The sequence below is a fragment of the Astatotilapia calliptera genome, chromosome 16 (genome assembly GCF_964374335.1).
Source record: "Astatotilapia calliptera chromosome 16, fAstCal68.1, whole genome shotgun sequence".
Lineage (NCBI taxonomy): Eukaryota > Metazoa > Chordata > Actinopteri > Cichliformes > Cichlidae > Astatotilapia > Astatotilapia calliptera.
This window is the reverse complement of record NC_137437.1, coordinates 32,378,001-32,450,089: the sequence shown is the minus strand read 5'-3', so window position 1 is coordinate 32,450,089 and position 72,089 is coordinate 32,378,001. Positions and strand designations below refer to the sequence as shown.

The 72,089-nt window shown below is 39.5% G+C and overlaps 1 protein-coding gene across 1 annotated transcript; it reads right to left on the bottom strand.

The window, feature by feature from the left end:
* Positions 1 to 45,711: 45,711 nt before the first annotated feature.
* Positions 45,712 to 71,863, bottom strand: calcrla (calcitonin receptor-like a). The gene is made up of 13 exons (XM_026144501.2): positions 71,701 to 71,863; positions 55,908 to 56,016; positions 55,226 to 55,379; positions 54,979 to 55,089; positions 54,099 to 54,211; positions 53,612 to 53,703; positions 53,380 to 53,506; positions 53,070 to 53,223; positions 52,922 to 52,982; positions 52,711 to 52,777; positions 51,491 to 51,709; positions 50,830 to 50,871; positions 45,712 to 46,613 (listed from the first exon to the last, which is right to left on the bottom strand). Exons 2-13 carry the CDS (start codon positions 55,980 to 55,982, stop codon positions 46,392 to 46,394), a joined length of 1,437 nt encoding a protein of 478 aa, XP_026000286.1. The 5' UTR covers positions 55,983 to 56,016; positions 71,701 to 71,863; the 3' UTR covers positions 45,712 to 46,391.
* Between the last annotated feature and the right edge of the window lie 226 nt (positions 71,864 to 72,089).

Below are 72,089 nucleotides of genomic sequence, written 5' to 3'. Positions count from 1 at the left end.
TAAGGAGGCCCTAAGTGAGAAAAGAAAAGAATACTGGGCGTTGGGTAGCAAAGAACAGGATTTCAAATGTTTATGATGCATAACTTGATATCTTTACAGACTTTAAGTTGACAATTATAGAGATATTAATATATTTTTTTTTACCATATGCTGCAAGGTGAAACAGCCACACTGACAGCCACTTTAAAATTATTAGGTATTATATCTGTTACAAACATCCAAATTCAGCAAGAAGAAAATGTGACAAAGCATCTGTACAGAAGGTAGCATGAGAATCATATTAGTAGAGCAGGTTCATGAGTCTTTCCTGAAAATGTTCAGAGACCGGAGTGAGCTGTATATACAACCACTATATAAGCGTAACACTAAGTACAATAGACTAGAATCAAAGTGTGAGAGGAGTTCTATAAAAAGCATAAAGCTCTAGCTCTTACAGTATGTGGCCTGTGCATACTGCTGTGCAAACAGTAAATAGTAGGAGTTGATAAATTGTGAGAATTCAAAAGTAGGATGACCAAAAAATGCAGCTCTTTGCAGTTTCTATATGGGTAAGGTGATTTATGAGTCATGGGAAAAGTTGCTGCATGTGTGGGCACTGTGTGATGAATGTGGAAATCAAACAGCCCAAAGCACATTGTAAAAAGATACAACAGCAGTGAATGAGGGAAAGCATACTAAGCGAAGCCAAGGACACACATGTTTGTTTTTCTCGAGTTTCTCATGGTCATGTGGCTGCACATCCCCATCTATTTGGCAATGCAAGTGCATCATCAGTGCCTTTCAACCAAGGCGAACAGGCCTTCAGCTGTACAAATAAAAGGAAGCAGGCAGTCCATGCTGGGATAATGTTTGAGGTACCATGTTTGTGGTCTGACACCTGCATCGAGTCAGATAAGGGTCAAAACAGGCAAACTGACGGTTTGATCACTCTGTAAAAGCCTTTCGGGTTCTGGATGTGAGCTCTGAACACATCTGCTCATTTTAACGATAGATGGAAAAGATATTGCACCAATGATTAAAGCTTTAATAAAATTGCTTGAACACTGAATAGTCTTCTGAGGGCCAGCCAGCTCTGGTTTATCTGCAAAACAATAAGCAGACACGCAGCATTCAGCTTTGAAAATAATGGAAATAAATCCTTCCTCCTAGCTCTGGAGATGGGGCTAAATTGCAAATTGGTGGCTGCACACAGATGATTGTGTGTATGTGCAGCCATGGCTCCAAATGAGATAATATGAGATTGGGGCAAAGTTTCAAATGGCAGTTTAATTGAGCCAAATAATGTTGTTGAAGAGTCCACTCACATCCCAGGGAGATGAGACTGAGGCTATCTATAGCAGAACGACCATTTGGAAGATATGATAAGAGTAAATCCTTAGATAACCTCATGTTACCCTTTTTGTATTGTTGACCACTGACCTCCTTATGACCTTTTAAATGCCACATTGGCTTTAAAAAAAAAAAAAAGCTCTAAATTTAGTTTGTGAATGAGGTGTATGGCTTGTATCAATTATCCGTTTCTCTTACTGGGTCTTGGATAAAGTCTATAGGTTTTTGGTCAATATTGCAATATTGGAGAGGTGCCGCAATTAAGTAAACACCAGTTTAGCGTGTTAAGTACTGCACTGGTAACATGTGCCCGTGTCATTTTGGAACACTGGAAGGACTCTCATATTCCAACGCTTAAAATGTGGAAAGACAGAATGATTGGGAATGTTGCATGCGAAAAGATGCTGGGAAAAATACATCATGTGACAGAAGCTGCGCTGGAACAGTGGGACAATTTTTGCACCTACATGTCTACCTGACTTGGACATTTGAGTTTAATACAACATATGTTAAAACCTCACTTGTTTTGTTTTGTTTCGTTGTGTTTTTTAATTTTTTAATTTTAGTTATTTATTTTGTTTGTTTGTTTTTGTTTGTTTGCTTCTTGCTTTTGGTTGTTGCATCTCTGTATTTGCTGTTTTAAAATGCAAAATCTAATAAATACTTGAATTAGAAAAAAAATATTGCAGTCATATTATGTTGCAGTTTTTATTTCCTGAACTCTATGCCCCTAGAAATCTTTGGCAAGTGTTTAAATATCAAAGGGGACATAAACTGAATCCCTAAGAGACAAAGGCTCATGCTTGACATTGCTTCGGTGTCTTAGATGGCGGCCAATTAGAGTGACAAAACCTTATATATGGTCATTTTGTAGACACAACTGAAAAAAAAAGAGATAAAAGAAAAAGCGCGAGAAATTAGGGGAAAAAATAGGTCAGATCACAAGTAGAAAAACAAAATGGGTGGGCAACTTCTCAACTTTAAGAAAAAAAAATCTTGTTGTGTGAGACAGAAAGACCCAGGAGACCTGGGCCTCCCTCAAGAGTACTAAATTCCTGAGGCCACACATCCTGAGAACAACATGTCCACCACAGCAGGCAAAGGTGGCGCCCTCAGAGCTAAAGGGCGAGGGCTCCAGAGAACCAGACGAATGGGCAGCCTATCCCACCAGAGGCCTAGAGCAGGGCCCCTCAAGTACAGGCTTTACATTGATGGCAATTCTGAGTTTCCGACAGCCAATGAGGAAAAATATCAAATGTATAATCACCAACAAAGTGAAGCTTCAACATAAGCTCAGTAAAGCTGTAAAGATAAGGATGAGAATAAGACTCATCTACCTGCTCTTCACAGTGTTTGGCTGCTACTTTGGTCTCTGCATCACTTCCACTTTCCCACGCCACTAAATTCAATGCTGACATCATAGACCAGTCATCTTTTTGCCAACCTTCTGCAAACAAATCAGCCTCCATTCTGTTTGCTATAAATCATATCCTGTCTCTCAGATTCTCATTCATGCGACCTCTCTGACTCACCCTGGTCACTCAGAGTTCCAGCCAAGCCATCATCTCAGGGGGCCCATTTGTCCTTATTCAACTATATGATTTAAAGTTTAATTGAATTAAATTGTATTTACATAGCTCCAAATCACAACAACTGTTGGCCTGAAGGACTTTTTATTGTCAGATAAAGACTACAATATTACATATAATGAGTGAAAAAAGGGGAACTAAGGGAGTGTGTAACTAAGAACCCAGCCCTAACTATATATGCTTAATCAAAAAGGAACGTTTTAAGGGTGTATGTCTCTTGAATCCAAATTGGAAGCTGGTTCCACAGAATTCAGGTTTGAAAGCTGAAGGCTCTGCCTCCCATTCTACTTTAAATGTCAGTGAGTAAAAGCATTCTCACTGACATCATGCATTCTCCAGCCCTGAATAAAACCCAGCAATCAATTAAAAGCTGTAGCCCAGCCCTTATCCTAACCCAAAGTCTTAACCCCTTAAACAGCTTTGTGAAGAATGTGGCGGCAGAGGGCTGATACATTCCCACACCTTTCCAAAAAAATATCTTACTCCAAAGGCCTTAAACTCAATTTTGTCCTCACAAATGGCACAAATACACTACATGTACACAACACAGATACAAACACATTCTGTAGCTTTCAACATGATTTCTGGTGAAACTATAAGCTACAGCTATCTTAAATGGAAACCAGCGCCTTATATTTAAACACAGTCATGGGCACTGAGAATTTAAAAAAAAATGCAGTCTAGGTGCAAGAAATGACACAATAACCATTTTTGACATGATCCCTTTGGGATGCTGAATGTAGTGGACTAAAGTTAAAAGCATGCACTTTATTTGTCATACTTCCCCTCCCAAACTCTTATTTCCCCAAAGATGAGAGGTGATGTTAGTTGTTGGCATGGCTGCACTACTCATTTCACAATCTGACTCCTTTCTCCTGTCTGGTATCATCTCTGAAACACTTTGTGTAGAAATGGTTGGTCTTATGTAACTCATATGTTAGCCAATGGTTTATGTTCATAAAGCACATTAGCCACCCAATGATGATCTCAGTGCTGATCTGCCATTCCCTTAATCAAGAACGTATATGGCCTAAGACACTGCCCAGTACTGAAACCAGTGAAGAGCATATTATTATTTTGGTGTTACTCTGCAACATCAGATTGAGATGCATTGTCATGTAACTGCAAGTTAATATTTAACATTAAATGCTGCATGATGTCATATATTAGCACAAACCCCTGTCTTACTGAGGAGGATGTGCAAAAATTGGCTGCACTTCTTAATAAAGTAGCACAAATGCCGAAGGCTTGCTTGCATGTCTGAGAGAATCAAGGTAGCACTGGCAGTGGGATATACTGCCTGAAAAAGTGTAGTGAGTCGCAGGAAAATGGCAACTGATATGCTGACTGAAAATTTTGCAACTCTAGATTGTAGTCACTTGTCAGTGTCTTTCACCCTCCTCCTGCGTGACATTACCATCACACACTGAACTGTACTAATGTTATCTCTAGACAGCAGGGGGTTACTTATGAAAGGAAAAAACAGAAAGAAGAAGGGAAAATAGATAAAATTTGAGCTTGAGCAAAACTATTTGAGCATTTTCACTGCCCTTTGGCCCCTTTTGTTTCCATGCCAAAGCCAATTTTCTTTTGGGATAGCCACAACTGTCTAGCAGGAGCCCTGTGGATTTGGGCAATCAGCATGAGGAAAAGACATTCAGCTTGGTCACAAATGGGCTACAATAGCAGACATTTAGTGAGCCCGGTCTCCTAAAAATGACATTCCTGTACAACAAAACTGCATTATGAATGAAATAAAAGCCTGATGAAAACCTTGGGGATTCTGGTTCTACCACCCTCACTGCCTCCTAACGCATGCTTTTCCCATTTTCTTCCAAATAAAATTGATAATTCACATTAGCTGTATGGGAATGTTATTTTTAGGATGCTGTCAAATGACGCCAACAAACCATCTCCAATATTCACAAACTCTTCTGAAAGGCCCCACTTCGAACAGTACAGGAGTACAGCATCTCATAGAAAACTGACAAAGTGAACCAAGTTGCCACGTGCTATTAAATGGTCAGTATCAGCTGGAATCAAGGAGGACGCAACACAAAAGATAAGAAAACAGACTAAAAACACTGTTTACCAGTGGTTTGTGTTTCAACAGTCTCTGATGTTTACTGGCAGCCCTTTAAAGACTGCTGCTAATTAACCTGCAAGCCGTGCCACTGTGTAAGGTCACCTGATCAGCACAAAGTAATGAACTAAAACAAAGTGATTAGGTTCTTTCAGCAGACCCCTTATTTTCCAAAGGGTCTGCATGTTGATTGGGCACAGATTTTACACCAGACACACCCCTACCATTTACCCAGGTGTGGAACCAGCTCAAAGATGTTACTATAGATACATTTTAAGATTGCAATATCCTACAGCCATCTGTGTTATCTTAAAAAAAAGTGTGAATTGTTATTTGGCTAAGGCAAATTTCAGTAATTTTTTTTGCAAATGGTCAGCTGCATTTATACATTATATTAAGTTAATAATTGTGTGTAAGCGGTCACTCCCAACAATGCAGACTTTCTCTAAATTAAACTAGTTAGCGCATCATTCAAATTAGTTGACTAGTGATAGTTTTACCTGGCACAGTGATATAAAATCTTTTTTAAGCCGACTCAAGTTGGGAAGCACATTTTATCACATTCCCGGTGATGTTTAAACACCACCAATCTGCGTGCTGAAGTGAGCGTGCAAGTCACAGGAGAACTTTCTGCTCAAATTGATGCCTGGTGAACAGAGAGCACCTTTGAAGTAGCGGTCTTCTAACTTACAGCAGCGAAAAAAGATGTAAGCATTGATGTCTGGGCAGGCTTGATGTATTCCTGATTGTGCCTGAAGCCAAAGGCTATTATGTTTATTGATCTTACTCCGTTTGATCCTACAGGACTGATTTTGCAGCTGCACCTACCAAGTAGCTTGTTTTCCTGCTTGTCCTAATGACAGCAATGATCCGTAGATCTGAAGATGTGAATGTTTACACAGGGAAGTCCCAGTGCTCAAAGTAAAGAACATTTGCCCTGCAAGTTCTCTTTCTTGTAACTGCAGCAGACATGCTCTGAAAGCATGGCACTGCATGTATCATTTTGTTTTGCTGTTTTAAAAGAATTTTAAAGAATTAGAATCATCAGTACTGTCAAAATGCATTTAAAAACAAAAACAAAAAAAACCCCAGACCAAACCAAAAAGATAGGTATAATTTGCTGATTTGCTTCTATGATGGTTTGATGGCACTCCGAGTGTCTATTTTATTTCTGATACTCTGCAGGCCAAACAGAGGTTGCAGTGTGTAACACATTTCCTTCCTAGCCTAAATCTCAAAGGAAGAACCATAACCAGGGTTCAGCAAACACATGCAAGCAGGTCATCAGTTGTCCTGGTAACTTTGCTCTGAGGCACAACACATGTGCTTTTGGGCTATCAGGGCTACAGGTGCTAGCTTTAATTCTCATATCATTTGCTTTCCTTTTTAGATGAGTGTAATTGCATGTGTAAAATCTGTCATCTTTAAATACTAAACACCCCTGTTTGGACCAGTCGGCTTATCATTGTTCTAAAGAAATGTGGCATGAGAGCCAGTAAATGAGCAAATGAAAGGCTGATATATCTCTCTTTTGAGAAAAAGCTTCACTACACACTAGAGGGTTTCATAATGATATTTGTTATTTATGGTAGGCCTGTGGTATGTAGGGTATGGTTATGTTTTCACTTGTCGGATGCACGCACATACATCTTTTCTCATTCTGTGAGAATTTTCTGGTTTAACATCTGGATTTCATTTAATGCAGGAAGACAGTGCCTGCTGCACTTTTTTTTTTTTTTTTTTTTTTAAATATGAGTGATTCCTATAGTGAGAGACAGGAACTTTTTCTGGCTTGTGACCAAGTATTGGTTTTGTATTAACGTACATGCAGAGTGTGGTCATTTGTATTACCACCAACCTCTTGAATATCACACATGGAATATCCTCAAACATTTCAGATGCACTGATCGCAATATTGCAAGTCTTTTTTAGTGCTTAAAGCAGACTTACATAAGATAAATAGCACTCTTAAATATGGCGCTACAACCAGCTTAATTTGGCTTAGATGAGACTGGAAGGTTACACACAGGGAAACAAATGCCTTGGACATCTCCTTCAGACATTTATTTGTGATGTGTGGTGTTTAAGTGTAATAACTACTGGTGGAAAAGATTAAAGGATTGTCATATTTTGCAGTTTCCTCAAAGTTGCCGATCCTAGCCAAGAATTATTCTGTGGTGACCACTTCTTCTCCACCCTTTCTGACTCTTACTTTGCAAGCTAGTCAGCAGACAGTCGGCACCATTGGGACTTCCTTCCGCGATCAGTTCCTTCCCTTTCTTTAGTCTCTTTACTGATGTTATCTGCCACATGCATTAACAGTGGAATTTTGTTTAGACATCTTCAAAGTAAAAACATGCTAAAGCTGACTCTGGTGAGCTGACACAGTCTTGCTAGCATTCCCACAAAAATGTGTCACCATTTCCTCCTTTTCTGGCTCGGTTTCCTGCAATGTGCAGATTGAGGCTTCAACATCCCCCAATCCCATTTCCTACTTTATGACACACCCTAAGTGTCTCTTTCACACACTCTAACTCAAGGAGAGGGACAACAAGAACAGGAACTTGAACTTTCACACTTTCTATTTCTATTGTTCTGTCTTGTTTTCTCTCTTGGTTACTTTCGGGCAAGCCTACTTATTTATAATGCGAGTCTCACCATGAGCACTCGCAGACGTTTCCGCCTGAAACAGCAGAATGTTAAATTTTAAAGTTTGCTTAGTAAAGAATTAATGCAGTGAATGCCTGAAGCATTTTTTTTTTAAATTCCAGCAGTAGCATCACCTTAAAGTTGACCTATTATGCTTTATCTTGTGTTATATATATATATATATATATATATATATATATATATATATATATATATATATATATATATATATATATATATTTTTTTTTTTTTTTTTTTTTACAATAACGGGTGTCAGTTTTAAATAGTGACCAGAGATTATAAGGTAATAGCAATCCCAGTGAGACAAAAGCTTAGGCTTCAAAGAACTCTAAATATACAGTGATCTCTCTGTGACAATCTTAAGATAAATTTGAGATTGTCATTTCAGGTGCACAGTTCTGCCTTTAAACACAGAAGCTCCGCCCACTACAATTCAAACAAATTTAGCTCAGGCAAGCGCAGGGGAATAACACATGGTGGCGCTTAACAGAAGACTAACAAACGCTGAGGGGAGTGCAGGGTTATTTATAAAGATGGGGATTATAAGGAAAGTGGAGACAGCTGGGGAAAACTAGACACAGGTGTGGGCAATCAAGGCAATGATCAAAGTGGGGGAGGAAGCAAAACTAAGCACAAACCACAGGAATTAACTATACTATTAGTAACTATACCATTAAAGGAAACCACAAATAATGAACTTTATATGTAGAACTATATGGCTTAATAAGAGTACAAAAAGTGAACTACCAACAACAAACCAGATCATATCAAAAACACCTGAAAATGATTAAGAAATAAAAACAACTCCAACTTTCATCAGGAACAAGGACACGATTCAAAAGTAATGAGACAACTATGAATCCCATCAGAATCAAAAATACATCCAGAAAATAACCCACATCTAGACCGAAAAATAATGAAATCAGGTCTCAAATAAACACATATTTCCTTATTTGGTAAACTTTATAATGCAGCCTGCAACTAAAAATGCAGTAATTAAATTGGAATTCAATGTATTTTATCTGAAATTAATTCTGTTTACCTGCAAATACTAAAAGGTAGATATGCTAGAATAAGGGTAAAGATCAATCCACTTCATAATATAACAAGTGCCCTTAAAAGTACAACACATTTATTTAAAAATCCATTAATGAAGTTTTTTTTGTTTGTTTGTTTTATTCTGAGCAAAATCAACCACAGGTTTTCAGTCTGCACACATACAGTACTATGCTGGGATAAGCTTGCAGTAACCATACATGTCATTCTAATATGGTTAACTTTAAAAAATGACTTTGTTATCTGATTTTCATGCAAAACCATTATATAGAAGGATTGACTGTACTAGCTAGTGAGTGTTTTGCTGTCATTACTCTCACCAAAGACTTGCTCATAGAGGGATATGTGATTGCTGGGGTTTCTTTCTATTACTGTAGTGCCTTTACCTTACAGTATTAAGCAGCTTCAAGTGAATTATGTGATGAATTAGTGCTAAATGAACTGAGAAAAACTCTCAGAAAATCATGTATATTCCATATTCTGGTGATTGGTGTAGTCAGTTTTCACCAGCGACTCTTATAAAAAGCAAAAATAGTGGCTTCAGGCAGCCATCATAAATTGCACTCTGATATCACAATAATGACTTTGATGATGTTTATTTTTTAAAGACATGCCACGCTACTAAGGAAAGTGACAAATATATGGCCAACAAGGAATGGATTTATGATATCTTGGCATTAGATTTGTTTGTTCGGATTTAGAGCATGCCATAGAGGCTTGATCTGAGGGCCTCACGGAAAATGTTTGAAAGTTGGAAATCCTGTTTCAATATTGATAATAAAACATAAGTAATGTTTTAGCAGTCTCAGCAGCAGTTCTGGTAGACTGCCAGATGGTTCTTTAGCAACAGGCTTTTAAAACCACCTATTCAGTAAAGTCATGAACACTTTCTGGTGTGTCTTAGCAATTCAAAGATTCACTATCAAAAATATTTCAAAATTGTAATGTGGTGGAACGACAAATTTTCACATTTTTGTGCCCAATCAGCATTTTCTTTGATGCAGAATAAGTATTCATCATAAAATTATTAAGAAAACTTAGTTTTAAGGTTTAAGCACATGTAGCAGAAAGAAAACATGTTTCCTAAATTAGGACAAACCCGGCCAAGCATCCATCTGCCTAATTTTTCCCGCCGGGACTGAAAAGTTATATTTTAGAACTTCCTTTTGTTGTTCCAAAATATTTCCATTTATATGTGTGTTTTGAGACCGAGTGGATGCACCTGTTGGTCTCCAGCTTGTTTCTACACATACTGGCTTGCAGTTCTTTACAGCAGAACACTGATATAATTACAGTGCACGAGAAAGACATTTCCCGTAAGATATTTCCTAAAACTCTGAACTCTGCTCTTCTCGGAAAACTGTCCTCTATTTTTGACGACTCATGCCATCTAAATATAATAATATCATAGCTTACAAGATAAATAGCATTGCAATCTCCTAATATTCCCTAATTTTCTGCACAGTTTACACAGTGTTACGACTGTGTAAACTGTGCAGCAAGGAGATCTCTTGACTAAAATAATCCATCACTGTTTCAGCAGCTTGGTAACAGCTGGAAGAATAGCTGGAACTCTTCATAATACAATATTGACAAGCATCATAAATTACACTTTCAGGGCAGCGAGGGGTCACTGCAAGAGCGGAGATTAGCCAAGTACAAACAGCTGGGGGATTCTCGGCTCTGAGGTCAGAGGTGGCAGTCAGTTCGGCACAGCTCAGCACAGTGGAAGTGTGGCTTTCTGCACAGAGTGTACGAAGGACATAAAACCATTGAAATACAATAAAATACAAAAGTACAAAGCAGTCCACAAAGCTTGCATCTTTAAATCAGTTGAACACAGGATTCTGTGAATTATGCTGTAAATGATCCTCAATTCCACAAAACTGGCAATTGTTACTTTAGCATTGTAAAAAAAAAATGTTTCAACAAGATTAGACTTTTTTAATGTCTTTGTTCAGACTTCACTTCAATTACAGTGAAATGGGACATTCAATGCTCACTGAATGTTTTCAAAAATAAGTCAGGCAACTGGTTTTTAACAATTTCTTTTGGACGACAGAAAACAGTTGCAAAATGTCTGAAGATGCAAACAGAAACTGATGAAATCAGAAAATGGAAACAAAACAAAACAAAGAACAAGATGATCAGCGATAAATACACAGCAGAAGCAACAACAATGACAAAACACTTCATTGAATAAACAAAGGCTATTCCACAACTAGCAAAAGTAAATAGCTGCAAAGAAAGAACAACTGTCATGTCAAATTAGTCACAATAAAAAGCAGTGCATGAAGTTAGCAAACAACATTAAGACATCTTTCTAAAAGGACCCTGATACATGGAACTAGAGCTGTTTGGATATCACATGATCTGATTTGCTTATTCTGATTGGTGGTGCTGATCGTGCCATGTTATCATTAGCTCATTTTTCCTAGTGCTTGTCTCTTTTCACTGGAGACCTGTTTTTATATATAAATATATGTTTTGTGGTGTGAACCTGAAAATGCATTAATAATTAAAATTTACTTGATCTCCACCAAAAATGATTATATTAAGGGCAACTGCTCTCAAACAGAAAAGAAAAGAAAAAGAAGAGAAAAGAAAAAGATAATGTGTCTAAACATTTATACCAGTCAGAAGCCTTTAAGCAATCTTTCTGTTGCCATGTTCTTCTGTTTGTTTATTTGCAGATGATGATTATTATTATTATTTTGGAAAGTTCTGCAAATGTTTTCTCTTTTTGCTTCATGTGGAGATAAAATTGTCATTAAACAGTGCCATCAAATTGTTATGTAACTTTTGAATGCCATAATAAAAGGCAGCAATTTCTATACTGCTGTATAATCATCATGCACTTTCTAGTTATGTACAGACCTAAAGTGTACAAGCTGCAAAGTTGAGATGCACAAGGGAATACATCTTAATGGCAGAAAATACCATATGTTGCATAACTATTGCCAGACAGTCTTTATTACTCAGGAGACAAACACTTATGCTGCAGGCATCAGCTTTTAATTCAGCCACTATTACCACTAAACAAGCACTGATGGCTCCAACAGAAAGGTTGCATTAACAGCTGAGGGGAATCCAAATTCTAATTATCAAAACAATCAAAACAAAGTCCCCTGACAGACAGCTAAAGAAGCAAAGGGGTAGGATGGGTATGAGTCATACTGTATTTTAACCATTTTCATGTTTTTGATCAGGGTTGATCCCAAAACCATTTGATTTTTCCCCCTGTGAACCACAAGAGCATAAGCCACATTAAATTGATGTACATGTCCCTGTGTTTGTGTGACTGTCTGCTTTTATCCAAAGACTAAGAAAATGCTTTTAAAAACATCTGTGCTTCAACCTGAATCCTTTGCTATGATAAAAAATGTGCCACTCTAAATCATAAAATATAATAAACAGTCTGTGGTGTTTAACTGCTCACCAATAAGCTTATGCCATTCGGAGCAATAGAAAGATGTATAAAGTGGCTCCATATGCCCAGAAAAAGCACTCATCTTAAAGTCTGTCTGGAAATACTGCTAACTAGTTATGCAATGCTATTCTCAAGGGACGTTCCTTCCTGTCCTGTGAAGTGGTAATTCCTAAACAAGAAAAATCACCACTGCACAAGATATGCAATTCCTTTTCCTGTCAGAATGGTTTTCTGCATCTTCTCTTGTTTTTTTCCACATGAACACATAAGTTGCCTGAACATTTAAGAGCTGTGGCAAAATTAATTTCCCACATCTGTGCAGTGTAGCTTGCACCGACCTCTTTAACTGGATGAAAAACAAGCCGCTTTCCCCGAAATGAAACAATAAAGAAAAATTCTGTCTTGAGTGGATAAAATCTTTCTTTGATTTTCAGTCAACAAAGCATTTGTTGCTTTGAATGAGAACGGTCTCTTGTTATATTATGTAACACACCCCAAGCAAGAGGGCGGCTGACAGATTATGTCTGGTTCTGAAAAAAACAGATAAATTATGAGATGGACGACAGGTAGTGTGTTTCCTCTCTCGCTTCTGCCAGATCTTTATTTAAACACATTCATGTGTTCACAACAGGTTGCAAAAACTTCTTAACATCTCTGTCTCACATTCCCAAAGCCCAAAATCAGAATAAACTAAAATAGTATAATAATAGTATAAACAAAAATCTAAACAGTCATCTCTGTTGTTTGTTACTAAGAGCTATAAATCACACTTTTTTTCACACATCGTTTGATAAAGCAAACATTCCAGTATTGTACCATATACTAATGGCGTATCTGTGTAGTGGAAATCTCCACATCAACATTGCAGAGCGATCAGAATTATTATAGGTTATTACACTAACTTTAGACAATAACAGTGACAACATATCAAACTGTCTCTGCGAACACATTAACTCAAATATACAGGAGCCGTGGTGTACTTTTGTTACAAGAGGGTGCCTTAAGTTTAGAAAACAACAAAGCTAACAGCTACTCTAGGATGTGGCGAGCTAAGCTAGCTCCTACTCTCGATCGTAACACATTTCAATGAGCAAAACAGACGAATACAGATCCCAGCAAAACAAACTGCTGGTCAGGTTTTACCCTTATTTGGCATGTAAATTATGTGGACCACATGTGTGGCCTTATTACTTACTAACCTGAAAAAAACAGATAAATTATGAGATGGACGACAGGTAGTGTGTTTCCTCTCTCGCTTCTGCCAGATCTGAAGACGAGCAGTAGCGTCACACTAAACCATCTCACTGGGGCGGAAGTGCCCCCTTGTGGCGTAACTAGGGATCACACCACATGTTGGATCTCCAACAAAAATCACAAGATTAAGGCCCTTCCTTAACAAAACTACACCTAAAAGCTTAAATCACATAATGTGACCACACATTACAGTGTGTCACACGCTCCCTGACAAAATAAGAATGGCTCCTGGCATTCAAACCTCAATTTTTCTCAAAAACATTGACACATACACTTATTCAATATAACAAAGGTGTGTATATGTAAGGTGTGTAAGCATATGAAAGGTGAGGTGTAAAGCATGTGGGTGTTGGAATATGATAAGGAACTGTCCATGGTGGCATGTAGGGTGAGGAGAGCGTTGCAACTGTAGGATGAGGCTGGTACGATGGTTCACCCAGTGTTTGGTATGTCAGCATCTGCCTTGGTTTCCTCTCCCTAGTCGACCTTCTCATGTCGCTAGTAGAACATCGTGGAGGGGTGCGTGCAGACAGTTCGTCCTCATTTGGAATTGACAGTTCATCATCTGCACTTTCTGATGGAACTGGGTCATGTAGTGAAAGCGCCTCTGGAAAGTTGTCTCCTAGACTGACTTGATCTTGGCTGACTGGCCGGCCAATACAGCTTTCTTCCCTGATGGGTACCTTCGCATGACTGTTTTCTTCACCGGAGGCTGGGTGGGGCTGTTCTGCAGTAGATATCCTATGGTAAGTCTTTCCTTTGATGGGCTCTCTTTCTTTTACAGGAAGCCTCAACCAGAATTTTCCAGTACTCTCTTCAGAGTCTGAGTCACTTGTTTCAGTCTGTTGCCTCCTCCTGCCTCTGTCCCCTGGCAGGTTGTTTGATTTTGTTTGTCTCTTTGGTGTAGGTTCAGGAATGTGCTGTGGGGCCTCAACTGGTAAGTCATTCACAAGTAGTAACAAGTTACGGTGAAGCACTCTAGTCTTATTCTTATCTCCTGCTTCTCGGTAGACGACATACACGGGGTTGTCAGCTACTTGTGCTTTGACTACGTAGATACTCTTTTCCCAGTATGACTTGAGTTTTCCAGGCCCACCTCTTTCACCAAGATTTCTAACGAGGACCCTGTCCCCAGGATGCAAGACGACACCCCTGAGTTTTTTGTCATAGTAGGATTTGCCTCGTGCGCTGGACAGTTTACTATTGTCACTGGCTATCTTGTACGCCTCAGTCATCTTTTCTGCCCACTTTTCAGCATAATGTTTGTGAGACACAGTTTTTTTCTCCCCAACCAGGCCAAACAACAAGTCTATTGGGAGACGGGGGTGATGCCCATACAACAGAAAGTAAGGGGAATACCCTGTTGACTCATGCCGCGTACAATTGTAAGCGTGCACTGTTTGCTGAAGGTGATCTTTCCAGCATTGCTTTTCTTTGTCGCCGAGTGTCCTAAGCATCTGCAAGAGAGTCCGATTAAATCTCTCGGCGGGATTACATTGGGGGTGATACGGTGTGGTCCTTGAGTGTCCAATTCCAGCTTTCTCTCTTAAAGTCCGAAAGAGCTCGTTTTCAAACTCACGACCCTGATCGTGATGCAGCCTGCCGGGATATCCAAAACGCTGGATGAAATCACCAAAGATGCGCTCAGCTGCTGTCTTGCCTGACTTATTTTTGGTCGGGTATGCTTGAGCAAACCTTGTAAAATGATCTACTACGACCAGGATATATTCATATCCACCTCGGCTGGGCTCTAGGTGCAGGTAATCTATGCATACAAGATCCAAAGGTGAGTTTGAAGTGATTGTGCCCATTGGGGCACGGACATGTCCAACCGGTTTTTTTTGTTTTATGCAGGGACACTTCCTTGTGACATAGTTTTCAACTTCCTGTTTCATAAATGGCCAGTAGAACCTCTCTCTAGCTAGGGCCAGTACTCGGTCAGTACCAATGTGTCCCATGTCGTCATGGAGGTATTTTAGTACCTTGGCCTTGTAAACTGCTGGGAGAACAAGTTGCTGTCTTTCAGTAGTACGTCGATACAAAAGTCCATTGTCAAGGCACAGTTTGCTCCATTCATGAAGCAATCTCCTTGCAGCTTTACCTACTGTTTGTCGTATCTCGTTTGTCATTACAGCATTTGTCTCTTTTAGCCGAATGATTTCTCCCACTGCTGGGTCTTCCCTTTGAGCCTTCACCAACTCCTCACTGCTTATGGTTGGAAGTGAAGTTGGGGGGTCTTGGTTCGTGTTAGCAGTAAGAGCCAGGATGGCGACCCAAGCTACATCCTGTTCCTGGGCTGCTTTGGCCCCACCCCATGTGGTTTGCACAACTTCATGAGAGAGCCCCTCAGTACATGCTGTCACGTACTTCTCAATGTCAAGGGGCATGCGGGACAACGTGTCAGCATCTATATTTACCTTTCCTGGTCTGTATTTTATCTCAAACCGGAAATCTGACAACTCCCCAACCCAGCGATGCCCAACAGCATTAAGCTTAGCAGTGCTCATTATGTAAGTCAGAGGGTTGTTGTCAGTATAGATGGTGAAGTGTGGGGCATAATAGAGGTAGTCTCTAAACTTTTCACACACCGCCCATTTAAGCGCCAGAAATTCTAATTTCCCACTGTGCAGGCAATAGTTTTTCTCGGCTGGAGACAGCGTTCTGGAGCCATACCCAATAACCCTTAGCTTACCATCTTGCTGCTGATAGAGTACAGCGCCAAGGCCTTGCTCTGAGGCATCTGTGTGTAGCAAGAAAGGTAAGTGGAAGTCTGGGTAGGCCAGGACTGGAGGGTGGGTGAGCATGTCAATGAGTTGCTCCAGTGCCCCCTGGTGTTCACCAGTCCACACCACAGGAGTATTGGAAGACAGCTGACTGCCTTTGGTTTTCCTCTGGTGAGGTGGTGCTCGTGACATGTCAGACTTGGCTTGGAGAAGCTCATACACAGGCTTTGCGATACGTGAGAAGTCCTGAATATAGCTACGGTAGTAGCTGAGGAAGCCTAGGAGCCGCCTCACATCGCCAACAGTCTGCGGTGTTTTGGCCCTGAGTGACTGCACAGCCTCTAGATCCTTTGGGTCAATTTGCACACCCTCTGCTGATACAAGGCAACCCAAATATCTTACTTGTCTGCAAAAGAGTTCACACTTTTCAGGCCTTAGCTTCACACCGTGATGCTGAAGTGCTTTCAAAACTTTGCGGACGCCCTCAACATGCTCCTCAAAGGTTTTGGCATAGCAGAGGATGTCATCTAGGTAGGGAATGCAACATTCATCCCTAAATGCATCCAGCATCTCCTCCATACTCCTCTGAAAGGCTGCAGGCGCATTGGAGAGGCCGAAGGGTATTCTGACCCACTCATACAACCCCCAGGGAGTTACAAAGGCTGTGAGATGCCTTGAGCCCTCTGCCATAAATCCCTGGTGGTACGCCTTTCCTTGGTCAAGAATACTGAACCAGCAGTGGCCCCCCAGCGTATCGATCAGATCTTGGATACGGGGCAGTGGGTGCCTATCAGGTATGGTTTTCTGGTTTAGTAACCGGTAGTCGATGCACAGGCGTAATGTGCCATCCTTTTTGCGGACACATACAACAGGGGCAGCATAAGGAGATTTTGATTTGATTATCCAGCACTTTGCTAGAAGGTCCTGGATATACTCCTTTACTTCGTTGAATAATGGCTTTGGAACTGAGCTGTAGGCTTTTTGCACAGGGATGTCATCTTTAAGATTTAGTGACAGCTCTAGGCTTGTAATACAGCCTATATCATTAGCATCCTTTGCAAAAGCAGCTGACTCCTCAAACAGCATTTTCTTTACAACTCCCTGCTGCTCCTCTGTGAGGTGATGTACATCAACGGGTGGATGCCACAATAGAGTGGAACAACTTGCAGTAGGTGGTGCAGTGGTAGGACTCTGAATCTCCAGGTCTCTGTTTGGGAGTGAGTCAGTCTCAACAATTTTCTTGATAGGCTGGATACTGCCAATCAAAGCTTTTCGAGGTAGAATAATGTCGTGTTTTGTCTGGTTTCCTAAAGGCAAATTTACATGTGGAGTTCTGCCCAGCTGAACTTCTAAGAGGCCCTCACCCACATCTAGCTGTTGTAACTGTGGGCAATTTTCCTCAGGTTCGAACAGCACTAGTGGGTCGCCAGAGTCAAACTGTGGTGGTACTTTACATTTTACCCAGGTTACGCTACCAGCTGGGATGACTTTGTCTTTCGGACCTGTTCTCAGGCGCCCCTGAGCAGAAACAGGTTTTTTTGTCTGCACAAAATGGACAATAGTCTTTGCTGTGTCATCTGGGATGGACATTGCCCCACCTAGGAGGCGACTTAAAGTGGAAGCTAGCCTTTCTGGTTTTCCCTGAATCACTACTTCAACCACATTGAATCCCAAAAGTGGCATTTCTAAGGGCAACGAGCTCACCAGGAAGGGTACACTGACTGATAAATCTGGGTCCTCATTTCCTGGTAAGTTCAGGGTTATGATCACCCAGCCATCAAAGGGGATTAGCCCTCCATTGACCGCATACACTTCCAGTGTCTTTTTATCCTCCATGAGCTCAATTAGCTCAGTCAGGGGGCGAACGTCAAGATCAGGTAAGTACTTGTCTCTCCAATGGCGGTCTATTATGCTGACTTGGGCCCCAGTGTCCAAGAGAGCATTGACTGCGAGGCCATTGAGAATACACTTAGTCAAAGCTTTCCTACCTATTAATTTGGCAACAGGTTCATTGGTAGGCATCATGTCTTTTAGGGGGTCAGCAGCAGTTCTCTCACGGCTATGCTTTTTGTTAACAGCAGCTGTTTCAATAGTTGTTTTGAAACTACTGTTCCCCGTCACCTTGTGGGTGGTGTCTGTTTCAGCTCCCCTGTCTGTGAATTGGGACTTGGGAAGGACTCCGGTTACTGTTTGTCCCCCCACAGCAACCGGTTCACGTTTCCCTGCTGCTTAGGGTTTTTTAGGCAACCCACAGCTCTGTGTCCCTGTTCGCCACAAGAGAAGCAGTGTTTACAATCTTGTAACCCCTCCTGCACACATTTTGGACAACCATAACGGCTTCCTCTTCTGGTTGCTTGTGGCTTGGGGGGTAGACAGCTGTATGACTGGCTCCTCTCCACTTTCTCTGCTAGGGTGTCTACTAATTTGGTGAGCACATCTATTTTCTCTGCAAGCTTCTGTACTTCATCTGATTTAGCTCTATGCTCTGTCATGTCTTTCTTTATATTTGCCTGCTTAACCTGTTCTCCCTCAACCTGTAGACTATGTGCAGCAGCTTGTCTTGAGCGTTGTGTTGACCCCAAACGCCTTTGTCGTTCACTTTCATCACTTGTTACCCTCATGACATGCTTTAGGATCGTCTCATCTGTAACTGTGTTGTCTGAAAGTAAAGGTTTAAGCTCCCTGCGAATATCGTTGTACTTGTGTCCTATTCCCTGATACACTGTGTGTAGGAAGACATCTTGTACTGTATCTGGGCTATACCTGATATCAGTCCCTGGCTGTTTTGACCCAAACAATATTCTTTGCTTCAGTCCAATAACACGGTAGAGGAACTGCTGAGGGGTTTCATGCTCATTTTGTTTGGCACACATTAGTTCTTGGAATAGTTCTGTGCTATTCCTCTCACCTAAGTGCGACTGGAGGAACCCCTTGAGCTCAGCCACAGTCATGTCTTCTTTATTGACCAGCATGTCCTTGAAATCTCCTGGCTTTATTATCCTTAGCACACCTCTCACGATCTCAGACTCAGTGAGATTGTCCTTTATCCCCTCCTCTATCTGTCTGCAAACACTGTTAAAGCTTATATCGGATGAGTGATCTCCAATTTGGCCTCCTTGAACTTTGAATTCACGGCGATGGATGTAGGACAGATCCTTCAATGATACTACTTGTTCGGGTCCTCTGTGTCTGGAAACGTCCATCTGTGTCTCAGAGTGATGTGGGACTGAGAGTGTAGGTTGTGCTGTAGCTTGAGGTGTGGGAATGTGCATCAGCCTACCAAGCTTTTGGCTCAAATCCTCATAGTCTAACAGCATCTTTTGGACATTCTCTGGTGAAACGTCACAACTGAGTTCATTAGTTGTCTCAGTGATTAGCTTGGCGTTTGCTGTTACAGGAGTGGTTACATTTGTTACATCAGAAAATAGTACATCAGTGTTAGCTGGTTGGGCTGATGCAGTAGGTGGGACAGTGATAAGTGGGGACATTGGCTTTGTATTTACACTTGACCCAGCAGGTAAAATTACACTACTTTGAGACTGAACAACCTCATCGACAACATCTTTTAGGGCTAGTAGTTCTCCCATGCCCCTATCCTCAGCATCTAATAAGTTCTTACTGTACATAAAGGCGTGGATGTACTCGAAACATCCCTCTGCGTCTCCGCTGGAAAGCTCTGCAGCATCTTTGCCTGGAGCAGGGCTGACTGTAGAAGCAATCTGGAAAAGTTCGTTTGATGACAGCGACAGTAGGCTTTTCCTGATGCCCCATACCAGGCTTTTCCTCTCCTGGTCTGCCATGACGACGTCTTCCCCAGTCTCTCGCAGTAGGTTGCTTTTGGGTCCAGCCCTCTTCCTCACTTGGTCTCAGCTTGTCTCACACAGACAGCTCACGCTGTCAGCTTTACCAGCACGAGGTGTTGTAGGTTGTGGGATTAGCTCATGGCAATGTGGAGAGCCAATCCCGGACGAGCCCCCAAGAATCTGTAACACACCCCAAGCAAGAGGGCGGCTGACAGATTATGTCTGGTTCTGAAAAAAACAGATAAATTATGAGATGGACGACAGGTAGTGTGTTTCCTCTCTCGCTTCTGCCAGATCTTTATTTAAACACATTCATGTGTTCACAACAGGTTGCAAAAACTTCTTAACATCTCTGTCTCACATTCCCAAAGCCCAAAATCAGAATAAACTAAAATAGTATAATAATAGTATAAACAAAAATCTAAACAGTCATCTCTGTTGTTTGTTACTAAGAGCTATAAATCACACTTTTTTTCACACATCGTTTGATAAAGCAAACATTCCAGTATTGTACCATATACTAATGGCGTATCTGTGTAGTGGAAATCTCCACATCAACATTGCAGAGCGATCAGAATTATTATAGGTTATTACACTAACTTTAGACAATAACAGTGACAACATATCAAACTGTCTCTGCGAACACATTAACTCAAATATACAGGAGCCGTGGTGTACTTTTGTTACAAGAGGGTGCCTTAAGTTTAGAAAACAACAAAGCTAACAGCTACTCTAGGATGTGGCGAGCTAAGCTAGCTCCTACTCTCGATCGTAACACATTTCAATGAGCAAAACAGACGAATACAGATCCCAGCAAAACAAACTGCTGGTCAGGTTTTACCCTTATTTGGCATGTAAATTATGTGGACCACATGTGTGGCCTTATTACTTACTAACCTGAAAAAAACAGATAAATTATAAGATGGACGACAGGTAGTGTGTTTCCTCTCTCGCTTCTGCCAGATCTGAAGACGAGCAGTAGCGTCACACTAAACCATCTCACTGGGGCGGAAGTGCCCCCTTGTGGCGTAACTAGGGATCACACCACATGTTGGATTAAGGCCCTTCCTTAACAAAACTACACCTAAAAGCTTATACAATGTACAAAAATTAAATCACATAATGTGACCACACATTACAGTGTGTCACAATTACATGAACAGAGTGCAGAACCTTGAGCTGCGTTGAATGAAGTTCCAGATTAAATGTTTAAAAAACATGACTTATTGATAACTATGTGCAGAATGGTGTTTTTGTTTGTTTTGTTTTTTAAGAAGAAGCAAAAAAGCAAAAGTGGCCCATAGAGAATGCAGATGGTTTTTTGTTTTTTTTGGGGGGGGGGTTGCAATACATGAACTCTTTTCTGTGCATTTCTGTACAGGCATGGGAGGCTACTATAAAACTAATATAGTAAAATAAATATAAGTAACACATATAGTAGAATATATAGTAAATAAACAAGCAAATGTATATGTTTAAGCCCCCTATATCAAGTACTGTTTCATTCAGTTCTTTAGCTCAGTCCTCTGCTACATCATTGCTTTCTTAAAATTGCAGAGTAAATTTTAAAAGTGTAGCTATTCTTTTCAATTCTCACAAAGTTGTAACAACATAAACGGAAAGCTGTTATTGCAGATGTATTTACACAAATAGAGATTCAACACATGCACAAATACTAAACAGTTCAATAAAGTGCTGTCAAATCTACTGGGTTTTTTTTTTTCATCTTTTTCCTACAATACAATGACATTTCCAGACTGGTGCATTGTATGATTAACAAGATAATTATAAGAACCCTCCTTTCAGATTTCCATCTGAATAACAATGAATAAACAAAATCAACTACAGGCATTTGTAAAGAAGATAATCAAGTCAGCCTTTATCTTGGTTCAGACAGACTCGTGACTGATTTTCATTTGCTTTCACAGCCAGTGACAACCGACTTGCAATTAATTCTGTGAAAGTCGACGGGGTAAAGTGCCTGAGTGATGGGCTAAAGGGAGTATTAAGACTGTTTAGAATGCTAGGCAATAATAGAAATACCTGACTGTAGAGTGCTACAATATAAGTGAAAATCATACAATGAGCATTTTGCAGTTTTATGCAAATGAAAGGTCTTGGGTCACTGTTTATTTCTTTAGATTTGGTTAGGGAAATGAAAATATCTGCAAGCATACATAAAAATACAGCACATAAGTCAAAGACAGAGTTTGTATAATTCTACAAAGGTTCAGTAATTGGCATTTGCTACATGGTAAATGGACTGGTTCTTATATAGCGCTTTTCTACTCTTCTGAGCACTCAAAGCACTTTATACAACTTGTGCATTTGCACAAGCACATTTTTCCTAGGTGCTTTCTAACTGACATTCACACACATTCATACTCCGATGGATGCATCGGAGAGCAATTTGGGGTTAGTATCTTGCCCAAGGATATTTGGCATGCAGACTAGGGGAAGCCAGGAATCAAACCACAAACCTTCAGATCAGTAGATGACCTGATCTACCACCTGAGCTACAGTGAGTTTCATTTCATACAGCTACAGTTACTACAGTGAGTTCAGCACAGCCTGAACTCTCTGAGCAGCTTTATTCTAATTTCTTTGTGTTCTGGAATAGTTCTCCGTGTTTCTTGAAGGACAATCAAAGCTCTTCTGTCTTTTGTTCCTATTCTACCAAGAAGTAATGCTGGGGAGGCCAGTCCATGAATGATATCATTCCCCTGTGCGTTTTTCTATTCAGATGGAGTGTGTTTGGGATCATTGTTGTGCTGAAAAATGAAGCCACCAATAATCCAATGATTTTGGATGGTCAATCCATACATTCCTCCATTCATAACTCACTGTTATACCTCTCTCCTGATATCCTGCATACTGACAATGATTTGAACCAAGACAAGAATTTTCAAATTTGGATGACCTTCATAAGATCTGTGACCACCACGTTTTAGTGCAGTTCTTGTGTAATGTGCCTCTTCTCCTTGTTCCCCTTCCTTGGCTTATTGACAGCAATCCTTCCACTGAGTGTGAATTCTGAAGAGGCATCATTAAACAGTTGATAAACTGATGAACTTTAGGCTTCTTTAATCCACTTTTTTTTTGTCCTCAACTTGAAATTTCAGTTACTGGGTGTAGAGTCGAGTTTACTTGTTTTGATTAATCTAGCTTATTTCTTGTTGAAGAATTGCATTCAGCATATATGAGTACAGGCTAAGTGACGACTAACTCCCTAATGTTCATTACTTTGTGCTACCAGAGTGAGTAATGGACACTCACACTGGCTTACAGTACCTGTTACAAAAATTTACCAAACACAAAATTTTTTTGCTTCTGGTAAGATTTTAGTATAAATAAATAATTTTCTTTTGAAATCCTGAGTTTAACTTTAAAAAAATAAGTTTTGACTAGAGGTTTCTTCCGATCTACCAGTTAACTTACTCTTTGGCTACCCTTCAACAGCAGCTCAATTTTGTGGGAAAACCGCAGACCTCTCAACCCTGAGTTGCACTACCAAATCCCATTTGCTTTACCCACAGTAATTATAGACATCAACCATCACATAAACATGGTAAATGACCTGTATTTGTATAGCGCTTTACTAGTACCTAAGGACCCCAAAGCGCTTTACACATCCAATCATCCACCCATTCACACACACATTCACACACATAAACATGACTGATTTTGCAGGAAAAAGGCATTAACATTATGGCAATGCTAGGAACCCCCCCAAATAAGTTCATGAAAGCTATGCTTCTACCAAAGGGTGAAGCAGACGTTCCACATCGCTCCAGGTCTAAAACAAGAGCACAGGAACTTGCTTTTCAACACATGCCGGAAGTTTCCACATAGTGCATCCCCATTACAATACTGGGTTGGCTTAGTTCAATGTATCTTGTTTCACATGACACTCCACTGCCACTCAAAGAGCACTTTGGGATGCAGTTAATCTCTGGAGTAGATGATGTGCAAAGCCCCTGAGAGGGGTTGAATGGAAGGTATGACATTTTGTTGAATGTGAGTGCTGATCTGCATGGACATCTCGTCTGTTCTGGCATATATTTTTAGAAAATGCAAAAGTGCTCCTAAACAGCCAAAGAACACTTCAATGATACTTTGTATAGCGTCCTGTGGTGGATGGCTAATACAAAAACAGAGAGCACCATTCAAACAGACAGAAGTCCAATGGTCATGTTTACCACATAAGGCTTACAGAGTCCTGGAGAATCAAGCACTTCAAGGAACAATCAGAGCAATTTACAAATTTATTGACAGCTTGATGGTTTATTATATTTATATATTGTAAGAGATATATTTTTTTGTCATAAAAATTCTACCTTTTATCCCAGATGCTGTATTATTATTTAAAACATTGTTTCAAAGCTTATTTGATTTGGACATTTAAGTATAAAGAATTTAAAGCTCCAGCAACATTTTGCCTTATTATTTTCAAAAGCTTTAACATAAAATATATTACAGGCAACATTTCCAAACAAGACACATACAGTTTTATTTTTCCTTTTAACGGAAAAAATAAAACTTAAAACTGCAAACATTCAGACTTCACTTTTTTTTTTTTTTTGCCACTCAAGTACAAAAAAAAGATAAACCACCCTGATGTCAATATGACCAAGTGGCATGTAATAAACAAATGCTATTTAAAAATGAGAGTTTTAAGTCTGTACATATTGTAAGAGCTAGAAACAATAATATCACACAGTTGGCACAGTGCTCATGAGCATATCTGTATCCGCTGCACCTGTCTTCTACGAAATGACAGACATAGAACCGTCACTCCGTCAGCTGCGTGTGATACTATAGTACGCACAGAAAACATCTATTGAAATTGCATGGATGGAATTCAGGGCCTGTATTTACAATGACCCCACCATAATGGTATTTATTTTTTAAACACAGACTTTACACTTGTAAGAATTACACGTCTTTGTGTGTGTATTTGTTTATCTTAGCTCCACCTTGACCTTTCAAACACCTTGAGAACACACAAATGTTCTTATTTTCACTTACCATACCCTTGTTTCACAGCCACAGTGTATTGGTATTTAATTTAATTGCCTCTTTATTTTCTATTTCGGACTCACCCATATCATTATTCAGATGTGATGACGTTCATAGCACTTTGACTTCCTCCACTTGTTGACCTTGGAGGCTTAAAATCACTCAGTGCTGTGAGAGAGCAAAAGCAATTCTAAAGGAAATCTGAGAATGCAATCTGCTATTATATCTGTGGTCCTAATGGAACACTATTCCAGCAATTGTTGCCCTTGATGCCTTTTATTCACTTGCTTTTACATCTGCTGCTGATTGAATCTCAGAATATAAAAGATTTATGGTGCAACTAAAAGTTGAAACATTCCAGCTGTGACTTTGAAGACAGAGAAACATTCAATACATAGCATAGAAAAGAGTTCTTAAAATGATTTGCTGAACAGAACACAGACTAAATCCAAGGGGAGTCACTGGATTATAAGTAATATATGACTCATGTAAAAATATAATAAAATGGTAGAAAACTTCAGCGGTCAAACAATTATTACACCATACTCTGAAAATCCCACAGCATTCCTCACATGAAACGTGGCTTACACATCAAGTTGTCACAATATCAGCAAATCACACAAGCAGGAAACAAACTCCGACAAATAAAATGAAACTCACTGTAAATCTTAGTGTAACAGTTTAGATGAATGCCCCATCTGTGCTGCCAAGGGCAGCTGATGTCCTTAGGACGAGATGAGAAGATAAGGCAAACTGAAAACTTGAGCCATTCAAGGAAAATCGGCAAAGCCATTATGTTCTTACACACATGCACAAAGTTAGTACCCCCTAAACCAACCCATTTAACCACAAATCTTAACATTAGGACAAATATACATGACGAACAGATGTATTCAACTAAGAAACTGTACAGAAGTATGAGTTCATTTTCATTCCCTACCATATTTTATCTGTCATGAAAAAAATTAAGATGCTGCAAATTTTTAGAGTTCAATGCCCTTAAACTTCTGGCCCTAAAAGAACCCATAAAACAAACAAAAAGTATAAAAATATAAATATAGAGCCTGTGTTTATTTTGTTTATCTGATTTATGTTCCCGTCACCTCATTATTATTTCCTTCCTACAGTTTCAGCCATTCCTTGGACTGCCCATAGGTCTGGAGAAAAAGCAGATGGTCCTTAGCAGCTTCTCCAGTTTACACGTCAAAAAATAGATTTACAATTTGACCAATTTATCTGTCACTTTTTTGTTTGTTTGCTGGATATCAGCCTGAAACATAAAAAGGTTGCTGGTGTTTTTGAACCCTCATACAATTATCAGCCATTCTTCCATTATCTCTCACTTTAAGGAGCACTTTAGCATCTGTCCAGACTTTCACTTCACTAAAAGTCAATCTAATCAGTGTTGCTTACAGACGCAGTATTAAAACATGGACTGTCATGGAATGGAAACATTTTAAGTTATACTTAATGATTTTGTGATATAGTGAAGCCAAATGGATTAAAGATTAAAATTTCCCGTTCTATTGAAACAAATTAAATTACAAGCAGCATTTTTTCTTGTTTAGCAGATGTTAAAGTTGTAAGAACAGGAGCCGGTGGCACTGAGCACTATGACAATGTGTGAAGCCTGTTCAAGGGTTCCCTGGTGGCTATGTGGTGCAGAGCAGCCGTTCAGCTCCCTGAAGTCCTCGGCCTGATATGAATAGCAGCGCTCCCTTTTCACGTTTCAAATAAATCAGCAGTGTAATCCAAAGAGGCAGCTGTTTAATCTCTAGATGAGCCTGACTGTAGCCTCAGGTTGACCAGCAGTTGTTTTTCGGTTAGCATTTTTTTGGCTGGAGATTAAAGACGAATTCTTTGGCCTTTGCCTTTAAACCTAGTCAGTTTCAAACAGCATGCATGAGGACCTCGGGCTGAATGATCTGATATCTTTTACTTCCTAAGTTTCAGATTGATACATTGTTTTTTCTTGACATACTTCTACAATTTTGATTTGCCTTTATCCTGTTGTCCTGATTAATTTTATTACATCGTATTATACTTTGCAAAACAAAGAGAATATTGGTAAGGTAATGATTATAATTAAACAAGGGGATACACAAAAATTCTAGTAATTTATTTCAGAAGGAGGCCTTGAAAGGAGGCCAGTTATTTGGATTTACTGGAATAATTAGCCAGGTGGCGCGCATATCTCTGTTTAAATTAAGCTCTTTTAGCCTAATTTAACTTTGCTTTAATATGGCGTGATTACATAAATGAATCAAAAAATAAGTTATGTTCTTGAGTTTGAGTTTGAATTTAAGAGCATTCTTAAGTCTAAAATGCTGCTGTGACTTTCCTTTAGCTGCTAACCTTTACTTATCTAAGCAACTCTGCAGTGATAAAGGAGATCCAGAGAGATTACAGCTTGAACCAGACCTTTATCTCGTTTCTTTTAGGGTAGTGAACATGATGCACAATATTTGGACAGCTGTTATTCTGAAACGTATGCACATCTAGACAATTTATGGTTCAATGCAGTACGTTAATCACAGCTATGGGATGTATGTCATTGTGGCTGAAACATCTGGTAACAAGTTGCAGCCACAATGAGTGATTCACAAACTTCCCAGGACTCTACCTTTTAAAAGAAAATACTCGGCCTGGGAAAGGAGTATTAGTCCACCTCAGATTTTAGTCTTTCTCATCAGTTAACTACAAGCACATCACATGTGTTTTCTGCTGATAAACTAAGGCTCAGTTTGAAGAGCCATAATCAAATCAGTGTTTCAGAGCTTTAACCCTTAGTGGCTAACCCTATGTTTTGGGGATTTGATTGATTATATTTTACTTTGTTGAATTTTCTTTCAGCTGGTGGATTCAGGGGTTGCCACAATTCACCTCCATCTTCCCCTATCGCTTCCATCTACTTCTGTCACACCTACATGCCTGACAGCTCGGTCTTCAGCATGATTCTTGTGTAGTGCTTCTCTAATCTAACTGAGCTTTTTGTACTTGCCTCGTTCACCTCATTCACATTCATAAATCACTTTTTTCTATGCTTTTCCTCTGCAAGTGCTTTCTATCTAACATCTGATGGACTCATCAGAGAGTAACTTGAGTTGGTATTTTGTGAAAGGATATGTGGCATGCACGCTGGAACAAACACGGATCAAACCACCAATGTTCTGATTAGTAGGTGACTGGCCCTACTTCTGCCAGACATTGTCCAATATATCCACTATCCCTCCTTTAAACATGTTCAAACCATCTCAGCCTTGCCTCTCTAGCGCTGTCTTCAAACTGCTCGACCCAAGCTTCAGCTCTGCCACCTCCAGCTTTTCCTCCTGTCTTTTTGTCAGAGCCACTGTCTCCAGTGATGATACAGTACATCACTACCATTTTGTAAACCTTCCTTTTCCATGTTGCTGCAATCCTATCAAAAATCCCCCCGACACTCATCTAATCTCTCCACCTCACCCTGCCTGCACTCGTACCACTCCTCACCTGTCTTGCATCTTCTCTATTCCATCTGCCTCCTTGACACACACACACGTATTCAATCTTCCTTCTGCTGACTTTCAGTCCACTCATCTCCAGAGCATACCTCCATGTTACCAGACTCTCTTCTACCAGCTCCCTTCTCTCAGTACAGACCACAATGTCATCTGCAAAGATCACACTGCACGGAGAGTCCAGCATGTCCATCACCACTGCAAACAAGAAGGGGCTCAGAGCTGATGCATGATGTAACCAGACCCCCACTTTGAATGTATCACTGTCCTCATACATGTCCTGCACCATATCACATACATGCACTCCATGCTCTGATTCTGATTATGTTGCTTGTAGTGGCTAAACGCTCCCTCTTTTGCTTCAACAACATGTTGTAGGAGCAACACAGCATCCTGTTGTTCACCTACTTAGTACTGCTTTGTGACAATAAACCACACCCTCCCACATGCATCTTATCAAACCACTTGCCATCTGCCTCTTTTGACTTTGCCTCTGTCTGTTTACCGGAAGTTATTTGCATACATGCATAAATGCGTATATGTGTGCTATGTCTTCTTCATTAGTCTTTTTCTTAGTATGCCAGTAGTTATGCTTAGATCAAAGCTGCTTCATTCTGACTGGGTGTAATTACAGATCAGTAACAAACATCATCTAAGATCCAGAGCTTGAGATTGTGTTGATAACATTTTGAGGAGTAGCAAATTATCCTCTTTTCATACGCTCAGGGGTCGTTGTCCCAGTCCCCTGTGGCAGTCGTGCATGAAAAATGCACGTCCTCCTGTTCAAAAATTCAAAAATCAATCCGGACTTGATTTTTTATTTACCAGCTACAGCTCTTGGATTACTCAATCAAAAAGCAAAATGAAGTGGTCAGACTCTCTTTCTGCACATAGGCATTTGGTGTGTATGAGCAGTGAGTAGGGGTGGCTGGACTATTCTAGAAACCCATTAAAACCTGTGTGTAAGTACTTGAAATCGTGGGTGGGCAGAATTGTATCTCTCTCGCTCTCTCTCTCTCTCTTTTTTAAAAAATGCATCATTTCGAGAGCAAATTATATTTTATCCCTGAGTTGACTGTCACTTGAAGTGTGCTCGCAGGTCATGTTAGTCATTGTTATGATGAGTCATTCATGCAGCAGTGCTGGAACTATCTGGACGAGACGAGAACACTGCGTCAGATACTCAGATACAGAGTTTTTGTCTATGAATGCTACAGTTTTTTTTTCTTTTTTAATGCCATCATTACATCATTACATCCTTACCTAACATTCAGCAGCCCTGAAACAACAAAGTGGACTTTACTTTGGGTTGATTCTATTATAATATACCTTTTAGATGCAGAATTTTCTTTTAGAATGCATCTTTTCTTATCTAGGCAAACATAAAAAGGAAGCAATAACTCGATTTTTAAAACAGAACAGTCTTCTACTAAATAATCAGCTGTAGATGTATTTATTTCTTTCAGTCACAGATCTTGATAAATGTGTTATATAATGAAGCTTCGTCCTGATATAAACTGATGTCCCAGAGAAGAAAGATCACTCGGGGATAAAAGCTATTCTGGCAGTGACTTGTAAGAAAGTAATCTCGAAATAAATAACTCTCCATACAAGCTTATAATGTGTTAGATTTATTTGTGCTATACTTTAAGTTTGTTAAAATATCCCTCGATGACATGTTTTAGGACCTAGAAGGACACTTTTTTAAATAACAGTTTGAGTCTAATATTTTTCCATAAATTCGAGCTTTAAGAAAACTTTCCTTTGTAAATATACATTATTTCTTCAGAGTGCAGCCAATTCTCTGTTAAATCTTACAGACAAAGTGTACTAGCACAAATTCAAATATTTAGCTGAATCCAAGGGCGAGCACACACTGTATTCTTTTTAAAATATAATTTTATATAGCAGGTCAGAAAGTGAAAGATTTCCAGCAATGACCCATCCTCCCTAATCTGAAGCAGCCGCAGAGACACCTCGTTACCTTTGACATTGGTTATGATTGATTTGTTTTAATTTACCACTTGGTATGGCTCCACTGTTTGTGGTTCGTTTTCAGCAATGCGAGACCTGCATATTGTTGCTTCTTCCTGCTTTTCTTGTCTGTAGTTTAGAGAGCATTACAACACTGTAAATGCATCACAAGGATTATGAGGAACAGTTGAGTGATGTAGAAACAGACCTTTCTTTTCAAGCACAAATATCATTGTGCACAGTGAAGATCAAACATCCACGTAACATCCAAGTCATGGACTCTGAAACAAAAGAGACAAGATTTAATCTGCTTGTTTAAATCAGACTGCAGCAATAAGAGCTCAACATTGCTGAGTGTTCATTTTATTTGACCAGCTGCACACGCGCGCTTCAACCTCGATAATCTGATCAATCAACTGGATTCAGCGCGTACAATTCATTCTTATTCTGTGCTTGTGACTAGTGCAAATGTCCACAAATACGCCTCGTTAACCTCTGTTATTTATGAGGTTTTTGTTCATTTATTTCATTATTGGCAGGCATCTGATGCAAAATCCCGGCAGCAGTTATATAATGGCGTCAACATTAAATAGAATTTCTTTAATTACATCCTGTTATGGGCAAAGGGTACGGGAATGACAAGACATTTGGTAAACAATCCATCCTGTGTTTATAGGAAAGTCTTATCTGTGGATGTGCAGGAGATTAATCAGAAGGAAATCTGGAGCATTTTTTTTAAGCACAAGCAAACAGACAAATCACCAGAACTCGATGCCTTTCCGAGATTATAAGTGTAAATATGACATTCTAATTCTAAAACAATCAAACCATGTTATCAAAATGCTTTTGTCACTATTTCACTTCCATTTTCAGGGAGCAACAATAATTTAACCATAAAACTAATTATTATCCACAAGGCACCAGCTACATTTGGGATTTGTGGATTTTGTATTTCCACCAGTAGTTCTCAGGCACGGCACTAGCGGATTCCCTTGAAAGGTTAAAGGGGCTGGAAAGAACATTAAGTAGGAAGGGGGGGTTTACATTTCCTTTTCTTCTCCAGGGTCTTTTACCCGAAAACAAGGACTTGAGTCTAACTTTAAATTCTGAGATAAGAAACTTCCATTTTAATCTAGTGAACCACGGCATATAAATGCATGTCAGTTTGGACTCTTAAAAACAGGAAGGGAGAAGTGATTAATTTTATTCAGTGTGGTCCTCTTAGTCATCGTTACCCATCTTGAATATTCATCAACAGAGAAATCTGGAATCCAATCTTTAAATCCATCTATCTATCTATCACAGCTATAGCAACTCAAGCTATAAATGCTGCGTGGAACAAACAGACAAGACGCTGTTTACTTACTGACCTATGATACATTAAATTCGGTCAGAATATGAAATAATTTCTGCAGTTTGCTTTTTAAAACCTCAAACTACGCTTAGTTTTAGTAACATAAAATCACCTCAGCCTCATATTTACTTAAATAAAAACCTCTCACAACTGTAACGGGCTTTTATCCTGCCTGATAAAATTCCAGCAACAGCTGCCAAGAGAGCTCGATGAAGTCTAATAAGATGTGGTCGCCCTCCCAATGAACCTAGACATGCCTTTATCTGCACCTTGTCAAGTGTGGACAATTGCACCACTGGAGACTCTTGCGCTGCCACTAGAAGTCTAGTAGGAGCTGCAGAGAGGTCTGACACACTTCATTCAAACGAGGGCTTTTTATCTAATTTGGTGATTTTTTTTAAAAAAACAGTCTGTGTTCAGAAGAGTATTTACGCACTATTCCAGAAATAATTCCCGTCTTTATTAATAAGCATTTATATACACCTCACATGCATGACAATTCAGGCGTACCTGCAGCAGAGTGCTGGATTCTTGTAGAAAATACAGAAGAAGAAAAGCAATAACAAGAGGGAAACCAGAGATTTGCCTGCTTGGAGTGGTTACGGCAATGTTAGGAGGAAATGGTGTTAGAAAACAGACTGGGAGTAGACAGAAAGCAAATACATATTACTGGGGAAATTATCCAGCGCCAGGGGAAGCCAGCAATAAGAAGAGAGCACCCGACAGGATAGATAAAATCTCAGTAGGGATATGAGCCTAGCCTTAATGTTTTGGTGTCGTTTGGGGACTGACGAGACCTAATGACACGAAGAACATCATGACTGCATGACAAATTTTAAAGTCTCTGTTTCCTCTCCATCCAGATTACAACACAATCCTCGAATACTCGCAGCAAAATTGGGAGACCGACAGGAGTATTAAAATGTAGTAGTGTAGATGTATGGGATAAAGAAGTAAACAAATAAATCTAAATTTAAAAAGAAATGCATGTGTGGATCAACCCTGAACAGCTCGCAAAAAGAAAGAATGCATTTTTTTTAATGATTTTTATTTTATCACTAAGGCAATAATACCTCTGCAAAAGAGCGACACTATGAATGTCTCCATGTGAAATACAGCTTGCCATTCCAACAGCAGTTCATCACCCTAACCTAGTGTATTTAGATGACCTGTCCTTAAACTGGGTCATGCATAACCAACTGCACAGTCTGCTGCTGGGTAAGGTGATCTCTAATGCCATGCCAGTGCTGTTTGGAATTCTTCTTTGCAGTATGCCACCAGTGCTGGTTGTTTTCTTGTGCTCTTGCCGGGAGCCAGATAAAGAACCTCTGCAGGCAGTGAAATCCCCTCTCTAGTTAAATCCACTGTCGGCTCCTGTGAAATTGAAAATCCCCTTGAATTCTCTGTAATCTTTGATTATTTCTGGCACATGTGCAAATTATTATCGGACACTTTGTAGACAGGATATAAAAATCCTGAAGCCTCCGTGCTTTAATTTAACAAAAGAAAATTACACACTAATAAAATGTAGCTTATCACTGAATTTCCTTTCATTTGGATTTTTGTATTACAGAAGAAATTTGAGTAAAATAATCCTGTTACCCCCATATTTATGGTTACAGTAAATTACATTTAGAATAAGGCAATAAGAGAATGTGAGATGCATAAAACAATTTCTCCAGGTCCCATTAGCCAGCCCTTAGAGATCAAGTAAATGCTCAATGCATTCTGCTGCCTCCATGAAGACTGGAGCACAACAACAATCTGATCTTGCATTTATTGATTGTTCATAATTGAACACAACCCGTGTCCCTTACTAAAGTGCACACACAGCAGTTTAGTACCAACGTGTCAAATCACCACAACAACAACAATTTAATTGCTGAATGAGGTCTTGCTAACTCTGACACTGCGCAGTGCTGTTGATGGATACACATTTAGAAGCATTTTGTTCCTGTATTGTTTAAAAATATCTTGATGTATATAAAGTCTAATTAATATTGAATTTTTTAATGATTTATTGTAATTTACTGAAGATTTTTTGTATAGATTTCTAAAATTTCATATAAAATAGATCTGAAGTTTTGGGTATGTTTGATTTGATGTAATTTATCCCGTCAACATTTATCATATGTTTCAGTTTTAAATCTGTTATGATTGCCAAAGTCTTACATAGTCTTATATTTGTTTGGTAATTATTAATGAACTCAAAGTATGTATCATCTACAAAAGCAGTAAGCCATGGTTACAGTAATTAATTACAAAAAGGAAATTATATTAAAATATTTTAAACATATATTAAAATGGTTATAATTATAAAAAGGCCATTTTACAACCCATACAGTGCAGAAGACCTGCTTACCATAAGCAAGAAAATGAATTTAGCAGGAAATGAACTTGAGGTTAAGATAAGTGTGATTATGGTTTGGTTTCCTTGGTGTGTTTTCTCCCCACCAAACATCACTCAACATAAGTTTGTTGGAGAAACGTAATTATCTTCATGTCTACAAGATAAGAAAATATATGTCCTAAAAGGCAATGTTTTTTTTCTCCTGCACAATTGTCGGAAGACTTGTGGGCTCTCTGTAGTGACCAGCCTGTACAGACATTTCCTCGTGTGATAGAAGAGCTACCATTCTGCAGTCTGTCTTGTTAGCAGATTTCCCGAACAATCGGCTCCACAAACAAGCCACCTCTTCCCCTTTTCTCAGCTTAATTGAGAGGAACTGTGTAAATTGTTGAACATTCCAGCATGGCTTGGTAAATGACTTTGCCTTGACAAAACTTTGTTTTGTCTTCACACAAGAGCAACAAACTACCTGATTGTTAAATAAATACCATTATCACAGATATTTAATTTTTGTGCATTACCACATTAACATCTGCTAATTTCTACATTTCAGGTATTTGGCTGGTATTTTTGATGAAAAGACATTTGACACAATATAAAACGGGGGGTGCAGATTTGGCATGATGTGGGGAAGCTGACAACAGGGAAAAAACAAGGTCTGCTGAGCATAGAAGGAGAGCAAAGTTAAAACTAGAAATCATTAATCAGTAAGAGAAGATGGCCTTGACATCGCTACAGAAAGTTCAACAGAGCAATGCAGAGTGGAGTGAGTTGCAGGACTGGGTAATATATACTGCAGCTTGTCGAGTGTTTTATTGAGATCAAGTGTGCCAGCCAAGGAACTGAAACAGGGAGGTGGAAACAATGGAGAAAGAGGGAGAAAAAAGTCTTTGTGCTTACACATTCCTATAATTTAGAATTGTGCGCTTGCTAAATTGCAGCTTTGTGCAGCACGAGACCATGGTTCACATGTCACTGGTGCTTTTTGCATTTTGGATTTCGCTCTCACTTGCTGGATACCTTTTACTGACTTCATTAGGTTTAGGAAAAGATCTTGGGTTAGGTTAAACCCCTATACTTTAGCTCTCTTCCAAAGCAAATGAAGACTTAGGAGTTCCAACTCATCGGGGCAGAGAGACACCTTCAGTACACCTTGAGCAGCTTTAACAGAATGACACTCTGGAAATGAGAATGAGCTGGTGGGACTATGATAAGTCGGAAGATTTAAAGAAAATCCATCTTATTGATACATCACATTTGAATGCAATAGGCCACCTAACCAACAAGTGTGGCTGTGTTTAACAGTATTTATTCGTATTTAACACAACTTCTAACCTTTAACAATAATTTGCATATCACCAGTTTAAGATCTTGAATTATTTCAGTTTGTAAATGTGATCTTGTTTTTGCATCAAACAAACAAAAGAGATCTGCAGAAGATCTTCCACCGGAGGACCAACTGGAACAAGTCCCAATGGTGTTAGTGTCAGCTGGACTGCTGATCTGTTCTGGGTTCCATGCGACAGATTTAGCAAGGAGTTAAATCCATAAACCTCGGGTGTCAAATCCAAGGGCAGAGGAAGTGTGATCATTACAGTACACTCTGAGTGTATTTTTGTTGCTATGGGCACAAATGCAAAACTGGCATGAACTGCAAATCTGCAAAGCGTGCATTTTTTCAGGACTGAATTGAAGACAGAATTACAGTACTTTTGAGTATGGATGTTTGGTAATATATGCATACAGAACTGCATTCGTTCATGACGAAAATATTCTGTAACACACGCCAACAATGCTCACATAGAAAGACACACGGCTCTAATTTCCCACATGCAAAAACTCTGTCACAGCTTATCCTTCCATTCTCACTTTCTGCAGTGTCCATGCCACTGTTATGATACACCTGTCATTACGCTTCCCATCGTCAGCTGCCAAGCGTCTTTCTGGCTGATGTGCATTAGGACTTCCTGGAAGCTCTACACGCTGGATTTAGACTCACAGACAGAGCATCAGCTAATATGGCTGAAAGCTGCTGACAGAAACTTCTCTTAAACAAAAAGTGTGTACGCTGAGTTGAACACGCTTATCCACAAATAATCGAGATACTTTCTGTTTTTGGGTCAAATTAGCCTCTGACATTTCTATGTAGTTGCAACACAATATTTTGTCTGCAACGGTACAAGTTTGAATAAAACCGCATGCATACAATACAATAATACAGTATGCTCTGCTGGTACTTTATATTAATTTTTTTAGTATATTATTTGTTAAGCTCTAGCTCTGCTGTTTCATCCCATCACTGTACTGTAGTACTATAGTATTTCTTTGTTTGTTTCTTGTGCTTCTGATACTTTAATTTGTGCAAGTTCATTGCCAGTTTTCACCTCAACTTAATTTGAATTTAATATGAATGAAACAGCAACAATTTTTTGAATGTTGAAACCTGAAATAGCTGACTCTAAAGATAAACCAATAGATGTGTGGTGGCACCAACTATTATACAATATAGTTATTTCTCAGTTGATATTTAACTCCTCTCACTCTAACTCACTGACATTAATTATGTCTCTCAAACATTTCCTCCCCTTATACCGTCACAATGTCACGGTGTCCTTGCACACCAAAGTACCCCCTTTGAGTGTTTCCCAAGGAATGTGGAGGCTTGATGAACCCCTCATGTCACATGGCCAGAGAGAGAAGCGACCCCAAGATTCTCAGATATCTGCACCTGTCTATACCGTGAAGCAAAGTAGCCCCAACATGTACGCTGCAGGATATAAAGAGAAGCCTGGGGAGATAATCACAGCACAAGGGAGGAGTGCATGAAGGAAGGGGGTGGGGGGTCAGACAGAGTCAGGCTCAATTTCCTGGTATATTATAGTGCTAAAGTAATAAGTCAGATTTCCCAGATAGTGTCCTATTAAAACCAATTTGACTAGCCACAGGAGGATAAACTCATTTATTAAATACAGTAGGATGAATATTTCCCAACGTGAACTTAAAATGAACCGCAGACTGACTTATCGTTTGAAGCACTAGACAGAATATTTGATCACAATAGCTTTAAGCTAATGTAGCATGCCCATGCCATCATAATAAAATGCTAGAATGCTAAAATGCTGTCAAACACAATACTCACCCTGCCTACCATCTCAGTTTTGCACAAGTGTCTAATAGGAAACAAGTCTACCTGAACCCTGTTTAATGCAAATCTATTCACATTTTAGTCTTCAACAAAGTGACCAATCACCCACACGACTAACATGGCTAAAAGAAATGGTTTAGAATGAATTAGCAAGAATGTAAAGCAGCTAAAATTAGCATGTTGGCATGTTACTGAACTGCTCAATCCAGGAGTCCGAAGTGCAGCTAAGCCTTTAATTGCCTCACTCAGACCATCCTTGAGGCATATTAATTGCTACACTGATGAAATGAAGGTCAAAGATTGACAAACCGAGTAACTGTTTTAAATGCTGCTACTGTACTGATGACCATTTCAGTCTTTATATAGGAAACGGTCTCTTGGGGTTAAAAACTCCATGCATTTATTCCATCATATATCTAAAGGCACGAGTTTCCCATGATTGCTAAAAATATATGGTCACATCATCTGTTTCAATGTGTATTATCGAACCCCATGTCAGACATAAAATGTTCAGATTTGGCTATATGGGATCCCTGTGAAAGCCCCAGAGGGAAGCTGAAGAAAAGGATGTTTAGGCTGTGTCTCTGATCCTCCTTCCCAGGATAAGTGAGTCAAATGACTCCTCCTATAGAGGAATGCATGAATATACGGATGCATGGAAAATTACAAAAGCGATGGATGGATTAAAGGTGAAGCCACAAAACAAAACTAATACAGTTTGTCTTTATTTCTCTTCTTTATTTTTATCTGCATTCCTAAAAGAGTAAATCAAACGAAAGTGTTCTTATTAAAAAATTGTCCTTTCTTTGACATTGATGAATCTCCCTGCATCTCCGTATAAATATTTGAGGAACAATGCAGATCGTGCTGATATATGGTAGGTGTGGGAGTTATCCGTGCTTCTGTGACACAGACTCACCCTACACTCAGCCTACATTCTTTAAAATCTCGCCTGTGTGACCTGCAAATATTAAATTGTGAGTTCCCCCTAACGTAAACAAACTTCTTTGGCCTCTTTCCAGTGTCTCTTCTGCTATGTGTATATACAGCAGCTATCAGTATCAGTCAGGGTAAATGTTTCCATTAAGCCAAAGACCTCCTGTTGTTCCCATTTCCTCTGCTGTCATGAAGGGGTGCATGTTGGGGGGCGATTAGATAGTGACGAGCGCACACATCGGCGCCCCTCCACATCCTTTGCAGTTTTGTCAGTGATGTGCAGTTTCGGGGTGTGGACTGTATTGTTGTGGTGAAATGAATGAAGAGGGTAACTGGTTTTCCTTAATGGGAAGCTCATGTTGTTGCCATTCTTGCTATGCAAAGCCGAAGTACATTTTGGTGTAATGAGGCAACGGCTGTTTCAAAATGAAATTCTCACTCATTTTATGGTTTCAGTTCAGTTTAAACCAAAAGCGTGACAGTGTCATTTTGGTGCAGCGGTGACAGTTATGTATGATGTTGGTGCTGAGTAGGTAGCATATGGTGGATCTTTCAGCTAGCAAAAGCTGTCTTGTGAAAAGAAAGGTTATTGGAGCAGCAACCGGCAAAAGTTGCCAAGAACACCAATAATGTCTAGTTTTTTAATGTAAAGGAGCAGTAAGAGCACATCTAATTTAAAAACAACCCTTTGCTAACAACATCATTTGTTGTTCAGCTATATCCTATTGAGCTTGTTACAGACTGAATCTGGACTATTTACATTCATCCACTGATTTCAGAATTTACTCCATTTAACAGCCATTCATTTCATTCAGTAAACTTAAACTGAAAGCGAGCCTTTATTGTGGCTGATGACAGGTCTCAACACAAAGCAGAAACACCGTGACTAAACTGAACCTAAACTAAACTGGGAAACAGATACTGATAAACTAAGGAGACTCAGAAAACCATGACGATGATTGTACAGACTGGCCGTGAGGACATGGAGGGTAGGAACACAGACGACATGACACAGACCGCATGAAACACAGAGACTAAATACACATGAGGGATGATCAGGGGAAGTGGCCACACATGGGAGCACAGCTGACACACATGAACCTAACGACAGGACGGGAGAAGTGAAACTGAATAAAATGACATTGAATACAGACTTTCAAAGTAAAACAGGAAACATGGAGATTAGACATGACATGAACTAAACACAACCACGCAGACATGACGCATGAACCAGGGAGACTTAGTACAGGGGGAGATGACATAAACAACTAAGGAACAAAGGACTAAACAGCAATCTCAAAATAAACTAGATGAGCTAAACTAGGGCACAAATTAATACAAAAGATACATAAAACTCAAACACTGGGTCACTCGACCCAGGACCATGACAGTGCAATAACAAGTTTGTACCTACAAACTTCTTGACATCTGTTACGTGTGCTCAGTGGGAACCTTCTCTCATCTGTGAAGTAAATGAGGTGCCAGCAGTGGACCTGCCAGTTTTAATGTTCTCTGGGAAAAGCAAATCACGCTGCACTGTGCTGAGCTTTGAACACAGGTCCCAAGGAAGGACCTCATGTCACCCTGATGGAGGCTGATTCTGACAGTTTGTTCTGAAACACAAAGGAACAGATGCAAGTCCTGTTTGCCGGGTTGATGCTCATCCGTGGCCCTGGTTTATCTCCTCTACAGCATGTATAGATGTATCATTTTAGAGGAACTGGAGTACCAGTGCTATCTCAATGAGCTGCAGGTACCATCTCATGCTAGTATTTGTCTCATACATTAGTAGAAAGTAAAAATAGGAAACAATTAGTCAGGATAAGGAGTGAGCAGGCTACCAACTGCAAAACCATTTCTTTTGATCTTGTCGTTTCCTCTCCAGTGGACAGACATGTTGGTACCTGTTTCTTTTGCACCAAAGGATGTCAAATTGATTCACAATGACTAGTGCTGCCTAACTGGACAGCTTGACATCCCCTGAAGTTTAACAGACTTGTTCCCTAATTTTATTTTTGTTATTTATGCTTTGAGCCATTTATATGAAATATAGCTCATTTGGGCGAAGGTGCAGAAGAAAGTACACAATGTCAAAAAGAAAATAAAAAAAACACAACTCCCTGTTGTGCACTGTGTGGAGTGTACAGCTGTACCACAGCTTTTGAGGCTAAGTGCAGGTGACAGGAACCTAAAGCAGTCTCTCCCCCTTTTTTCAGCCAGTAGTGTACATAGTTACTTATTCAGGTCACGTAAGAGGGATACAAGCCAGAAGCAGCAAAGAAAAAGACATGCAATGTCTGCTGACATATAACTACAGGAATTGTGTTTCTTAACAATTCTTCACCACTGAGGGAAAATTATATTTTTAAAACTTTTGCCCAGTTGGCATGTTGTGGCTTTGAGCGAACCTGTCTTGCCACATGCTGAGCCAGATAAGGGTCATAAAAAATTCCATATGTCAGCTTGGGCTGTTGTAAGCAGTGGGGCAGTAAATGTGTGGTGCCGGGAGTCTTAATTGGACAAAGCAGGATGCATACTGTAGAAGGCTGGATTTTCTTTACCTTTATAGAGTTTTACAGTTTTGTACTCATTTGAGTAGACAACTTTGTTTAGCAGAATTTAATGCTTAAAAGTATAGTGTGCTGCTAAAGTGCACACTCTCAGTAGCATCAATATAATCTCTCATAGTCTCATAAATAATATTATACCGCTAAATATTCCATTAAGACCTTGCTTATTTGAAATATTTATGAACATTATACCAAGAACAGCATTAGTAGCATTAGGGTTGTATTCAGTGTTAAGCCCTACATTGTCTCGATTTGCATGAACATTAATTCCAAATTAAAGAGTAAATTCACTGAGACGTGGTTTGTCAATGGAGCTTATACACATAAAAACATGCTAAGGTTATGGATGGCTGATGTTTGTAATACATAATCAAGGTAAATATCTGTTAAAAAACTCATATTTTCATATTTTAAAGTATGTATTGCTCAGTTTTCCTAGTCAGTGTTTAAACAGATCAGAGCAACCCATGCTACTGTCATTATACTGATGGTACCGCAGCTTCCAGCTGGATTGACCATCAGCCAGCAGCCATGGACCAAAATCTGTGAGGAAACCTACGCTTAGTTCAGTCGGTGCCATGAAGAATTAAGACAGTTCTAAATGCATAAGACATGACAGGTTATAGATTTGTGAAAAACGTATCAAACTATCAAAGTGCGGGACCATGAATCATTTTTCACTCTATAAAATTCAACTTGTCTGTGCAATGTTAATAAAAAAAATATATTATTGCACCTCATGGTCTTTCTGTACTTTGCAACACTTTCAAGTTTTGTGCACTTAGTCACCTGTTAATATGTTGCTCATAAACTAGGTTAAATTAAGTAATTTGTATTAATATGGTGTTAGTCATAATCTCCCATTATCACATGATTTTTTTAATAGACTCTTCAGAAATTACCCAACGCTTAAGGGATTCGGGAACGGAACAACATAAAAAAAAAATGAAGCTTGTTTGTTCGCTTTTACGGTTTCAGTGGGGACTCTTTGGCAACATAGCAGATGTTTCTCATTACAACAGCCCCCACTACAGAATCCCAGACGTGTCAAACCAACTACACAATTCAGTTACACTGTGTTCTTTTGGGATGTTTCACTTCAACACAAAACTCATAAATCAAGTATATAGTAGATGGGACAAGTGAGAATGATATGAAATGTTACACCGAAGTATTAAATTGAATAGATTTGCTTGAATGGCTGTAGAATGATGCAGGCGAGAGTTTGCAACCTGAACAGGACTTTTTATGGACATTGTACTGCAGTTTGATGCAGGTCTTTAGCTTGGGTATCTTTTGCTAATCATACAGTCAAATTAAGGAAACTGGTGGTTAGAGACTGTGGCACAACCATAATTATTGTTACTGTTGCCTTTGAGAGACAGTGACTAGTCTACAACCACTTGCAGTCAGTTGCTATCTTTGAAGCAACCTCAGTGCATAAAGTCAGTCTGCTTAGTTTGTCATATCTGTTGCCATCTCACAGAAATTCACTGTTTACATTCAGAGTCCAGCCAGAACCTCAACGATTTTAAACAGAAGTTCAGAAATTCCTCCACAAATTCTGATGCAGTTGCTGCAGGACAGCAATTTAACTATTGCAAAGACATTGCATTGTATACTAATATAGTATATTGTGTATCTACATACTGTATTAGTATGTAGATACACACAAGATAGCGACATTGTCTAATTCAGTGAAATAATAAAAAAAGAGACATTGTACGTAAATATATGTGTATATACGTTCTTCACATCCAGAGAATAAAACAAAACCATTTACATTCAAACAGCAGTGTGAAGTCAATGTGTCAAGACTACCAAAGTTAGATACAGTACAGTATAAACAAAACCTACAGACATAGTCCTCAATACTTTTGTCATACTTTACAACATTTTACCAAGTGTCATCGGGGACATCACAAATCCTTTGGAGAGTCATATGAAAACATTTCACACATAAATACACAACTTAAATGATACACAAGATTTACTACATTTACCAAAAGCCTATGGCGTTTCCACAAATCTGAAATTACTTTCATCAATGATTATGAGGCATTACTACACAATAAATGACTATTTATGGATACTTTATAGCTTTCCCATTGTACATGAATCACGTGCTGCAAAGCAGTACAGCGTCAACCATACATGCAGATTGTATTGTTTATGTTTAAATGAAGAAACTGTCCTGCAGATATGATATGATAAAACTACAAACTGTATGTTGGATATTAAAGCCTGATCTCACATAGAATCAATACAGAATGAAAACTGAGAACATATGACGCAAACTGATTGGTTTTGCCTCAAACATTAACCACTTACTAATAATGTTTCTTAAAAATATGCCAATTCATTGTTTAGTGTAGAAATAAGTGCTTTAAGTCACAGCTGTATTAAAGACTGACAATGGAAACATACAACAGTTATCATACATAAATGAATAGCCAGCAATGTAAATGTATTGACCTTTTCATTGGTGGTTATTTCAGATATCCATGAGATTTTTCACAAATGAATCTTATGAAAGAGTTACTACCATTAAAAAAAAATAAAACACAGACAGTGGTTGAATGCTTTCATGAGTATACTGTACTCATTTATACTGTATATATAAATCATGCATACGCACACTCACACTTGTCCCCTTTGCAGAAATGTTAGATTTATAAAATATTTACATTGACTGATAGTGACGTGTGTTCCCAGCATTATGGAAAATGTGTTAAAATGATTTACAGTGAAGAGAAAAAAGACAAATAAAAAAAAGAAACAAAAGTTCAAAGAAGGTTCTGTGATGTGAATGAGAACACACATTTCTCAGTAAATGCTTTCAAACTGTTTTATCAGTACACATTTTTACAATTTTTAGTGTTTTGTGGTGTAAAATGTGACAAGTTTATCATGTATACTTCTTAATAAGGCTGTGTGCAGACTAGCATTAGCACTGTGCTAAAGCAGAGGGCTCTTTCCAAAAAATAAAATCATATACCTTAACCCTTAATGTCTTCTTTATACCTCACTCTCGGGGAATAAAATACTTTTAGCCTTTAAATAAATTCCAAAAAGAAGAGTAAATTGTGCGTTTTCATCCCTGGTCACAAAATATTGACATTCTATCAGATGTCACTGGTGTCCCATACATAAATAATAGTAGTAAATAGTAAAACTACCAGGCATAGGAAGGGACCAAGTTTTAAATTCATAACCCTGCATGTATAAAAAATGCTCTAAACCAGTGTGGTTAAATACAACACCAAGAGCTCCTCTACAAGTGTCAATATGTGATGATTTGGGGACAAGAGACCCCTTAAACTAGGTGTGTTGTAGTACCACAAGCTTGTAAGGATTGGAGACTCCAGAGGCTTTGACAAAACATCAGTATTTCATCCCTGGGAATAAGAGTAGGCTAAATTAATGCATGCATTTTTATCCACTAATCACTATAAAGATTTGGTTCACTGAGGTAAGAAGGGTTTTGCCCCAGGTAGGATTCATATCAAAGTAACTGAGAAAGCACCAGTCAGACCTAAAACAAACAGGCAGTGGAAGTTTTGGAGATTTGTATAATTTGCTCATGCATGAAAATAAGGAACGCTATTCCTTGACACTTCACACAGATCTAATGCTTCTCCTCTTTTGCCACTTTTAGTGTCTTCAGTGTAGCAGGACAGGTTAGTGGACATTAATGTTGCTTGCTTCATTTTGCATCACGATTTTGCCTGCTTCTATTGCACTTTCCATTTTTTATGTGCAAACTGATTATAAGATCACTAAACTCAAACGTTCATACTGGCCTTAAGATATTGTTTCGTAGCATGACTATCCTGTAAAAAGACGGGGACAAAATGCAAAAGTAATCCCACCTATATCAGGATTTAGCGGCCTGAAGTTTCTTACAAATCGGTAAGCTTTTTAGTACAGATAGTACACTTGCTAACATTAAGATACAGATTCAGTTTAGGTAGAAAAGAATAATGTGTACTGGCTTCAAAGAAGATGGAAGTGAATCTACCGTAATTTCTAACGGTTGCACTATAAAGAAACAGAAACATGGCTTTGTTCATTACACAAGAGGAATTAAATCTTTCTCCTCTTTCATGCGAACATTAATAATTGTGGTCTTCTTCAATTTGATTTAATTTTCTTCCTACTACGGTACTGGAAAAAGCCGCACGTCATTCCTGTATTCTGTCTGAAAACTGAGTACTGTTGACATCTTAATTATTTTTAAATGCTTTATGAGGGGTAAGGATAAAGACAGCAGTAAAAGTAAATGTGATGTGTGCTTAAAGGAGCCAAGTCTTTAAATAAATGCTGCATTTCATTTGCCTTGGAAGTTGCACATCAGAGTGGGGTGTGATGTCACTCCTGAGCCGGGTGCGTCCTAGCGGCGTTCTGCTCCTTCGCAAGGTAGAGCCATTCACGCATGACTAGCAATATAGCGCTTTGCTTATTTTATAAGCTGGAAAACACCACTGCTGCATGTTCACACACAAAACGTGGTCAATGCTCTGAATATGGCTTATTCAGCAATATAAGCTTTACAGATTACATGCACTGCTATACTGGATTGTAAAATCGTTGTTGGTGGGAATTCTCCAACCTTCCGAATTGGAAGTCAGATTTGAGGGGGGTGTTCCAGTTAAAAAACAAAAAACAAACTTTTGGTTGGGAAAATTCCAAGTTCAAATGAAACACACCATTGGCTGTCAACATTCAAATGTGGCTTCTCTTTGATAATATTCTGTAAACATTGCAACCATGTGGCCTAACTGATGCACACGTTAGTAAGGATCACTTGAGCAGGTGCAAACATCTTGACTAGAAATGAAGAGCGTGAGCTAGTGGTGCAAACCAAAATCGCCTGCATGAACTGCACACACAGGAACAAACACTGAAACAAAGAAAAGTTCTCTGTGCTGCTGGCAAGTTATATCAGTATTTAATTTTGAAAATAAAAAAAAACAAACATGTAACATATAAACCTTTCATAAATACTGTATGATATTTAATCCATTTTCATTTAATAAACAAGAATATGTTGATAAATTAAGTTTAACATGTGAAAGATACAGATATGTTTAATACTTCAATATGCACATGTTAGACGTCCTATCTGATTCATTATTGATAATGAAAAAAATAAATGAGGCAGGCAAGATTTCTTGGTTTGGCACTAACTGTGTCAAAAGAATTTACAGTGTAACCAAAGGCCTTTTGTGCACAACATGAACCCGGGAGGATAATCAAGCAGTCAGTAATTATTGATTTAAAAATGATTTAGTCAGGCTGAAAGATCTGAAAGCATCGTAGTCCAAGTAAAGCAGTTCAGATGCAAATTGTAGACAAAGCACAGCGCAGGAGTAGCTGTATCAAGCTCACCGTACAGTACAGTTAAAGGACCTGTGTTGGTGTGGATAAGAAGTCATAATTTCCTTCAGATGCATGACAGCCCGGATGGACAATCCTTTTTCCCCCTCACTCGTTTTCCTCTATGTATCTATGGGAAGTGGCCAGTTTTCCTGGATGGCGAGCTCCAAGCATGTGGCAGATTTTAAGGGTGATGGTGGGATGGACAGAGTCTGAGAGCACTGTTTGTGTCAGGCGAAGGGGCTGTCTGACTTGAGTATGGAGGCATCTGAGTCGTGGCAGCCTTTGCCGTTCATGTGTTCCGAGTGACCGTCGATGCTGTAGCAGCCCTGTACCTCAGTGATGGAGGAAGCTGTGTAGGAAGCTGAGCGCAGGGCATCCGAGTGGTTTCCTATGCTGCTGCCAAACTGGATATGATACTGGTTCCAGTGCCGCCTCAGAACAGCTTGGACCTGACCAGAGGGATCATATATCAGATATTAGCTGACAGGAAAGCTTTCAAAGGTGATATAAAGCCTGAGAGTTCAAGTGATAAGCCCAAAGTAATTTTGCATAAGATGGCAGAACAAAATACAAAAATAAATATTTAGATGTTTTTGGGGTTTTTTGCTTTGGTTTTTGGTTTATTTTTTGGCACCAGCTTCTCCATGCACATCTGTGAAAAGTCTAGGGTGACTTTCTGACAATTACACTTTTGTAAAATCTTAGCACAACATTGGTAAACAACAGTTAACAGAATTCTTTTACCCTTCAAGGGCCGGTATCCTGAAACATTTACAGCAGTGTCCCTGCTGCAACACACCTGAATAAAATTTGTAGGTCATTAGCAAGACTTGACTGTTTGCCAAGGTGGCAACCCCCAACCCTACTCAAGTATATTTTAATAAAAGTGTAAGTTTAAAAAAATAATAATTCTAAAACTACTTTTATTGCACAGTGTTCATTCACTCTTAAGCTGCTGTAACACAAATCAGATGGCTGAATTGCCACATCAGCCTATAGTCAAGTTCTATAGAGGTAAGGAACTACTAAATTTTATTCAGGTGTGTTGCAGCACGGACACGTGTAAAGATGTCAGGACACCGGACCTCGAGGACTGGCATTCGACAGCTGTGCTTTAGACAGAGCCAAAGTTAAGGTGAAGTTTTTGTCTTAATGTTTATATAGGCTAAAAGCTTTCTAGCTCCAATTGTGTATGCATGAAACAACTGATTATCACATAGTCAGTGAAATAGTTTACTCAAAGACAATTAATTGATAAAGCGGTATAAGAAATTCATTGATGAATTTCTTAAATATGAAGATGATGATTGTATATTATCCGAAACTTGAAAAGTTGAAGCAGTGGTAGAAATAAAAATTGGTAAGCATTTTCACATTTTCTGATACTCGGGAAAGAAAATAGGAAAATATTCCCCTGCGAAGGACTGCATTTCTTCTTTTATCTGTGCTGATATGAAACCTTTAAAATGACTCATAGACATGATAACACCACTAAACAATGGACGTTGGATAGACGTTCAGATAATGTCTATATTGGGTCCATTGGTCCATGACCGATTCTGGACATCTATTCTGGATGTCCAAACAAGGTCCACAGTTTTGGCATCTAACCATGACCCAGCCTGGACGTTAATATGATGTTCAACATTTGAACTTTAGACTGGGTAATATTTTTGGAGGTCATGTGGATGTCTATGATAGGTGCAGGAAATTTACATGATTAATAAATTTATTATTTTTTTTATTTACAAATATCAAAATTGTTGTTATCAACATGATACATATAAATATATGGATTACTTGATTACATGATTTATTGTCTCTCTTTTTTTTTGTTTTGCTTGTTATTTTTAAAGTTCCAGTTTTGCTTTAACTGTTTTATTTATTTTAATTAATTAATTATTTTAATTAACTTATTTGTTTGTACTATAAATATTCCATACATGGAAGTCATACGGACATCAACACAAGTATAATGGATGTAGACAAAAGACGTCGCTTGTTGTTACAAAACAACCCCTTCAGCGGACCAAAATTATACGTCCAAAAATGACTTCTAAAAGACGTCACTTTTCGCAGTGGGATATGCCTCTTATCACCTTAATCTATGAGAGAAAGCACATCTGTTTATTTCCCACATTTTAAATGTGATCTTAAAATGACTTCATCCTTTGGGATGTGATAGTCTCAGGAGCATTGTTGGTAAGCAACCAAGAAACAGCAGAGACATGGCTAGCCTAGCTTAAAGCTAGAAGTACCAAGTAACACAAGGGCTTTAGATGCTTTAGTTTTTGCTGGACGAACAACGGCAGGGCGTCATGGAAATTTTTTGCACAACTGTAATAAATTCGAGGGCAATTTGAGAGTCTACCTAACTCTAAAATAGTGTGCTGTTATGCTAACCACAGCATAATATTGATGTCTTCATTTTTTGGATGGTAATTCACTACTTGAAACTATTTGAACAACGTTTCTAGTAGACAATGGCAGATGCAGTAAGCATGTACTGAGGTTGGGGTTTGGCCAAGGCCTTAGGGACTTGGGCGAGGCAGATCTCAGTGCACTAATGAGAGGTGAAAGAATTGAAAAAGAGGGAGGAAGAGAGGGTACGAAAAGGAGAACAAACGGCTTGTGGGTTAGTAGGGCACATATATACACAGAGAACCAGGGGAGGGGTGCTTCTGTTTTCTAGTTCTTCATTAGATTCTTGTGACACAGAGACACTTTATTAGGGACATCAATTCAACTGTTATTTTGTAAAAATGCCTTATTAGTCAAACATATGGCAGCAACAGCATGTAGGCATTCAGACTGACAATCTGCTGAAGGGTCATGGTTGTTGGTGCCAGACGGGCTGCAACCTACACAACCATCTCTAGAGTTTACAGAGAATGGTCCAAAAAGAGAAAATATTGACTGAGCAGGTGTTCTCTTGGAGAAAAGGCCTTGTTGACTTCAGATGTCAGAGGACAATGACCAGACTGCTTTCAGCTGATGGCAACAGTCACTCAAATAGCCATTCATTACAGCTAAGGGATGCAGTACAGTATCTCTAAACGCAAATACTCCAAAACTTGAGGCAGATGGAGTGCAGCAGCACACGACCAGTTTTGGTAGCTAAGAACAGGAAACTGACTATGTTTCACACAGGCTCACAAAAATCAGACAATGGAAGATTGAAAAAGATTGAATAGCATCAATTTCTGCTGCAGCATTCGGATGGTAAGGTCAGAAATTGGTGTAAACAACATGAAAGCATGCAAACAATTCAGGCTGGTGGTGGTGGTCTGAGATATGGAGTGAGATATGCTTTCTTGTCACATTTTGGGCCCCTTGGTGCTAATTTTACAGCCAGACTGTTGTTGCTGATTATCCCCATCCCTCTATTGCCACAGTGTACCGCCTCCTAATGCCTGCTTCTAGCAAAGTAAACATGAGTTCACTGTACTGAAATGGCCTCCACATTGACCAAATCTATGTCTAACAGAGCACCTCTCGGATGTGGCAGGACATGTCACATCATGGATGTGCAGCAACAAGTCTGCAGCAGCTGTGTGATGGTTCCAGCACACTGGTGTATCTATTTCATGAATAGTTGAGGCACTCCTGAAAGCAAAACCTGGAACATGCATGATCCATTTCTTCACATAGCATTGTTTATCTTTCACTGTAAATTCTCTCTGAAGCTCTCTTTGAGAAAAACGTGTTTTGATTAAAGTGTCGTTCTATTGTGCCTTACTGAGTCAGTGTTTCTGAGTACAGAAATAACAATGCCACTTTTTCTTTGAGCGTATAATGAGCACAGGGTTAGGACACACTATGACAGTAAAATCACAAGATAAATATCAAAGGAAAGTTACTTAGTGGATCTTGTAAACCATTCACTTCAAGTCAAGTTCTCTGCAGACCAATTGCCTGCAAAATTGACAGTAATCAGCATGTAGCTCATGGCTGCTTGCTAGCAGCATAATTTTCAGTCTGTGGAGAGCAATGCTGGAGAAGTAGTCCGACTTTTGTCTTTACCTAACAGCTGTAAGCACAAGCTGATTTTATTTTAAAATGTTTATTGAAAAATTGCTTCTCTGCTGTAATTGACCTTCCTTTAATCTACTGTAAGCTCCATTTTTTAGGTATAACCACAGGGAAAGCAAGTAGAAACAATGCATTTGCAAGGATCCAGAATCATAGGTGTTGATTTATTTTTACCATTTATTACTAAATGCCCAAAGATGATGTCAGCTACTTTAGTAATTCGCTGACCTGGACTGAAGTTTCTTGGGTTGTAGAAAATGAAAGGTAACATTCCTAAACTTTTGCATCACCAGCATTTTCTTTTTTTTTGGTCTGACAAAAAAGTAAGACCTTTGAACAAAGGTGTACTTTGGACAGCCCATTCCAAGAGTTTTTAATTTAACATGCTAGATTATTCTCTAGGGTATCTTTGCTGTAATTTCATTCAGTGTAATCAAGCTGGTAGCCTGAAATGTTATGACTACATATTAGTTTCCCCAACATTGGAAGAGTAGCACCAGGGCAATGACCCTGTCAACGCATGACCCTTCTCAACCATGAGGTCAGCACAAGTGTGGGATAGGGTGTGTACACGTGTTGAAATATCTAAAAAAAAAAAAAAAAGAATAATAAAAGGGCATAACCCTGTCTTACTTCTCCATTGAAAAAGCAGAAGATGGTGGCCACAAGCAGACCCTGGAATGAAAAAAAAAAAAAACACATTAAAAGAGAGATGACATACAGCTTACTAATTGGTCTCAGGAAAGTCATTTGTAGACAACATCTTAGGGTCTAAAGTGCTGTGAAGCAGGGAAACTTAAGAGGTCAAAGTGAATACATTTTGAAAGCTGATTCAGGCTGTTACTCAAGACATTTTCCCTGCACTGCGCACACTGGGACAGCTCAAGATGATCAGATAACGCTTCATCAACATCCAACGGATTTCAGTCTCTTTCAACTCAAATAATTTGTGCCTTACTTCCTGCTGTTCTTGCCTGGGCTAGACAAACAAAGTCTTTTCTCTGGCTAATGAGAATGTTTGACTCTTGTTAAAAGCTAGAAAACAATGAGGTTAATGTCCATTTAACAAATGATTTTATTAAAATACATGTCTCAAGCACCGAAGGAGACAAAGCAATCAATTTTCATAATAAAATAAATATGCATGATAGAATGACAACAGAACTACACAAACAGAACAGTTAAAGACTGCTGTAGATGCCACAGGCAGTCGGCTTTCTATGCTTTATATGAATGTGTAGAAATGACAAGAATCCCCTCAAACCTTCACACTGATTAATAACCGCTGTCTCACCTGGTAATGCATGAGTATGTGCATGATGTAGTCATATATTTCCGAAGAGACCCGTCCCTCTGGCTTGTAGGGAAGCAGGACGTACTGAATTCCAAGCAGAGGGACCAGGATGAGCGTGGCTCTCACGGCTTTCATGTACAGACTTGATTCTGCTTGATGGGTCACCTTCAGTTTGGTGATGAGAACTCGCACGATGTTGAGTAGAAAGAACAAATTAACCTAAAGGGGGAAGTCATATATAAATCAGCATTACAGTCTAGTATTTTGATAGGATGTGAAAACAAGCAATGCCTCAAGTATAAGAGCATAAAGAGCAGTATGGCAATTTCTTATAAGAGGTGAAAATCTTTATTGGTGACATGCTTGTTAGACACTGTTTACTTGCTGTAGGTTATACTTTTTTGTCCTCCTCTTGAGGAGTTTCCTCAGATTTTTTTAAGGGCACAATGCACATCATGCCGATTCCTCTGAAAATAGTCTGGTACAAGGACTGGACTGAAAATGTTGAAAGACGTTCAGCCCGGAGAACTATTGCTTAAGACCACTTCTAAAATATTACAAGTACTTCTAGTTCATTGGAAGCAAATGATAAAGAAATCAAAACTTTTGCACAGTACTGTATTTGAATTATTAAGAGACTACAAAGCTTCTTTTAGGCATCATTTCTTTAAACACGTCAATCCTAACAAGACAAGTGTTAACAAAAAAATCAAAGAGGAATGTTTGCTTTTTCTAATAAGCCGAGAAAGTCTTCAGTTCCGTTACTGCAGTATTATAAGACACCGAGTCTACTTCTGATACACGGTAAAGTTAGGAAACCTACACATAACATTTTAAAGGGTGTTGGAGGCTGAACATTTAGTACAGACTGTCCTAAGGGACCAGCGTTCTCTGAAGCATGCTCCAATGTGCTGATTAGGTGAATTCCTAGAAAACAACATAAGCTTGGGGACCAGTGGGTGGATTCTCAAAGGGGAAGATGCATTGATTTCACAAGACAAACACACTTATGCATGTTCTGAGACTGTCCTGCTCACAGGACCCCCCACAGAGTCCACTCAGAGGAGGACAAAAGCAGCTTATTGTACTCTTTGCGCAACAAACAGTGTGGCAAGAGAAACATGAAACAAATCAGCTGGTTTATTCTAGTAAATAGATATATAGTGAATTACTTGTTGAAACTGATTGGAGTTAGGAAAGAAAAGAAGTAGTATTCTTACCAAAAGAGCAGCACAGATGGGGCCGTGGATGATGTAGAGCAGTGATGTTTTTGAGCTAATCCAGCAGCTGCAGAGGAGAGCAGTACAAAAAAGGTTTACACAACAGTAACGTTGCATCACATAACAGCAAATCTATCACAGCAATCTGTGGGTTTCCTTAAAAAAATATTATACAGGAGAACTTCTTGCACAAGCATTGGCGTTAACTCACTTGTCGTTGTAGTAGTAGCTCCGAGCGACGGCATGTATGGTGGCTGGGATAAGAGGAAAGCCTGCAAAACAAAGTGAGCAAGTTAGGTAAAGAAAGACCCTTCAGTTAGAAAAATGTAGTGATTAGCTGACTGATATCCTCTTCTTACCCCATCCTAGGAGATAGTACCACATCAGATGCTGCTTCTCAGCAAACACTGCCACCACGATGAGAGTGTGCAAATATATCCCCTCACACAGCATCCAGAAGTAATTACAGCCAAACAGGTACAGGTGAATAAACTGGGACACTTTACAGCTTGTCTGAGGAAGGAAAAGACATAATAAATGTGGATTTATAGCAATTGATTTATGTTTAATATTAAACTAGAATGACCGGTGTAATGGTGCACATTAAACTAATAGAGACATTTGTGAGGCTACAGTCAAGTGAATCAATACAAATAATAAGAAACTGACTGGATTCCTCTGCACGAGCTCCTGGTTGTTGGCCACTGCAGTCAGCAAAATGATGGTGATCACAGAGTTCAGAACAAAAGAGAAGAAGAGGTTCTTATGAAGGGTGATCCTTTGACAGCTCAAACTCCTGGAAAAACAGAAAACTGAAGTTATGCCACAACGCTTTTATGTTATGCACAGACTGAGAAGCATCCGTCTATGGAAGTCGGGCATATAACAGAAGTTGACTCACTTGAAATGGAAAAAAATTGCTAGGGAGATGAGGAGGGAAGTCAGAGACAGCCCATGTCCTATGAGGGCAAGGTAGAAAAGGTTCATTGCAGTCTGAAAAGAAACAACAGATGGAAATTAGGTTATCAGGCTGTAATCTCATTATCTTTCTCCAAATGGCTACTTGACTAAGCATCAACATACATCTCAGCATTTGCACTGAAAGGCTCTTGAAAATGTTCCATTTGTCTTTTAATATTTATAATTTCAAGCTGATGGGTTTTTTTATGAACCAGTTACAGGAAATTATAGTACAGTGCAGTGGGGGAAATTGGGCCAAAGCAGAACAAATTCCAGCCTGTATTTGGTCACCAAGCAGACATGCTGTGGTGTTCAGAGCGTGCAGAGCCCCTCACAACCACATCACATGGCCATCAAAGCCATACTTTTCCTATTGTTGATTATCTAACATTTAAACTCAGTCCTACCTACTGCCATTTTCAACCTACCATTCTGCCTTCTACAGTGTGCTCATTGCAGCGGGTGTAGTTGGTCCATGTCCTGTTGCTCTCCGGATGCAGAAACCATTGACCACTGTCAGTGCAAATCTTTGTGACCATCTCTGCAGAACAAAAAGTGGTAAATAATTTAAATGTATTATTCTGATTTTTCCAGTAGAAGGTAGAGGCAGATGAAAAAGAAAAACACCATTATGGATGGAGCTAATGAAAACGTCAATTAGAAGAATGAAATCTAATTATAAGCCTGCACATCCTGTTGACGGTTGCGGTTGACTGAATGTGGTTAAGAAGTCCCCGGACGCTTAAATCAAATTTACTGTAATAAACAGTGATGTATTTACACCACTCCATACACGCATAAGTTAATAATCACACACACAAAAACCCTGCCTCATTAACAGAAGGAGCTGAAGTCAGTATTTAATACACATTTAATACACTAAAAATTACAAATCCTGTGTTAATACTGAGAACAGAGCTGTTCTGCTTCATGGCCATTTGCTGTAATTGGTATTTACATTCAGTGTGTGAGCATAGTGTGAGGTATAGTCTTTGCTTTTTTCACTTAGAAAGATTCAAGCTAAAAGGTGAAGCAAATTTATACATGAAGAACAGTCATTAATCATGAAGAGCTCCCCTCAGCCTGCGAAATCTGTTACATAATACCTTTTGTGGTTCTGGAGAGCTTTAACCTTGGTGATATAATAAGTGTTATCTTGGTTTGGGCTTTTGTTTTTTTACTAAAGGCCTTCAAAGTTATGAATGAGGACCTGAAAGCCACAACAAGGAATAATCATCAGAGTAAGTTGTCATCTGTAAATCTGCAGGTGGATGAAGAAAATTGGCTGCTAGAAGCTGCAGATCTCACCTGATGGATCAAAATCCTGGAAGTAGTCCGGGCAGTGCTGCTCGGATGTAACTCCTGCTTTGGTGTCATCCCAGCAAAGCCAGCCATCCCACGTGCGATTGCACACAGGTTCTAAAAACACAGACATCATTTTAAGAGCTTTTTTGCTCTTCACATTTGGAACATTGCAAACTAAGAATTGAAGAATAGATTTATAGAATTTTGAAAGTAGGGTTCTCTTAACCAATTTCAATCAAGACAGCTTTACCTTGTCTGCTGTGGGTATTTTCTTTCATTAACTTTTGATAGCACTCAAACTGGGCTGTGACTATCTTGTTCCTGGTGACCGTAATGTCATTGTAGACACTGGTTGAAGCCTGCTGCTGGGTTTCATTGATCGCCAGACTTGCCTTCACCATAAACTACAAGACAGGTGAGAAAAAATAGAAATCCACTCATTTTTTTAAGCTTTACAAAGTAGAATGAGAGATATGTTATGGTACAGTGCAACAGAAACCAAGTAAAAGAAACAAGTGTATAAATTCTCGCTCAGTGAGAGGGTACAAAAAGTACTGTTGGTTATGTTTAAAATGAGTAAAGATGTCTCTGAGCCATCTTTGGTTATGTACTTGCGAACCCTCTGGTGATGCATTAGTCTAAAACAGTCAACACATACTACCAAATGCAGGAAAAGGGAGTCATACTTAGTGATTCATTAAAGTCAGTTGCGCTGCATGGAAACTATGACATCTATGCCTTAGTATTGGTGCACAGATGTGTCCAAACACCAACCTGAAGCTGCATTTTTTGTCCTTTAAAGGATAACATCAAACATAAACAGCCTAGCAGTACATAACTCTCTGAGGTAGAATTAAAGGTGGTTGCTGTATTTATGAAATTTAGATCAGTAAGAACTAAACTGTGTCTTGTGTGCATTTTGGCTGACCTACCGCTGCTGGATTACACAGCAGTATAAGCGCTACCATCCAAATCTGTCCAAAGCCATCCAACTTCCTGTCAGCCATTTCAGAGCTGGACGATGATTTACAAACTGCAGACCTGCAATGGAAAGCAAAGAATTAAACATTAACATTAGATAATCATTAAAATGTAATAAAATGTCCTCATAAAAAAGGCCCTTCTTATATATAAGATGACACTGGAATGACACTGAATAGTCTAAGTGGATAAGAGTGAGTTGACCTTTGCTAAATGTTCATTAAGTTTCTGTTTTTCCAGTTCAGGACATCAGCTGAGTTAGAAAATTTACTGAATCATTAAATACAACAAATTTATTCTGTGACCAAAAGAAACTTTGTAACAAGAACTTGGCCGAATCAGTTTGTTTTAATACCGAGGATTAACTACAGCAAAGCACTGTACAGTATGTTCTCCCAATAAACAGCAATATAACGTGCCCTCACTCTCCATGTTAGGTCAGCTTGGAATTACAGGCTCCTGTGATGTAGCTTTTTGGCATAGTATTCAAGGGAACGCACAGCTGAAAAAATAAGCAGCTGTAATCAACCCAACAAAGCCGTATCAATCAAAGGAAGTGGTAAAAGTCTTGTAAGCACAGTACAGGCTTAAAATCTCCTGTTCCTACTTCCGTGTGTGTTTTGTAAGCCAAACTTCTTTTGGTTTGCAGTCCATCATAAATTCTGACAGCACTTATAAATCTGTTAGTGGGTGCAAGTTGCACCTCATCAAAGCAGAATCCCATAAGGTTGTTTGCAGCAAAGCTGCTGGCCACTGGGATTTCATGACAAGGCTGTGGAATAGCAGATGAGAGAAAATTCAAATAGAAGCATATCCCTCAGGTTCTACAGATTTGCTTTGCAAAACAGTGGGTTTACTAATGCTCGGGTAGCTTTAGATAGTTTAAGCGGCTTATGTTTGACTTGGAGTTAAACGTCTAAAACCTGTGATGCAAATGTACAAATATATCACAGCATGAGGAAGAAATGCTGTACTGGCACCAAGATAACCTGAGATAAGTTGTTACCATTGCTAACAATTCAAATCAATAGGTTCTTGTGGCAGTGAGGCTTTCGGTGGGTAACAAGCTTGAGAATGGGAGACAGAGAGAGAACCTGATCCCCAGGATAATGATATGGCATGCAGGAATAGGTTAGTGAAATTTAATAACATCCTTCATACCCTAAAGGAACTAGGTCACCTGTAGGTCACTTTTATTTGCAACATCTGAAGTCTGATTAAGTTTGCTGAAATGTTATGAAGCTGCAGACCAACCGGTGCTCTTCTCTTTAACCAGCAAACAAATCCACAATATCCCAAGCAGTAAAGCTCAGCTCCAGATAACTGGGACGATGTTGCTATTTGCATCTAGTGATGTAGTTAGAAGACCATCTCAACCATCACTGCATATATTACAGATGAATGTTTTTAACTTTCTGTGATCAATCGCATGCAAAACAGTCAGGCCTATGTTTAAACTTTTATTGTAGCACATGACATAATCATACCCCGCCTACCCCATTCTCCCTCCAAAGTTGCTTGTCTGCACTTTACATTCTCAAAAGTATCAGAAACAGGTGTGCAGGGTCGCTTTATGTGAACCAGAGCAGTGTTTCCCACAGACTCACATTCCGTTTGTGGGACACACCTATAATGAGTTGTAGACTAATTCCATTTATAAGTTTCTCTTTTGGAAACATTTTAATTACCAATTATACACTCAGCAATATAATCAGCTGCCTTTCCTGTGAGCATCGCATCTGGATGAAGAGCTGAAATATTCACTGCTTAGTTACTTGAACCTTACAGTCACAGAAAGAAGAAGAAGAAGAAAAGTGGGGGGAGCAGCACAGACATCAGTCAGTACATTAGAGAGAGATTTGACCCATTTCATTCTCACAGCTCTATCTGCAGCTCAGTCACAGAAGATGCTGATGCAGCGTCTCCTCAAGTCTGCTCACATTTAAAAGGAGGCAGAAGAGGGGTTTACTGAAAGTGTTTAACTCTTTGCAACCAATTTCACTCGAGTGACAGTCCAACCTCCAGCAACCTCTCACCAACCAGTTGTGGAATAGTCACTAGTGGGCAGCAGTTTCCAGGGTCTTTGACGGGTCTTTAGACCTGTGTGAATAAGGCTTTAGCAATTGATTCCACGGCGACTGCCAGCAACAACTTTTGGTCAAGTAATATTTATTTTTCTCTTGTAACTGGTAATTATGGTACCAGGTGGTTGCTAATCAGTCTCTGGGCCTGTGTTACTGAGTCTTTAGAAGAATGCCAAACTAGTTTCAATTCAGTTTTCTTTACATAGCATGAAATCACAACAACAGTGGCTTCAAGGCACTTTGCATTGTAAGGTAAAGACCCTACAATAATACAGAGAAAACCCCAACAATCAGACAACTCCATATGAGTAAGTGCTTTGGCGACAGTGGGAAGGAAAAACTCCATTTTAACAGGAGGAAACCTCTAGCAGAACCAGGCTCAGGGAGGTGACTGAAGCAGAAATACTTAATGCATCATGGGAATTCCCCAGCAGCCTACACCTATTGCAGCGTAACTAAGGGAGGACTCGTGGTCACCTGATCCAGCCTTAACCATATGCTTTACCAAAAAGAAAGTTTTAAGCCTAATCTTAAAAGTAGAGATAGTGTCGGTCTCCTGAATCCAAACTAGAAACTGGTTCCACAGAAGTAGGGCCTGAAAACCGAAGGCTCTGCCTCCCATTCTACTTTTAAATACTCTAGGAACAACAACAAGTAAGCCTGCAGAGCGAGAGCAAAGAGCTGTAATGGGGTGATATGGTTCTAGAAGATCATTAAGATCCATACGATACAATGGCTTATCAATACAATAAAAAAGATACAAATTCTCAGCTGTGATGATGTGTGAATAGAATAGTCCCCCTGGGATCCCCCTGCTTTCATATTGATATTTCACTGGCCAGTACACTACACCCATCAATCAGTATTCCAGAGAGAAAACTGACCCTGTTTATTCTCATAGTGGTTTTCACATTTGCCTAACAAGCAAAAGAGCCTTACTTCAATGCTGGAGGTAGACACAAATCCCTTTGGGGTTGGCTCAGAAAGGGCATCCCAGTGCAAAAACACTGCCAAATCAAACATGCAGGCAAGCCCGCAGTGGCGATACCCTTCTGAATAAGGAGCAGGTGAAAGTAGCTTTTATTCCCACACAGGTCCCCACACTGCTCAGTCACCAAAGGGACTGGCTGGCTCAGTGCTCCTCAAGTCTGCTCAGAGTTAAAACAGCATTAAGCTGAGACAGAGGAGGGACTTACTGAAAGTGGGATTGTAAAACATTATGGTGATGTGCAAATTAGAAACAGCCAGGAAAAGATCAGCTGCTCTGTCACGCTCGCACACAGTCAAACACACAGAAATGCACAAACACACACAGACACACAGCCCTACTCTGTCAAGAACCCCAGCTGTTTCTTGGCAAGTTTTTTTTTTATATAAATACAGTGATACAGAGGATGCATCATTTCAGACAACCTGTGCGTGTGTGTGTGAGTGTGTGTGTGCACGCATGTGTGCGTGCATGTACGTTATTGTTTTAAACTGATAATATTGTACCATTTAACTAACAGTACATGTGGTGACTTTCCCGCATGTCACGGTGGAAATTTCACATTTAATATTCACTCTCAAGCCATAACACATAACAAATACCTTTTTATCAAAAGTAGTCTTAAACAAGCTATGACAAGACTTCATAGAAATCTCAGTGATGTCAGAAACTATGCTTACTTGTTGAAATGATTCTGAGAGAGAAAATGTTAATTATGTGTGCTCCAACACAACTAATAAATAAGCAATTGTGAGAAATATGCAACAATGCTACTGAACTTCTGCAGTAAACAGAAAACAGAGCATGATCCACCAGCAGTGCCACATACTGTGTGATCAGAACAGCTGTTCTGTGTAAGCCTACGTGCAGCTCTCACTGTGCTCCCATCACAGCCTGCTTTGTGGACATCATTTCACCTTCAGCTGGTTCAATCCTGTGTGGGGGTTTCTGGAGCAACTTTGGACAGCGGAAATTTTTATTATTGCATTTCCAAATAAAATTAATAAATTCATGACTAGGACAAAAACAAGTGCATTATGCTGCTAACACAACTTTGTGTGTGTTACACAGTGTTCTGTGTAAAATATGTAATACATTATGCACACAGCATGCAATTAATTAGAGTGAACGTGATGTCTTTGATATGCTGTTTAGCAACGGTGGTGATTCTTAAAGCAGAGCCAAAAAAAAAGCCAGGAATTGAATGGAATCCATGAAGTGATATTGATAATGGAATTGGAACCACTATTTCTTATTAATTCCCATCCCTAATTCTGTGCTTATACACACACAGTTTTACACAGACACAAAATAAGCTCTTGGTTAATTAAACAACCCGATCCATTTAACTGTGTACTTAACTACAGAGCCTTGCAGCTAAAACTGTTATTATACTACTAGTATAATAATACCAGTAGTGTCCCTGCTGTTAGCTACAGAGAAAAAAAAAGGATCCCTCTGATTATCTGCCACGTCTGTCACATAATCCTCTTGATGACTCTCTGTTACATAATCCTTGTGGTTTGTCTGTGTTTACATTCATGTACTTAACTTTTACTATGTCTCTATGTCCTATTAATGCTGCTATTATGGAGGTAATGAGAGCTCAACAGCTGTAGCAGCGGGCTGGCGTTATCGTGACACAGTCCAGGACAGCACTCAGACTTCCCACAAGTCTTTTTAAAGAAAGAATTGTTTTTAGAGTTCTTAAGAAAATGAAAACTTCTCGCTTTTACTTCATCCTAAGACTGAATACTTTTTTTGTTTTCCATATTCGTGTAGATACAAACAAAATGGAAAATTTTGGACATTTGATTTGCAACTATTTCGCAAACTTCATAAACATGTTTCGGCTAATTGCAGCTCAAAACCAGGAGAGCAGCCTCCACAGAGGCACAGCACTTGATTATTGATCTGTTTGGGTCAACTTTATCCAACAGCAGACCAGTGCAAACTGTAGGTGGTCCACTATTATCTGTAGTACCTCAGAGTGTTTCACTGAAGTGGTTAGTCATGTACACTTTACACAAGAGATGACATCACCTACTACATCTGCAAGCAGAAAGTTACCCAGAAAAAATAGCCTATGTATAACATCTGCCGTCTTCTCACCCAGTGCCAGAGCCCAGCCTGCACTTATCAACTCCCACTGTCCCTGCAGAGATGTTATGCTGCACTGTAAACATCCTTTTGTACTCACAGGATGTTTGGCGCCCTGCACACCAAGTTCCATCAAGTTCGGCTCAGTGGCATTCGGAGAACCTTTAGGCTGGTAAAGGCCAGTAACTGCATTACCGTCTCAATCTATAGCATGGATATGGGATTAAACGGAGCGGGAAGCAGGTACTGGGAGCCGATTAAACCTCTGCTTGCAAAAGATGCCGCCAAGATTTATTCCTGTTCTGTCTACGGCAAATTTGATTAAAAAAAAGACGCAATTATGAAACAATTCTTCTTCAAACAATATTTGCACTAGTAGCTGACCATATTTTAAACAATAGTAAGTGAATCAGAGAAAAGAATAATCCATCACAAAAATATTATGTAAAGTGATCAGTTTTACTCTCTGCTGAAAGATAAGCAAAGAAGTGCAAAATGAAAAGATAAATGATGATAATGATGCTGTGCTGTTACACTGCAATGTTTGCAAAACACTGTTATCGGCCTTTGAGAGCTTCGCACAAATCTGGTCACTGGGGTATAGAGGTCTTGAGTGTCCTATGCTTGCTCTGTAAACAAGAGATGAGACAAGATAAACAGCAGAGTTGTGCCTTCTGGAACTAATTCCATATCAGTCATGCCATCATTTACCATGTCAGTACACACAGAGTCAGGGAAGATTTGGTGTGTGGACACACGTTTCAAGCACAGATTCAGTAGTCAATAGCCTATAGTACCAAACGGCCTGGTCGTTTGGTACCATGCCACAAGCTCGGGTGTGAAATGTATGGTTTGCAGGGTTTCTATCATCATTTTTTTTAGCGTTTTTATCATTAACTCGGTTTCCCTGGGTCTTTTCCCGTGTGTTTTTTGAATTTGAAATTCAGTGCACGGCTTTTGTTTAAAAACATGAAGGACTCTCTATTTAAGACCTGAAAACAGGTTGTAGCAAGTACAGAAATAAAAATGATTCTTTTGGTGAGAGCAAACCACTCTCTCTCTAGACACTCATTATCATAGTCTGTATTACAGCAGCACATGTCCTTGGTCTGTGCCTTCATAAGCCAGCGTACACATTTGTTGAGAAAATGAGTACTTCAAGTGCAGTACATCATTCCAAACGAACAACTAGCATACAATTACATACAATAAGAATTACTCATTATGACTGACAATTACTTATAACCCTTCTTTTATCATGTTTGTGCACACTTTGCAGCCACAATCTTCATTTCCTCCGACACAAAATGGATTATTTAAACAGAGCCGTTCTGACAAGGAAGACTTAATGTGTTCAAGGAGTAATGGAAGCGTTCCTACCTGCTTGGTTTTACACCGTTTTACTGCATTATCGCAGGCTGATTATTATTTTAGAGGACAGAGGAGGGTCTGTGAAAGAGGAAATGCTAAGAAAGGAAAAATCTGCATGCCTTTAAATGATGCTGACCACGAATATACGGGAAACAAGAGTGACAAACCCAAAAAACACGAGGATGTGAGAACACGGTTCCTCTGAGAGCTTCCCTTCTGATTAACAGGGCCAAATTTAGCTGTTGGATGTTTTCCACAGGATCAGCTGTACGTGTAGCTTTTATCCATGTGAGTGAACATGCCTGAATAGGAGTTCAGCCTTACAGCAACTGATCTTACCAAGCCTGGGACATGAGAGCAGACTTCCCAGTTGCCAGGGGCATCACCAGATGTCTGGAAAAACAACAGCATTCCCACACTAATGTGAAGGAGGAGTCCTCTTTGTTGCATGAAAAGACTGCTGCAAATCTCCTTCCACCCACCCCGACTAAAGCAATGCAATATTCTTTGCATTAACAGGGCAGGAGGGGGGCTGTGTTCTTGTGGTTTAGAAATAGACAGCAACTCAGATACCAAAACATTCATGTCATTTCATTCACACCCTCACAAGCATGCCAGTGTCCTTAAGGCAAGCACGTGGATCTATTTATGACGGCGGTGTTGAAAAGAGTGAATTCTAAAACTCATCTCCACAACTAAGGAAGGACAGGCTTATGGTTGGATGATGCCAGATGTTGTACAGCAATTAGGGAAGTGTGAAGACTCCGAGCCTGCATAGGGAAATGCATGTGCAACTAAACATCTTGGGGAATTATGACTGTTCAAGGAATTTGAAAGTATGTGTCCTTCTGTTATACCACTATCACTTTGGGGGAGACTATGGCATTGTTATGTTTTTGACAGCAACAGCTGAGCCGGGAACTGTAGGAAAGCATTTACGGGAATGTCATATAGCAAATGGTCTGAGGTCAGGGATTAAACCATGAACTTGCTGCTCAGTGCATCTGGGCCCATGTGTTATGCATCCCAACCATTCTGTTATTGCCACATATAGATACACCTAGTACTTCTGCAGTTTTGCAGAGCAGTAGGGCGATCGTGGCTGAAGAGTTGGGAGTTCGCCTTGTAATCGGAAGGTTGCCGGTTCGAGCCCCGGCTTGGACAGTCTTTGTCATTGTGTCCTTGGGCAAGACACTTCACCCGTTGCCTACTGGTGGTGGTCAGAGGGCCCGGTGGCACCAGTGTCCGGCAGCCTTGCCTCTGTCAGTGCGCCCCAGGGTTGCTGTGGCTACAATATAGCTACCATCACCAGTGTGTGAATGGGTGGATGACTGGATATGTAAAGCGCTTTGGGGTCTTTAAGGACTAGTAAAGCGCTTTAATAATACGGGCCATTTGCCATTTTACTCTTGGCTACGTTCAGAGGATTACAGGATTTTTCTGTCAGACTTGGATGTTTGCAGTTTTTCGGATGAGCATAGGTGAATCTTTATGAAGTATTGTTTAGTGTTGGTGTTTCTTTGTCTGCTAGGGGAGGTGAAACTAGTTGAAAATACATTCTTGGCATGTGACATAAACTTTATCATCACCACTAAAGGTTATGTTAGAAATATTAATAGTCACACAAAGAATACACACAAACATCACAAAAACGCACTTAAACGAAAAGAAAAGTAAAAGGTTACGTGTGACATTTTTTGTTCTGAATGTCAAGTATGTGTTGGCTTTAAAAGAGTCCTGCAAGCAGAGTTTTGAGGCATAGTTCTAATTATGCCAAGTATTCAGTGCCTGTGTGCAGCAGCTGAGCTTTTCCCCTTTGTTCCTACCCTGTAATCAGCTCCTGTCACCCCAAATTTATTGTTGTAACTATGCTAATAAACTATCAAACTGTATAAATGACTTAAAAAAACCTTATGAGTGGGCCAATTACATCAGTAAAATGCTGCTTATGTGCCAGTGATTCAGTATGAATTGAATATTTCAAACACAGGTGAAGGTTTTCTGAAAATTGATTCATTGTATTTTCAAACCTTTTAAATCACAAAGTGACTTAACAACTGAGAAAGCAGGAGTCAACACAGAGGATTCAATTCAATTCACAGCAACTGCCACCTCAAGGACATTTTATCATTAGTTACAGACCTAAAATATTAAACCAAAGCATTCAAGAACCAGGTTAATGTCACAGCACACCACTGTGACCCCTGTGTGACCCTCTCAGGTGTTGCCTGGGTTTAATTGCTGATTGGCTACTCCTGATGAAGTGTGGTGTATGGAGGGCTGAGGCTTTATGCTCACTGGGCTGTAAGTGTTTTAGCCAAGCCTATCAAGTAATTTGAAACAAAAAGGAATGTTTCTTAAAACTCTGATATCAGTCTCCACATCATGTTGTGGGTTTTGAGCCGGGTCGCAACTCATGTAGACAGCACAGCAATACTCTGCAGTACTTTCACACAGTAGCCTTCTTTGAACCCTTTAAGAATACAGCTGAGTACTGTACTACAACTACTACTTAGAACTATTAAATGTTTTCTGTGTGGACAACATAAAATACTAGATTTTTTTTTTTTTTTTTAAAACACAGATGAGACATGGCCTAACCCGTTAGTGATCTTTGGAGTTACGCTCTAGGGAGGTTACTGATAGGTGATGAAAGAAAAGGGGGAAAAAAAATGGTGACCGTCTTGCTCTGGAGGACCTTTTGCTAGTGTGGTTTGGATCTGCTTGTCCTTTTGAGGTGAGCATCACTGTGTATCATCTTTAGATGACATATGTGGTCTCATTGAGGATGACGTTTGCCCCATCCATAGAATTAGCAGTATTAATACATCAAATGAAATGTTTCTTTCTGAAAAAAATGATGTCCCATCACTTCAACAGAGTTCCAGAAACCTAAAGACTCAAATCCAAGGACTGCCCAATCTATTCTGGCAACACAGTTTTCTTTATTTGCTCAAATAGCAGTATCTTTTAGCCATGTTACATTGTAGCGGTTTTAACCTGTCCCCTGTCTTCACTAAGCTAATCTAACCATCTACATATATTTCTTACAGTTCTACTAATCCTTCTAATCCAGTTCTGCCTACAAAAACAATCACATTTCTTTCCAAAACTCTGAGATTTAAAAAAGAAATGATGAACACGATGCAGCATGCCAACAGACAAGCGTTGAATTGCTGAAGAGATAATACTGGATTTTACTCAAAATGTGAAACTGAATTCGTTTCATTAGCGTGTCCTCATTAATCTTGACAACAACAAAAAATAACAAACACCAAGGCTGTCTTCAGTTACCTTTGCATACTAAAGGTCTTAGCATAGGTAAAGGATCCTGTTCCAGAGGCCACTGGTCTGCGCAAAGGAAAAAATAGTACAAATACCTAGATAAAAATACTCTGGTTAAAAATAAATCAGGCTCCGTCTTGCACTGCATCCATATAGCTGCTCTTGCAGTTGCGATGTAAATGTTTTGAAGTAGCTATACAACCACATGGATAACCTCCTGAGCATGCCCAGTGTGTAACCTGGTGCATACAGCACAGGCTGGTGGGAATGTGTGGTTAATTTCACCCGTTCTCTCCACTGCATAGAGCCACATTTTTAGAGGTCACTCGACTTTCTTTGTAAAGTGCTTTAAATGCACTGACAGCTTGACAGATTTATACAATAGCTTAAACTTCCTCAGCAGAATTGTTCCCGCATTTCTGGGTGACATTTCTACATCCTAACAAGCTGCTGCTTTTCACCAAATTTATTTCCATAACTGTTTGTTTAGGGGATTCTTGGTCATTAAAATGGCAACCAGCAGAGGATTTTCAGGCCAAACACTGCCTTTGAATCAGTGTTTATGTGTTCTCCCAGTTTCTTTCTTTCTTTCTTCATTTCTGTGGATTTTATCAATGAAGCCTCCACTCACTTATTGGCTGTTTTTCTTTGTACTGTTGAAATATTATAAACCCAGAAAAATGTCCTTTGGGATCTCTCTCCAAGCGAGTCAAGCACCATTCTTTAATCCCCCCTGTGTTCGATTTCATTTACATAGATCCAACCATTTCCAAAGCTTCATATCACACTCTTATTCTCCATTAAGAAAATGAATTCTTGAATTCCAGAGGGAGCACATAACACCCCCCCCCCCCCCCCCCACACACACACACACACACTGAATGCAGAAAAGCAGTAAGGTTGTTCTGTGATGCATTATTTAATCTCTGGCTGAAAACCTCTTTTAGCATTTAACAACAGTCAACAGTGAGCACAGGCTGCTCAGGGACCTGTATGAGTGGTTCCCTGTGGGTAGTGCCACGACAAAAATAACACTGGAGCTCAAAATTAACAGCCCAAAGGAAGCCAAGGAATATCCTCTGTATGCTTGCTGTGGGCCCTAGACTTGACCTCTGAAAGTGCTATTCACGTCACTACTAAGCGGTTCAAGTTTCTCTGCGTGCGTTGTGTTTGTGTAACGAAAACATTTTAACAGCTTAGCCCACACATGAGAGCTTCAATAAATATATTTGTTTTTGTGGAGAATATCTGAATAACGGTCATTTACAGTTAGTTTTACATGACATTGTCCCTTATTGCTGTCACAAAGGGTGCAAAGTTATTTTAAATTTATAACGGACCGCTTGTTATCAGTAAAAAAAAAAAAAAACTTTTACCTGTAAAAAGATTGAGAAAATTAAGTGTTAATCGGAGAAAATAAGACAAACTATTCAAACCACAAAAAATTAACAAGTAAAAGAATTATTGCATGCTACAAGAGGTTGAAGGCAGACAGTGTTTGTTTGGTAAGGCTGAGGAGTAACTAGCATGCAAACCTCCCCAGTAGATGTCTGCTTAGTCACTAGAGAGGTCAGCAAGATAAGGATCCAGAGCAAGACAAGATCCTGTCTGTAAGCTGGACAGTAAAGCAGCATTAGCAGGAAATCTAGTGCATTATACGGTCTGTGGCTCTGTCTGGCTTCAACGCTACGCAGAGCATCAGTCTCATGCATGTCTGATGGTTACATGGATACTGTGTCACTAGTAGTATTGGGTGTAACTTTTTACAAAATAAAATGTTAAGAGTTCTCAGATTACCTTTTTGTTCTAATGTTAATGACAAAAATATACAGTTAAAATGTTACAGCACTTCCTTTCATTGCCACAAAAAAGAAAGCTCAGACACATTTGCAATATTTGGGGCAGTTTTATGGTTGTCAGTGCACATGCTAAGGCTTTTATAAGGTATTTTCCTGTCCTGGGGTGTTAATAATTGCATGTGAGCTGCTAAGAGGCTCTATAATACATTTTGAATCCTAGCTCCATAACAAGGAGGAGAGTCATGTCAGTACTACACCTCCAAATCTAGCTTTGAGATTGGCTAGTCAGTATATTTAGACCATAGGCTGCAAAGGTCTTGAGCCAACCATTGCTCCAGATCACTTAAAAAAATACAACAGTCTGACTCTTTGGAAACAAAATATTTAAAAATGAGAGGTGGCTCAAGACTTTTGTAGAGAATTGTCTTGCAGACCATTTTAACATCCGTAATCTTGTAATGTAATGAATTTTAAATATTACCCTTAGTTGCTTCTAGTCATCCTTCCTGCTAATCTTTCCTAGTGGCCACTCATGGTATTGCAATGCACAAATAATCCCTTACAGCAAACAGAGCTTTTTCCCAGTGGCTATAGTTCCCTATATGTTTAACCAAAGCAACGTTATGATATTGACCATTACACAGACTACAGACAATAACATATTGTGTTTTTCAATGGGGAAACAAGCAATTTGAGACTTTTATTAACCTTGAAAACCAATTAACTACAATAAAATGGAGAGATTTTTGGCACAGCTTACGGCAGCCTGGGCTTGAAAGTAATAATAGTCGTATTTTCACGCTAGAGTAAGTTAGCTAATTGGAAATCCAACAGAAATGGCTGCTGCAGACATTTGCTCAGAGCTGCAGAAAACGCAGGGTGGAAGAGGAATGTGAAGCAGTGTTAAGTGGTTGGAAACAAGCTCTCTCAAACAAGAAATCTCTGCACTTAATGTACCAGATTATTTATTAATGATCTTCCATCAAAGCCCCAAGAATTTATTATGAGTTTATATGGCGAAAAAAACAAACAAAATTGCTCTATACTCATCTGCTAGTACTCCAGGTTCACCTTTGGAAGACAAACATGCAGCTCTTCCCAGGGACCATTTCCTCTATTGTGTATGCCAGAAGCCCCCTCCCACACACTAAATCAAGAAGCTTGTATCACTCAGTTTGTTTAGCTCACACAAACATGGAAGACCCTTAGAAACCATGCAGCCTTTTCCTTCTATCCTTCGCAGAGCGCTGCAGTTCAAAATGCCAATCACTACACAGCAACAAAGCAGTCCTGAAGCTGCTCCCGACGACATTAGGCTGCGACACGTCCCATCAGGCACCTCAATTTAAACTGGAGATGTGAAATACATTTACCCATCATAATGTATGAGTGGAAAAATTACCTCAAAAGGTTTCATATCCCTGAAACTGAATCCAGAAGCTGAGGGGAGTGCTGCATATGTGCTTTTGTGTAATACGATAGCTTCAGTCTTGAGTGAGCAGGGAAGAAAATATATAATATATAAAAGAGGTGGAGACTCAGTTTGAAACATGATAGGAAATCAATTTAAATACATCTGACAGACAGTGAAAGGTGCTGCAAGAAACCTGTGGTCATGAAGGTTTTTATAGAGGTCTGAGAGGTCTGCAGTGTCCCCAACAGGATGAGGAAGTAAACAGAGGAATCGATCAGGAGCTGTGTCCTGGTGATTTATGAGGGGTGACGCTTTACGAGAAACATCATTACGCTTGTGACTGTGAATCGGATGGCCTTTGCACTCACCAGAGAAGGTCACCTGGAGTTTACAGGATAAATTCTTCACAAAAAGCTCCAGTTTCAACACACGTATTATCACTACAAAAAAGCCACACGAGAGCTTCTTCTAAGGCCTGAAGAAATTTATTTTTCACGGTTCTCCATATGAATCGGCTACACTGCAAATGAGCTGCCACTAGCACAGCTTTCTAAATGCCATGGCTGTAGGAGAACCTCTGCAAAGGTTTGGGGAGCTTTGCTGCCAAGATCTTTGTCTCACCCACATTTAATAGTTGCTTTCTAGACGTGGGCAGTAAACACTCAGCATGGGTTAAATGTGATGAGCTGCACGACACTCCCATTGCACAATCGGCTCATGAATTTGGTGTAGGCCTGAGCCGCTGGAAGATGTCAGAGCGAAATGGCCTCAAAGACTCATCAGACAGCCCTGCCAACTGGCAGCTTCGATACGTTCACTGTCCAAAGTGTCTTGACGGCCGACATGCATGGGCAGGAAAGCAGATCCACTGTTTTACTAGGCTTACTTTCTGGCATTTCTCAACGTTATTTTACCTTTCCCATACTTAAGAATAAACATGTTCATATAATGTAAACTTGAACATTTAACATTTAACTAGGTGTGACATTCAGGGTGGAGCACTGCAGTAATGGGCTGTTTTTGTTTTTGAGGTGTGCGTGACAAATCTGAACATCTGTGAGATCATCACAGAGACAGCAAAGCAGAAATTAACTAGTGCTGCTATATTTCTGCTTAATATTTCTCTGATTTTTCTTGAAAACTGTTAAATAATGTTAATATACTTTCGTTAAAGTGATTTCTGACATGCAACTAGTAAAAGAAGCTCCTTCAAAGTTGCTGGTTTTGTACAAAATAATCCAAAGTTAAAGCACTTTTTAGTCATTTTTAATTAGAAATGTCTGTTTCTGTTGTTTATGTTAGCCCTTTTATGAAATATTAATCAGTGTTCATCTTGAAATGAGATCTAAAAATGTGTTTATTCCAAGAAGAAGAAGTTAACTTTGGGCCAAACATGTGCTTTGAAACGAATTTTTCTGCATCTTAAACTTATCACATTTTAAATGATCTGAAGTGACCAAAGCAACTTACTTAATATTTAACAGAATTCTTTTAGTTTTCCAAACATCCTCTTTCATTGGTCGTGGAGAGTTCAAATACTTAAGGCATGAGTTGAAATTGCACGTTTAAAAGCAGAGCAGCAAATAAAAGCGGCACATAAAATCTTTTGGCTCAACCTTTTGAATGAATTCAACTGCTGATATTTCCCAATCACCATAACAAAAGTGCTAAATTAGGCTAAACAACATTTAATAAACACAAGAAGTCATCTGAGAATACTCCACCTCGACATTGCAAAACCCACGGAGTTCAAACATATCTAGAAACTCATCTGTTAAAAACCCAGTCAGCTTCAGATTGGGAGTTACCTCTGCTCTGTCACCTCCCTTGTAATGACTCGAATGCATCTTTCCTCAGCAGAATATAGTCCGCCAATTGTGGCCATCGTCATCACATCCTCCTCCTACACACCACCATCATCACAACCATCATTCATCATCATCATGATCCCTTTCACTGTCCAGCCCACAAACTTCCAACATGTCCAAATCTGCCCCTTATGTAACCATGCAGATGATTTAGCAACCAGTGGCCGTCGCTTACATCAAAGCCTCGGTGCTGAATGGAGCTGATTCTTTTTCTTATTCCGTTTAATTAATGTAAAAAATCTAAACAAACGCCTGACTGCGTCTCATCCCTTCCTATGAGGTATCAGTCATTAGTAGGTGTATAGATTACATGTAAAATCTAAATTGACCATGCATGCATCTTAAAATGTAACCTCTGAATTCATTTACCAACAGTGTTATCATTTCTGCGCGTGTGAAAAGATCCTAAAACCACCTGAAAACGGGACAGGGGTGAGTGCGAATGTCTCATTAGACGGAACTAATATATAAATTTGATACAAATAATCACGCACAACGCGCTTTGTTGGTCTAACGGTGTCCAAAGCGCACAAACAAAGCCGTTTCTTTATTTTCTTCCTACACCTCGACATTTCTTGCATTCAGCTCCTGACAGAGGGACAATGCGGCTCAAGCGGATGCTCATCGTTCAGAGTGGGCTCAGCCATTCTATAAGTGCATGTTCCCCGGCTCCCTCAGTGCACATACAGTTGAAATGCCCTGGATAAAGCAACATAATGCCCTGTCAACTCTGCGCTAATTGCATTCGACGTGACTGCGGCTCAAATTGCCTACAAAACATGGAAGAGACACAGCGCGTAGACCGCAATTCACACTTCACTGTAGCACGTCCTACCACAGAGTAAAATCCACCCGGAGCGCAGAGGCAGGAACCGCAATAAACTCTCAGAGCAGTCCCCCAAAGCGTCTTTTCCTCCTCGGCTTCAGCGCAGAGAACTGGACACGGTGGACCTCCGGCGCTCAATGAGCGCAGCTCAGACGGCTGTCAGGTTGACGTTGGAAGGCAACCCACTACTTCCTGTTACATCACACTGTAGGCTACAGCTGAGGACCTGCGATCTGTGGCGAGCTCGGCACAGTGCAGGATGATGTGCCCCTTTCACTCCTACACGCTAATGCAGGCGTGTATCCACAGTTTGTGTTATCAAAGAGTGTTTTTGCTCACGGGCACTTCACCGGGGAAACTGTTTTGTGCATTCTGAGTGATCTTTTCGTTCCAAGCCT

Excerpts from the sequence above, each read along its gene's own strand:
- calcrla (XM_026144501.2), bottom strand. The coding sequence starts at position 55,982 with ATGGCTGACAGGAAGTTGGATGGCTTTGGACAGATTTGGATGGTAGCG. Across the intron at positions 52,983-53,069 it reads GTACTATCTCCTAGGATGGG|GCTTTCCTCTTATCCCAGCC; the intron begins GTAAGAAGAGGA and ends TTTGTTTTGCAG. Across the intron at positions 52,778-52,921 it reads AGCTACTACTACAACGACAA|CTGCTGGATTAGCTCAAAAA; the intron begins GTGAGTTAACGC and ends TCTCCTCTGCAG.